We start from the raw sequence: 60,948 nt of genomic DNA, 5'->3' as shown, positions 1-60,948 counted from the left end.
TGCATCCAAACCAGCCTTGACTGACTCCAGAAAGTCCATGCAAACGCTTACACAGCACTGCTTTCCAATCGGGCCTCATGAGTTTGTACAAACATCAAAGGAATTCTTTAACTGCAGTAAAGACAAGTCCTTGGGGGATGGGCCATTTTTGCAAAGGACTGTGTGCATCTATTATTTCCTTTTTCAGAACAAACATGTCTTACTTTTTCCTAGGTTTTATTTATTTATTTAATTTCTTTTGTTTTTACCGTTCTGCTCAGGTATTTTAGGTGTGTTTGTCTTTTTTCTTTTTTTGGTGGGGGAAAGGTTGGAAGCGAGACAGAAAAACAAAACCAAAGGGAGAAAAAAAATCCACATGACTCTTCCCACCCACTGCCACCCCCGGTCCCGGGCCTGAGTCGATGAGGGCAAGATGAGCACACACGGGGCAGAACAGCAATAACTTAGGGTGGGGGGGGGCATCAGGAGAACCCCAGATATAATCTCCGGACTCCACGGCAGACGACGCTGCCTGTCTAGAGGCCCATACGGCTAGGGGTGAGGTGGGCAAGCGTACCGAGGAAGGAGCGGTGAAAGGGAGGAGAGATCTGGGACTGGAGAAACTTCACTGAGTAGTGGCAGATGAAGTGCGTTTTCAATGCTCTAGATATGCGCTGGGGAGGAGCTAGAGTTGGCCACACCTCCAGGGGGCGGGGCCCCAGGGCTGGCGGGTTCGGGATCTCCGCGCAGCTAGAGTCCCTGGTGGTGGCCTAGCCGGCGCTGGCTGCGTGGTAGCAGCCGGGGGATACGGCTGGGCCGCTCACGGCCAACTGGCCAGTGTGTGGATGGCCCAGGGGGGCAGGCGGTTGGCTAAACCCCGGCTGACCTGTGCCAGGTGCCAGTTCCAGCCCTTGCACGGGCCCCCAAACCTTGCCAACAGGGCTAGTGGGTGTCGGGCAGTGAGAGGATTACCCCGCCGGGGCCCAGGGACAGGCAGACGGCTGCGGAAACCATCCATCCTCGTTGGTCTTGGGGTAGAGTGCGAATAGGCCCAGGTCCCCCACAGCCCTATAGGGCCCTGAAGGTCATGGGCGACAGACACAGCAGAGCATGCAACCAGGGTCGAGAGATGCCCTGGTGCATCCGGGGGCCCTGCTGCCGCACCCATTTGTCCCCAGCGGCCAGAGCTGCCTGAGGTAGAGCCAGGCCTGGCCAGGCTGGGAGCCAGGCAGCCCCAAGGCCCAGAGGGACACCCATGAGGCCTCGGCGCCCCCAGTGCGGTGCCCTGAGCCAGGAGTAGGAATAGACGGGGGCCAGGTGCAGAGCTGTACAAAGAAGTAGGTAGGAGCCTCCGACCTCGAGGGCCAGCAGGGCTGCCTGCGGGCCACCACCCGCCTGGCCGCCAGCAGTGGGAGCGGCAGCAGAAGTAGCAGGGGCAGGAGGCCAGAGGAGGACCCCGCTGCAAAGGAGAGTCCAGCCAAGAGGCCATGGGACAGGAGTCCAGGGAGCTGGCTAGTCGGGCTGGGCCTCAGGGGTGTGGGAGGGGGTTCGGGGGGCATGTCTGGTGAGGGACAGCCATCTCCAGGATCCCTCGGGGTCCTAGACGGAGCCCCCTCCTCCTCAGGCACTGGGGTCACTGCTGGACCCTGGACCCAGCCAAGCTCTCCAACTCCTCATGCAGGAGGCTACCATCCTCCTTCCCCCACAACCTCCATTTTCCGGATGCCTCCTGGCCCCAGGGGCTCCTCTCCTGGGGTGCCGGGGATGGAACTCTATGCTCCTCCATCTCCTCCCCAGGTAGCCCCCAAACTTCCTCATCAGCCAAACTCCTCTGCTTTTGTGGGCTGGGGCTAGGGGTTCCTGACTCTTTCCCCAATATCCTCTGCTCTCCTGGCTCCAAGGCAGCCCCTTCCTTCCCCAGAATCCTCCTCTCTGGAACTGCTTCCTCCTCCTCTCCCAGGATTCTTCTCCTTTTTTTAAAAGATTTACTTATTTTATTTTATTTTTGGCTGTGTTGGGTCTTCGTTGCTGTGCGCGGGCTTTCTCTAGTCGCGGTGAGCGGGGGCTAATCTTCGTTGCGGTGCGCGGGCTTCTCATTGCAGTGGCTTCTCTTGTTGCGGAGCACGGCCTCTAGGTGCACGGGCTTCAGTAGTTGAGGCTTGTGGGCTCAGTAGTTATGGCTCGCGGGCTCCAGGGCGCAGGCTCAGTAGTTGTGGCGCATGGGCTTAGTTGTTCCGCGTCATGTGGGATCTTCCTGGACCAGGGCTCGAACCCGTGTGCCCTGCATTGGCAGGCGGATTCTCAACCACTGCGCCACCAGGGAAGCCCTCCCAGGATTCTTTGGTCTGCCTCCTGGCCAGATTAGCAGGGCTGCTCTTCTTTAAGGGTGCCTGTGTTAGGTGGTCCCAGAGCCCCAGGAGCGGGGAGTGGGAGGCCCGGGGAACACCGGCCTGCACGTACGTTGAGGCTCTTGGGCTGCTGGCGAACCTGGGCCGCGTGCTCTGCCGCGGTCTTGTGCACGCTGCTTACTGTACTCCAGCTGGTTGCCCAGCTCTATCTGCTGCTGCCGGCGGGTGAGCTCGGCCCGTGTGCGCTGTACGGCCTGGGGCTGCCGCAGCTCCGGCTCCCGTGTGGTCTCATGCTGCCGTAGCAGCAATGCACGCTCCAAGTCCTTCTGTGTCTGTTTCTTGTTCAAGTCCTGAGGCAAAAGAGAGGCAGAGCCCAGAAACTGGTCCGAAAGCCTTGTTGGTGTCAAGGAAGGGAGAGCCCCAGGACTCCTCGGCAGAGGGAGCCGAGGGTGGGGAGACAGGGGGTGCAGGTGAGAGGTGGAAGGGAGCCAAGCTCCTGGCGGGCCTGGGAACTCTAGCAGGGTCTGGCGGGCATGAGAAGCAAAAGAGGTGTGGAAAAGAAGCCGGGCTGTAACACGAATGAGGGCAGAGGGGAACGGCAACCACAAGTGAGGCAAATGGAAAAGGATGTAGGTGTCTGGGATCTGGGAGGGGAACAGGGGAGGGGGTGGCCTACCTCTCGAAGCAGGTCCTGGTCCAGGCTGTGACGAGCCAGCAGCATCTCGCGCTGGTACTGGCGACACTGCAGCTCCAAGGCCTGGCGCTGCTGTAGCTGCTCCTTCGGCCGCAAAAGCCACCCGGGCTTCTCCCGCTTGGGAGTGCTGGGCTTCTGGCGCTCCCCGGCGAGCGCAGCGGGACAGCAAGGAGGTCAGGGCCGCCTCACCCTCCATCAACCCCACCCACCGCTGCAGCCCCATCCCACCTCCTTCAGCTGCGCCTTCCGAAGCTTGGAGGCTCGCTTCTGCGCCTCCGGCAGGGCGGCCGGCTCCTTCTTCTGCTGCCCGAGGACGTGCTGCTGGCAGTTACCCGCCTCAGCCTGGGCAGCTCGCGCCGCCTTCTCGCCGGTAGCCTGGTGCTGCCTTGACAGCGTTTCGGCCGCAGCCCCAAAGCCAGCCCGCCGGCCTCGAGCTCCCGCTCCTGAGGCTCAGCCCTCAGCCTCAGCCCCGACGCCAGCAGCGGCGTCCGGTGCTTTGTCGCCTCTGCCTGCGGCTGCTGTCGCAGGGCTGAGTCCTGCGCGCGCTCCCGGGTCTGACGGCTGACCAGGCAGGCAGTACGGATGGTGGCAGAGTGGTCCCGGCTGCGGCAGTAGGCCTGTCAGCAGGCAGAAGGGGTGGTGGATGTGGGAGCCGGGGCTGCAGGTGGCTGGAGAGGGCCCGGGCTCATCTCTGGCGGGTAGGGGTCGTCACGGAGGCTGTCAGAGCCCGGCAGCCGGTGGACGATGGAGCTGTGGGAGATGACGGCGTGCTCGCCCTCCCGCATCGCGGCCGTGTTCCGGGCTTCAGGGCCTGTGCCTCCTTGTCAGAGGTGTCTGCCAGGCTGTTGACTGAGCTGCTCTGGCTGGAGGGCTCTCTAGACCGGCCCGTGTCTCGGCCCGCTGCATGGAGGTCTTGGCCTCCTCCTCTGGGGCCTCAGCGCCAGGGCCACTGGGCGCCTCTTGCAACAGTATCTTCTTCATCTTGCGGTACTGCACGTTGTCCGGCTCCCGGACAGCATCCTTGGTTCTCTGGATTAAGTCCATGATGACTGCGGGTGGCTGCTTCCGGAGCACAAAGCGGTGCTTCAGAAGAACCTCTGAGGTTGGTCTGTCTCGAGGGATTTTCTGAAGGCAGGAGTCGACACAATTCCGGAGGTACTCAGACCAGTGTCCTGACCGGAGCACCGGGGACTCGCTCTCTGCAATGTGGTATAAGGCACTCATCGCATTCATGCGAAACAGCGGTGGTTTCCATTCCGCCAGCTCGGTGCAGGTGATACCTAAGGACCGAGACATTCACCTTGCCATCGTCCTGCCCCCTCATCCATTGCCAGGATCACCTCTGGAGCCATCCAGTACGGGGCGCCCACGAAGGAGTTGGCAGGTGCCATGACGAGTGCAGAGCCGAAGTCCCCCAGTTTCACCAGGCCTGGCTCTGACAGCAGGATGTTTCCAGCCTCACATCCCTACGGATCACATTGTGGGAGTGCACATAAGCCAGGCCGTGAAGGGCCCCATGGTTCCCAGCTGCAATCTCCACCTCCTGAAGGGGCTTCTTGTGCACTTCTAGGAGGTCAGAAGCTGAGCCCAGGCGATACTCCACCACCACCCAAGCCGTGTGCCTCCTCAGGTAACAGCCCCGGTACTGAATGGCATCGGGATGCCAGAACTTCTGCAGGAACCGCACCTCCTTGATGATGTCCTGCCGTTTCTCATTTGACTGCTTCCCACTGTAGGACACCTTCTTGAGGGCCACAACCCCACTATTCCGGACACTCCCGGCAAAGTACACGGCTCCAAAGCTGCCGTGGCCAATTTCCCGGAGGTCACGGAAGAGCTTTTCCGGGTCGTTCTTGAAGAAGAGCTCAGCCACGTCGGGGTCCTTCAGGCTCCCGGCCCGGCATGGTGGCCCCTGGGGGTCCTGAGAGTGGGGCTTGACCTGCTAGGGGTCACTCTGGTGCCCAGGGTCTCCACCTCCTCCTGAGGTCCGCCAACGGCTCTGCCAAGCAGGGAGAGGGCCAAGGAGACCTTTCCCCTTGCCACCTCTTCCCCCGTCCTCCCACCCCTTCCTGGGGGGTCCCTCCTCTAGGGCGCTGGTTGCTGGATCCCGGATTTCTGATTGTGGGGTCTGAACCCCAGATATTTGAACGCGGGGGGGAGGCCGAATCTGATATTTGAACTCATGGGGAATGAACCCCGGATGCTGGTGCACGCAGGGTCCTGAACCCCAGAAACAGAGCCCCAGGTTTAGAGAGGAGTCCCAGATATCTGGAATCTCAGGAGCTGAGACCCGGATATTTCAGAAGCGTGGGGTCAGGCCCGGAAATTCGGGACAGAGGGGACTGAGCCCCAGGTTTTTGGCCACTGATAGGGGGCCTACCCGGAGGATTCCGACGGCACAGCCCCTCTCACACCGGAGTCCGGGGTTGAGAGCCCCCACTCCCACCCCGGCCCCCTCCCTTTCCCTTTCTCTCTCCCCAGGACAGCTGAAAGATTGTTCGTAGCTGAGGGCGGTCCCGATGCCCTCTGCCCCTCTCCTCTTCTCAGTCTCCGCCTCTCTCCTCACCACAGCCCCCCCCCCCCCCCCCCCCGTCTCGTCCCAGTGTCCCTCTCCCTTTTCCTCCCAATTCCAAGATGGACACAGGGCGGGAGCCTTTTCTAGGTTTTAAAATGCACGCAGATTGTTTAAGAAAAAAACAAACCAAACCCATGAACGCATCCTGTGATTTCTCTCTACCCTCCTGGGGTAACCACACTGTGCCCTCCAGAGCTGTATCATCTTTTAAATACTTGCCAAGGGATGGGCTCAAAGATTTCATTGTTATTTTAATTTGCATGCCTGTATTCTAAGGAGGTGGAGCTTTGCGTCGAGCATTCATTATTCATATTTCTTCTTTTGTGTACTTCTGGTTCTTACCCTTTGCCGCTTTCCCACCTAGGGGGAATTTAGTCTTTTTCTTACTGATTTTGTTTCTTAAAGAAGATGTTGGGGGTAGGAGTTTATTAATTAATTAATTAATTTTTGCTGTGTTGGGTCTTCGTTTCTGTGCGAGGGCTTTCTCTAGTTGTGGCGAGCGGGGGCCACTCTTCATCGTGGTGCGCGGGCCTCTCACTATCACGGCCTCTCTTGTTGAGGAGCACAGGCTCCAGACACGCAGGCTCAGTAGTTGTGGCTCACGGGCCTAGTTGCTCCGAGGCATGTGGGATCCTCCCAGACCAGGGCTCGAACCTGTGTCCCCTGCATTAGCAGGCAGATTCTCAACCACTGCGCCACCAGGGAAGCCCCTCTTACTGATTTTTAAAAAAAATTAATTAATTTATTTGGCTGCCTCAGGTCTTTTCGTTGTGGCACGCAGGAACTTCGTTGCGGCATGCAGGCTTCTCTAGTTGTGGTGCACGGGCTCCAGAGCACGTGGGCTCCGCAGTTGTGGCAGGCGGGCTTAGTTGCCCCGCAGCATCTTAGTTCCCGGACCAGGGCTCGAACCTGTGTCCCCTGCATTGGCAGGTGGATTCTTACCCACTGCGCCACCAGGGAGGTCCCTCTTACTGATTTTTTTCTTTTTTTAAAAAATCTTTATTGGAGTATAATTGCTTTACAATGGTGTGTTAGTTTCTGCTTTATAATCTCTCTCTTACTGATTTTTAAGAGCTCTATGGGAGGCAGAATTATGGGCCCCATGACCTCCCCCTCCCCATCATGCTTGTGGTTATGGTCAGTTAGATGGCAAAAGAGATTCTACAGATGTAATTAAGGGTACTAATCATAGCTCACGGGCTCAGCCGCTCCGCGGCGTGTGGGATCTTCCGGGACTGGGGCACGAACCCGTGTCCCCTGCATCGGCAGGCGGACTCTCAACCACTGCGCCACCAGGGAAGCCCTAATCAGCTGATTTTAAACTAAGGAGATTATCCTGGATTATCCCATGTGTCCAGTGTAATCACATGAGCCCTTATAAGCAAAGAGATGCTGCAGAGGGGGAGGTCAGAAGGATTGGAAGCACCTTGCTGCATCTTGAAGCATCTCATTCAAAGCATGGGAGGATTCAGTGCTCTCTTCCTGGCTCCGATGATGGAGGGGGCCATAAATAAAGAAATGCAGTAGCCTCTAGGAGCCGAGAATGACCCCCAGCCAACATCCAGCAAGAAATGGGTACCTCAGGGTGCCACAGTGGTTAAGAATCCGCCTGCCACTTCCGGGGACACGGGTTTGAGCCCTGGTCCAGGAAGATCCTACAAGCCATGGAGCAACTAAGCCTGTGCACCACAACTACTGAGCCCACGCTCCAGAACTACTGAAGTTCACGCGCCTAGAGCCCGTGCTCCACAACAAGAGAAGCCACCGCAAGGAGAAGCCCGTGCGCCACAAGGAAGAGTAGCCCCTGCTCACCGCAACTAGAGAAAGCCCGTGCGCAGCAACGAAGACCCAACGCAGCCAAAAATAAATAAATAAAATAAATAAATTTATAAAAAAGAGAAGAAATGGGTACCTCAGTCCTAGCCCCATGGCAGTGAATCTGCCACCCACCTGGATGAGCCTAGCCCAGGTGGGCTGAAACCTTGACTTTGGCCTCCTGAGGCCTTGAGATGAGAACCCTGCCCAGCCACTGGACTTCTGACCTCCAGGACTTAGAGATAATATGTGGGAGTTGTTTTAAGCTAAATTTGTGGTATTGTGTCACTGCAGCAATAGAAAAAAAGCTCTTTACCTATTAATGTTGGAAATACTTTTTATATATAGTGTAAATATTTTTTTCAAATGTATCACTTGTCATTATAAACTTTACCCTCAATTATACTTAACCTCCCTAATTTCATTATCAGAGGGTAAATTCAAATTCCATTTTAGGGGATGACCTTTGGCGTCACTCCCATGTACCCAAAAGTCACATGCAAAACACAGATTCCTGGGCCCTGCCCCGAGTTTCCGATTCAGCGGGTCTGAGGGGGCCCAAGAATGTGCATTTCTAACCCGCGCCCACGTGATGCTGACGGAGCTGGCCGGGGACCACCCTTTGACAGAGAAGGCCTTCCTTAGAAGGCCTTAGAGCCCCGCCCCGATGGAAGGAGGCTGAGCCCCACCCACCAGGAGGCGTGGCCGGCTAAGCCCCCGCCTCCAAGAGCAAGATCTCCGTCTTCATTGGCTGGTAGGAAGGAGCGTCCCGTACATCACAGGGCTGTCCCCGCCTCCTCCCGAACCCCGGGGGCGGGGGCATTGCGCCTGCGCAGTGGAGCTCGGCGCTCGCGTCTTGTGCTTGTGTGAGGTCTGGGTGGCCGGCTGTGACCCCATGGCGGACCCCCGGGAGGAATCGGAGCCCCTTCTGAGCCGGACCCGCGGCGGCAGTGCCCGCCATTCCCCGGCGGGCGTACCCTCCTGTCACAGCATCCAAGTCGGTCCTGGTGAGCCGCGGCCTGGGGAGGGGCCGGGCCGCGCAGGGGTGGCGCGTGGGGTCCCGCCGGCCCGCGCCGCGTCACTGCTGTCCCTGCGGGCGCGCCCCGCTCCCCCGGCCGGGGTCCGAGCGGGCCCGGGCGGCGCGGCGCGCCAGGGAGCCGCCTTCCCGAGGGCGGGGCGGCTGCGCCGTGCGGACCCCGGCCCCGGCCAGGGCGCGGGCTTCAGCCAGATTCTGCGGGGTCGCGCCCTGCCCCCGACCGATCGGGCTGAGAAGCCTCGCTCAGCCCAGGGGCAGCCAGCCCCCTGCAGCCCCCACGGTTCGCCCGGGGCCTCGTGCTTTCCGTGGATCGCCTTGGTGATTCCTAGGAGGAAGCACTTCCGTTTTCCCCAGTTCTTACGGGGAAAGTGAGGCACAGAGAGGGGCGTTCCCCTACTCAAGGGCTCACAGCCAGGAAGTGGCCGAGGTGGGATTCGAACCCAGCTGGGAGTGAATTGTGAGGCTTCTCCTTCAGCGTCGGCTTGGGGCAGGCCTCCCCAGACCGGGGCGGCTTCCTTCCTTCCTTCTCTGCAGCTCCATCCTGCTCTTCCTGTTTACCCGCAGAGAGATTGCTGAAACCCAAGGAGGGCGGGGAGGGTGAAATCCTTCTGTCCCTGGCAGACCCCAAGGGCACTGGGTGCTGGGTTAGGGATGGAAGGGCCTCAGCCTCGTTTTGCAGAGGGGGAAACTGAGGCCCAGAGAGTGTCCAGGACCTGTCCAAGAACATAGACCTGGGATCTGTCTCAGCCGCTGCAGGCACCCACACTGGGTGCTCCTTCCAGGCCACCTTCTGTCTCTGGGCTCACTTTCCTCCTCTGTTGGGGAGGGGTCCGCGGTGTGTGCCTGTCCTGGGATTATTGGGGCGGGTCCCTGGCAGGAGATGGAAAACATGCCCACCTGCCCATCTCAGGCTGTCCTGGGAAAGTTCTCCGTCCAGTCCGTGCAAGACCTCCCGGGGCCCTGGACGTGGTGGCATTCAGGGGATGCAGCCTTTGCGCCAGGAGGCCACTTCCCGGCTGTGTGACCTTGGCAGGTTGCCTAACCTTTCTGAGTCTCAATAAAAGGGGGGTGGTCGGGGCGTTGTGAGGATTCAGAGAGAGTCCAGGTGCCCGGCCAGGTGGCAGAGCTGGTGCACGTCAGTGCTGATGGCCATTCTGGGCAGAGAACCCTGATCACTGCAGGTCCAGCCCCGGGAGAGTGCATGGAGGACAGGTGAGACCCACCCTAGGGACAGGAGCCGGGGCAGGCAGTGTGGCTGGTGAAGGGGGACCCTGGGGATGGCTTTTTGTCCCGACGCCGTGGCCTTGGTGGGGGCTTCGGAGAACATGGACAGGACACTCTGTGTTCTGGATTTCCCTGGTCAGGCTGTCCAGCCAGGCTCTGCAGACCCTCATTCAGTTTCTGCCCAGCTCCTGTGCGGGGCTCCTGGATGGGGTCCTGAGCTCAGGGTCCGCCTGTCCGCAGCTAGCTGGACTCTCCTACCGACAAGGGTGGGGGAGGGCTGCTGCTGGGTGCTCCGTGGACCCCAGTGGGCCCGGTGGTCAGGTCCAGACCCAGCCCCACCTCTGGGCCGTGACCACAGGGTGGGGATAGTCATTTTCTCTTCCTGTTCCTGGTACTGGTTATGGAAAAGTCAGAGGACAAGGGGTCACTGCGCCGTAGAAGGGGCTTTGAGAATAACAGCAGTAGCAAATGTTTATGAAGAGCTTACCGTGCACAGCACTTCAGCTAAAGTAACCCATTCCGCCTGCCCATCAGTCCTGTTGTGTGGGGCCCGCGGGAAGTGAGGCACAGAGAGGGCCAGGGGCTTGTCCAGGGTCACAGAGGCAGCTAGTCAGGGCCCCACCCAGGTAGTGGGGAGTGGGCAGGGGCTGGAGCCAGAGCGGGAGGGGGTTTATTCTGGGATGTTGGGGAGGGCAGGCTTGGGGCGGGGGACCAGTGCAGGGCTGAGGTGTTCGAGCCCCCATGTCCTCTGTGCTCCGACATTCTACGGTGGTGGGGGGCTGACAGCTGATGGCCACCTGAGGCAATGAGTGCCTGGACGCCAAGCTGGGCCACAGCGCTCCTGGTAGGGCCGGCAGCCTGGGAGGCTTTGGGGAGCTTGGCCTTGGCGGAGCCAAGTTCAGGGTGAGTGGCGCGGAGGGCACAGGGTGGAGGAAGCAGCAGGGGAGGAGGCGGGCAGGCGGGCGGGCTGTGCCCCCGAGCTGCCGGGCTGGGGGCGGGGTGTGGACTTTCTCCCGGAGCAGTGGGGACCCACGGAAAGCTGTGGTTACCATCTGAGGGTTTGTGACAGGATCCCTCCGGCCACCGCAGGGTGGGAAGGGGAGGCTGGTGTCGGGGCCGCAGAGTGGTGGGGGATGGCTTTCCTGAGGTTTGGTGCCTCGAGGGCCGGGTGGCCAGAGGGAGCCCCTTCCGCTGCACCCAGTCCTGGTCCTGGAGCGAGCTCTGGGGGCCCTGGCTGCCTGTCTCTGCTTATCCAGGAAGCTTGTCTCCTTGGACCTCTCCAGGCTGAGTCCCCTGAGTTCTCACCCGGGGATTTGGTGACATGGGGCCTCTTCCGGCCCCTCAGACCACCCTGCCCTCCCAGGCTCCCCTCGGCTGTTCACTCAGTCGATCAGTGGGACTTGTGGGCTGCTGTGTGCCGAGCCCCATGCTGTCCTGGGCTCTGTGGGTACAGCAGGGAACAAAACAGGGTGCCTTCACATCACAGTGTTCCCGGGCGCTTCCAGGGGAAGCAGGCGGTCGCCACCCTCAGAGCCTCTGTAGGAGAACTTTTTGGCCCCTCACGTGAGCATGGAGGTCGTCCACGGAGGAACCTGAGGCCCAGATGGAGGAGGGTGCTGTTCCTGGGTGACACAGCAAGGTGATGGCGGAGACAGGACAGAGTCCAGCCTCCTGTCTCTGTCCAGGGTCCCCCACGTCCCCGGTGGGCACAGTCCCTGAGGACAGCGGCAGCTGCGTCCCTGGGGTCGGCAGGCGAGTGGGCAGGGCCCGGAGCTCTGCCCAGGTGCCCGGCCTCCCCCGCCTCTGGCCTCGACATCTCTGCATCTCTCGGGACCGGTTAAGGGCGGTTTGGGCAGCTCCTGGGCTCAAGGGCAGATGTGAAAGTAGAACCTTCAACAGAAATGGTGACAGGCCTGTTCACCACGTTTCCAAGCCTGGATCTGGGAGCTGCTGGGGGCTGTGTGCCGGCTCTGCCCCCCCGCCGGGGCCTGGGCTGCGCCGTCTCCGGGGCCTCTCTGGGGGGTCCTTTTTCCTGTGAGCTGCGGCTCCTCGTGCCTTTCTTGGCCCTTTACATCAGGCTTCTGTGCAAAGCTGCCCACCACGCGGTGGGCAGAACCCTAGGCCAAGGTGACAGACCAGGGGTTTGAGCCATGTGACTTGTCCTGAAGGCCCCTCCTAGTCAGGAACCTGCACCACCCCAGCCTCCCTGGCCCCGAGGACCCCAGTCCCTGGTTGGTGAAGGTTCCCTCGCCTCCCACCCTCGGGGCGACTCGGTTGCGATCGCCTGGCCCTGTGGGCCTGTGACACAAGCAGGGAGCCACGATGGCCTCAGAGGGTCCTTCTTAGTGCTGAGTATTTGACGGAGGGTCACGCAGCGCCTCAAGCTTCTAGATATCATCTTCCTGTGTGAGTGTTAAATCTGTGATCTTGTTTGGTGAGCGGGTAGGCCGGTAGCGCTGCCCCATCTTACAGTCACGTAAGCGGGGGTGCAGCGTCCTGACGAAGGTCACCAGGAGGCTGGTGGTGGGACGGGGCAGAAGGGTGGCTGTGAGCACGTTCTGTGTGCCGGGCCGGCCCTGGGGGGTCCTGCACTTGCATTGGGGGCCAAGCTGTGTGGCTGTTAACACCCCCATTTGACAGGGGGAGACGGGCACAGTGAGCTTAAGCCCACGGCCCTCAGCCTTTGAGCCAGTAGGTGCGGAGCCGGGGTCTGAGCCCCCTGAGCCTGGTTCCGTCCCACTGGCTGCTTTGCGCCCTCTGCCACTCCACCCCAGGGGGTGGGAACCGTGGGAGCTGCTGTTCCTCTGGGCCCGGAGCCCGTGCTTAGACCCTGCCCCACCTGGGGCCCAGCCCTCGGGGGTCCTGCCCTGTGGGCGTGCACACACGCTGCGGGGCAAGAGGCGTCTCGTCCCAGAGCCTTGGAGAGGATGCAGCCGGGTTCTTGCCTTGCTCTTGGTGGCCCTGTAGCGGACGAGCGCCTCCCGAGGCCCCTCCCCACCCTACGTGTCCCCTCTGCCCGCAGGTGCCGTGGCCAGGCGGGATCTGTGCTTGGACCAGGCTGTGGTGTTCATCGAAGACGCCATCCAGGTGGGCGGCGCCTGCTCCCGGCGGCTTGTCCCTGGGGCTCGTGGGGAATGCACGATGGCTGCCCCACTGGCCCCTTCTCTCCTGCCATCCTGGGGCCAGGGCTGCGGTTGCTGGACCGTGTGGTCATTGTGGCTGCGATGACTGGGCTTTGGGGCATGGTCTCCTCGAGTCCCCCTTAAGGAGACACGTGCTGGGTGCTCTTCTGGGTCCCTCGTCCCTCATTTCACTGATTCACCGCCTGCCGAGGGCCTGTCGTGTGCTGCCCTGATCTCGGTCGCATGAAAGATGCCCAAAGGTGGCAAGACCTTCCCCTGCCTGCAGACAGCACACAGGCTTAATCAGGGAAAGAGACTAGAGCCACCAGTGCCCCACCTGGCGGATGAGGCTGGGGGCGTCCTGCATGGAGACAGAGCTGAGGTGGGTGGGGTCAGCCTTGCACAGAGGAGGGGAGACCCTCACAGACAGGGCACAGCTGGCATCCAGCCAGCAAGTGTCCGTCCACCTACCGGCCCTGGGGAAACCTTGCAGCTTGGGAGGGTCTGACCCTGCTGGGTCCCGACGAGCCCCTGGTCCCTGTACTGAGTGGAGGTGGACCCTGCGATCCCCAGCCTGTGTCCCCACCTCGGGCCTGTCGTGGGTGAGAGGGGTGCCCTGCACGGGGCTGGCTGTGCTGTGTGGCACGGAGGGGACCCTCAACGTGCCCCGTGTGACCTTCACTTCCAGTATCGCTCCATCAACCACCGCGTGGACGCCAGGTCTCTGTGGCTGTACCGACGGTACTACTCCAGCACGAGCCAGTGGTGAGAGCGCATGCGCGCGCCGCGGGCCTCCCGCAGCCGGGCCTGGGGAGGGGGCTGGTCTCGGGGGCCAGGCAGGCTCCCCTCCCCGCCGTCTCCCCTCCCCATCGGAGCAGAGCCCGGCCCCTCTGTGGTGAGGGTCCCTTTCCAGCACCTTCTGGCCAGCCACGGCAATTGAGTTGAGCGCCGGTACGTGTTATCTGACCACACACACGAGTGGCCACGGAGCAGGAAGTGTGGGCTGCGGCCTTTGGACCCTTCCTGGCGTCCCGCCTGCTCCTCTGCTTCTTTGGCCCCGGCGTGTGGCTGGTTCTTTTGCCTTTTGACCAGTTTCGGTCCCTTTTCCAGGACTCTGGGCTTTACCATTTTCTTGATCCTGGCTTTGGCTTTTATCGAGACCCCCTCGTCACTCACCAGCACCTCTGACGTGCGCTACCGCCCGGCCCCCTGGGAGCCGCCCTGCGGCCTGACCGAGGGCGTCGAGGCACTCTGCCTGCTGGTCTTCGTGGCCGACGTCTCCGTGAAGGTGAGGGGGCTGCACAGGTGCTGAGGTTGGGACCCGCGCCCTCCCGGCCCGGCTGCTGCTTCCTGGGTTTACTTTTCGCGCTCCTGGAGCAAGCTGCCTGTCCCACTGTGCGCCACGGAGCAGAGGCCTAGGCTGCCTCCTGGACAGCTCTCCCCCATCCCAGACCACCGATGGGGGCCGGCCGAGCCATCGGGGGCGCACAGCCTTGCGGGACCCTGGGAGAGAGTGGCCGAGGGTCCGGCAGTGCCTCTGTGGGGAGGGACCCCCGCTGAACAAGAGGGGACCGGGCGTCTCTCCATGGCCTACGCTCCCGCCCCGACAGAGGAGAAGCCCGGAGGGGAGGGGCTGCTGTCCCGCCCCCGCCCGTGTGCAGCTCTGGCTTCCTGACGCAGGTCCTTCTAGAAGCTGGAGGTGGGCCCTGCCTTGCTTGCCTGAGCTGAGCTGTGTCAGGGCTTCAGAGCTGTAGTGACTTCCCATTGAGACGCAGGGTGTACCACTGGCCACGCCTTCTGTCGCTTCTGACAAACAACAGTGATTCTGATTCCGTTGCTCCAGCCCCGGCCCACGTGCACGTCCACACCCTGCCTGCAGGGCGCCCCCTTGCGGGGTGGTTTGGCCTCTGTGGCCTGACTCGGAGGGGCGTGGGTGAGCGTTGATGCATGTGTGTGTGACTGAGGGCCCGGGCGGTTTCTTATTTCTTCTTTTTTAGCCTATCATGTGGTTAGGAGGTCTGGGGGTTTTTAAACTGGAACTGAAACTGGGTAGAAGTTCTCATTAGCCTGTTTGGAATGGTTGGTCCATTTGGGAAGTCTCGAAAGGTGAGAGAGAGCACATGTTTTATCTGCAAGCTGTGACCTCCGGCGGGGGTCAGTGATGGGAAAGGGCCAGTTAGGTGCGCCGAACAGGTGACGAACTCCCGCCTTCCCAAGGCGCGTCCCCTGCGCATCTGGTCAGATTCCTAGGCTCTTCCGGAACGATTCCTAGGCACAAGCTACAGTGGTGGTTGGGTAGGCAGGACAGGCAGGGACCCCGTTACCCGTGAGGACATGGGCGCAGCCGGTCAGTGCAGAGCCCAGGGTCACGGGCTGCCCAGGGTCACCCGCAGGCTGGGCGAGGACCGTGGGCCTTCTGACCATGGCTCAGCTTCCTGCTGTGAGTCCCGCGGGGACCGTGCTGCTCGCTGAGGCTGCCTAGCGCCCGCGTGCATCACAGGCCTCAGACCGGCTGCCCGGCCGGGGTCTGTGTGGCCACCCCCGGCTCAGCCGCGTCCCTCTTGCAGAGCTACCTGGTTGGGTGGGCCCAGTTTCGGAAGAACCCCTGGCTGCTGGCCTACCTCGTGGTGCTGCTCGTGTCTCTCGTGGACTGGACCGTGTCGCTGAGCCTCATTTGTCAGGAGGTAGGTGGCGAGGCGACTCTGAGGGGGGCGGCGGGGAGCTCTGGGGGTTGGGGGGACGCAGCTGCCCAGGGGAACGGTGGGCGGGAGTCCCGAGGCCCTGCATCCGTCCGGCCCACCTGCCCGGCTCTGCCCGCCCTCCAGAGCACGTCAGTCACCCACGGGCCAGGGAGCTTTGTCCCCATCTTGCAGATGAAGACACTGAGGCCTGGGGGAGGCGCAGGGCCCTGGGGGCGAGTTCCGGGGTTCCTGCCCTGCCTCAGCCTCGCTGACGACAGCATCTTTGTTCCCCCCGAACGCCCAGAAGCATCACCCTGTGATTTGATAGAGCAGAGCTGGGAGCAGTTGGTTTGGGGACATCCTGAGCCATCAGGGCTGGTCGGGGAAGCACCCGTCAGGTGCTTTAGTCGAGAGAATTTAACATCGGGCCTCAGACAGGGGATGAGCGAGCAAGAAATCGAGAAGGGGGCCCGGCGAACACAGACCTGCAGGCGGCAACCCCCCTGCCCCCCTAACCTGGGGCTAGGGGAGGAAAGGAAGGAGATTGGGGTTATGGAACCTGGAAGCTCAGGGGAGGGGCTCCGAGATCTGGGACCCTGCCCGCTGGGGACGGGGTGCTGGCTCCTCCAGGAGGCGCGACCACGATGCTGGTTCTGGGGGTGCCGGAGGAGGGGGACGCCGGATGCCCTGGGTGCTGCCGGCGGGAGCAGCAAGATGACGGGAGACAGCGGGCCCCCAGCCCGTGCCTCCCGCCTCCTTCCCGCTAGGCAGGGGCGGCCGATGAAGGAGAGGTGTCAGTGGCGGGTCCTGGCCCAGCTCACAGCAGGGCCGCAGGGCGGTGGAGGGCGCAGTGCCCCCTGCAGCCCCTGTGCCTCCGCCGTGGCCCTGTAGGAGCGCGACAGCACATGCTTCTCCCTGAGAAGGTGCTGCCATCTTCGTACCAAGGAGGAGGCCCTCACCCGCCCCAGAAGGCGGACAGACACCAGCCTGACCACCGCCGGCCCTACTTCTGAGTGACCGTCTCATGTCACCTGAGCATTTGTCACCTTAAGGCTGGACTGTGAACCTCAGCACCACCAAGGGGCCTTGCGTGAGATTAGGAAGGGGGGAGGGGAAAGGGGGCCACTGCTGGATACAAACCTGTGTCTGTGTAACTGGCCCGCAGGCCTTGTGTGGTTAGTGGCCCAGGAGCCCAGCTGCCCCCTGCCCCAGCCCCACATGCCTTGGGTCCCCTTGTACGGGGACCCAGACTGGCTTTTTATTACTGGAGTTTGGCGATAATTTTTCATGTTGGACGCAGACCTCCCTGCCCCTCTGGGCAGCAGCATCCCAATCTGTCCTTGGTGATTGGAGCTTTTTTGCCCGCACTGGCCCCCAGCCCTCTTTTCATGAACAGCTGTGGTCCAGCCCAGTGGGCCCAGCGTGCATCCCTGGTAGAAGCATCTTGGGAGCGGATGCTTCTGGACCAGCAGGGCCCGGGATCGTGGGGTGGGGAGTGGTGTCGCTGCTCCCATTTGTCCTAGTGCTCAGAGGGGTTTTCCCACCCCACGAAGGGCTGTCCCCCTCACCCCCCCACCCCGTCCCGCCTCAGGGCCACCAGGCCCTCCCACAGGCCAGCTGCTTCGGGGTAGGTCCATGGTAAGGTGGGAGCTGTGGCCCGTGCCCGGGTTGGATGCAGCATTGGTCCTGAGGCTCAGACGGTGGTCCAGGGAGAGGCCTGGAGGGCAGGGCAGGCAGAGCCCATAACCCCCGCCTGCATGTCCGCTGAGGACAGCTGAGGGCCTTGCTTGGGGAGGGGCTGGTGTGTCCCCGCGGGGGCGCCTGGGGGCCGGCTCTGGGCTCTGCTTCTGGCAGGGTGGGCCCCCAGTAGTGGCCTGCGTGGGGGGGGTCCATGTGGTTGGCCCCGGGCGTCACCCCCGTCCCTGCTCTGTGGCCACTTTGCCTGTGGCCTGTGGAGATCGGTGCGGGGTGGCCAGGGGAGAGGCTGAGGACGTCCACAGACGTGTCATCTGTCCAGAGAGCCTCCTCCTGCTGCCTCGTGGTGGGGGCACTCTGCCCACCCACACGTGTCCTCTCGGACGGTCTCGTCCCCAGACGCCCAGGCTGTTCTCTCCATGGCCCTGACCCCCTGGGAGTCATTACCTTTCTGGTCCGTACAGGGTGGACCCTGCCCTCTGTAAAGCTCCCCCTGTGGGACCGTTGCTAGGGGACTTTCCCGTGGAGGTTGTAACACCACACGCCGTCCACTTCTGGCTGGGACTGGCCCATCACCCAGAGCCGTCTGCACACCAAGCCCAAGGTGCTTCTCCGTGGCCAGCTGCTGGTCTTCAAGAGCTCCCCCGGCCTTGGGGCCTACAGGAGGACCGGGGCCTCTGACCTGCTCCAGTCTGGTCTTCCCTGTCCTTTTGCACCCGATGGAGTCCTGCTTCCCCAGCCTTGTGGCTGGAGGGTCAGGTCACATGGTCTGCTGGTCAGCTGACAGGCTGTACTCATGACTGCCGTGCCTGTTTCTCATAAGAGACTAGTTCTCTGCGGATTCGTTGGTAGCTTCTTTCTAAAGGCTCAGAGGCCTAGGCTGTGATTCTCAGTTGATTTAAGCCTCGTCAGGGGCTTAGCTGGCCCTGGGCCGGCTCTCCTTGCAGGCAGGTCACGTGGGAACGTCTTCCCACCCTTCACATGTGCTCCCTGCATCCGTGGCAGTGATGTGGCCCCAGCTGTCGGGGAGGCCCTCGGTGGGGTGGGTTGGGCGGGGTGATTGCATCTGGAAGAAGCTGTGCTCTGGTCTGTGTCTGACTGCAGGCGAGGGCCCAGCACCCGGGGAGTGGATGCGGCTGGACCTCTAGCTCCTGCTCGGCCTGGGGGACGGGCTAAAAGACTCCCGATATGGGCCCTGAGACTGGCGCTTTCGCCCAGGGGCAGCGAGCGGGTCGTGGGTGAGCTGGGGCCCTGGTCCCTCAGCCTGGGAGTGGGGCAGACCCCTGAGCCTCGCCCGTTCACCGCTGTTTCCTTCTCCCTTCTCAGTCCTGTCGGCAGCCGGGGCCCCTTCTGAGGGCGAGTGCAGCCTGGGGAGGCCGAGTGAGTCCTTGGGACGCTCATGCTGCAGACATTCTGAGGGCCTACTGTGCGCTGCTGCTGGCGGGGCCTCGTTCTGTTGTGAGAGGGGCTGATGGTACCAGGAAGCACCAGATGTGTGCGGGGCGGGGGGGGAATATCGAGGCGAGTGGCGAGAAGGAAGGTCGCCCATGCAGCGCTGGAGGTGGCACTGAAGGCCGGACGGAAGGGCCCGGTGCGAGCAGCCCGCTGAGCGGGTGGGGGTGGGGGTGGGGATGGCGGTGCCGAGTGCGGCGGCCAGTGGGACAGGGAGGGGTGGGTGCCCTGGGCCTCCAGGCAGCCCCGGAGGGCTGGGCCGGGAGGCGACTCTATCAGCCTCTCGTTTCTGAGACAAGACCTCCATTAGGACGCGTCTGGAGTTGAGAGCTTGGGTTGGAGATTGAACGCGTTGTGACCCTTAAAATCCCAAGGACATGTTCCCTGAGGCGCGAGGAGGAGGGGGCGCAGGGGTCCAGCGCACGGTCGGGCACAGAGGAGGCGGCCGGGCGCAGGGCGGGGCAGCTGCCTCCTGGCAGGAGGATGGGAGGTGACCTTGGGCTCAGAGGCCTGGCGGTCACCGCGGTGGGTCCCCTGCCCTTGGACAGGAGGACAGATTGGCTGGGGTGGGAGCGGGAAACGGGTGAACAAAGGGGCGAGTGTCGTTTTGGTTGCGAGTGGCAGGTTGTGGAAACACGAGGTGTTTGTGTCCACATGCGGGAGGGAGGAAGGGCCCCTGAGGGGAGCCTCTGAGGGGCCGGGGTCCTGAGCACGGGAGGAGGGCTGTTTGGCTGTGACAGGAGGGAGGAGAGGAAGGAGTGTGTGTGTGTGTGTGTGTGTGTGTGTGTGTGTGTGTTCACGTGTGTGTGTGAGTGGAGGTGTGGGGTTCCTGCTCGGTTTCTGTGCACCTGTGCTGGAGGCTGAGGCCCGGAGCCGAGCAGAGGGGCTGGGGGCTGCGGAGAGGAGGCCTGAGGAGCCCCCAGAGGGCAGGACAGCCGGCTTCACAGACACGTGCAGGGCGCCTGGCCGCGGCCAGAGTAGGAGCTGGGTGCCGGAGAGGCACGCTGGTCACCCCCCTTCCCCGGTGCTGGCGGGTCTGGGGGCTGGGGTTCCGAGCTGGGCCCCGGGAGGGAGCGGGGAGGGTGTTGAGCCTGTGGGGTCAAGGCCGGGCACGCTGGGAGCCCGCAGACAGCCGGGGCCGGGGCCATCCTCGTGCAGAGCATCGGGCCTCTGGGCCCGCGTGCCGTCTGCCAGCCCGCAGTGGCTGTGCTCAGAGTCCCGGGTCCTGGTCTCTTCCAGCCCGTGCGGGTGCGCCGGCTTCTGCGCCCCTTCTTCCTGATGCAGAACTCCTCCATGATGAAGAAGACACTCAAGTGCATCAGGTGGTCGCTGCCAGAGATGGCCAGGTGGGCCCTGGGGGCAGGTGGGCTGGCAGAGCGGGGCGGGGGCTCCCCTCCCCTGATCTGGGGAGGCCGGTGGGTGGGCGTTTGGGGGTCTCTGTCTCACACTCAGGGCGGCCCCCTAAATGACCTTGCTTTGAGCCCCACCCCCTGCTCCATCCTGCGGGCACGTCCCACCTTGGCTCTGACCCCTCCCCTCCCCGCCATCCCCCACCCCACCCCCATGACTCACGTGGACGACCCTTCCCCGTCCGGCCTGGGTTAATGGAAGTGGCCTTTCCCCTCTGAGAGTCCGGGGGTCCTGGGACACTGCCTCTCCTGGGCCCCTGGGACGCTCCCTGGGCGGGAGGGCGGCAGGTCTGGGGCGGAGCAGGGACCTGGCCCAGGGCCTCGGCCGCGGGGAGGCCCCTGTGCGGCCAGGTCGGCTGTCCCGGAGCCCGCCCGCCCGGCGCTGAGTGCCGCTCTCACCGCAGTGTTGGGCTGCTGCTGGCCGCCCACCTGTGCCTCTTCACCATGTTGGGAATGCTGCTCTTCCCCAGCGAGAAGGTACCGTGCTCTCTGCTCCCTGCGGGGTGATGGACAGCGCCGCCCCTAGCTAATCCGCCAGGTCGTTCTCGGGCCGGCAGAGATGGGGACCAGGTTAGGCTGCCCGCCCACCTCGCCACCAGGAGGTCAGCAGGGGCCCCCCCTGGAGCCCAGGCGTCTTTCAAGCAGCCGCGTCTCCAGGGCGTCTGGCTCCTCGGCTCTGCCTGGCCGCCTCTTCGTCCCCTTCCCAAGCCCCCCCTCTCCTGGGCCGGTTGCTTGGCCAGGGCTGTACCTCACTTAGATGGAGACCCCTCAGACTAGCCATAAGGATGGCCCCTCTCACCGCCCCTGCCCACCTCTCCAGAGGGCATCTCCCACCGCTTCCTCCCCTCCCCGCGTGGGCCCCCTTCCCTCCCAGCCCCTCACTGCTGCCCGGCCCCCGGCAGCTTGTTGCTGTGCGGAGGTGTCACCCGCGGGGCCTGCCTTGCATCTGCCGTCCCGTGTTCTTTCCTCGTGTCCCAGCCGGGGTCACCGTTCTCCTCAGGGCGGGGCTGTCGTGTGCCTCTGTCCTGGGATCCTTCCCGGTGCTTGGCCAGGGCTGGTCTGCAGTGAGTTCGTGGCAACACTTGGGGGTTGTGGCCGTGCTGCCCGTGAGGGAAGACGAAGACCATCCCTCAGACCCCCGGGGAGGAGTTCCGCTTCGCGCGTGCACGTGTGTGTGTGTGCGTGTGTGTGTCTCTGTATATCTCTGTGGGTGCTGTGTGTGTGTGTGTGCGTGTCTGGGTGTCGGGGTCACCTAGGCTGTGAGGTGTGGGACTGGCTAACAGACTCTCAGGCCCCGCGTGTCTGTCCAGTGACCCTGCTGTTCGCGGAGCCCAGGACAGTGCGGATGGGTGCACTGGGCGCGGGGGGCTGGGGTGGGCCTCTGACCTGGGAACGCTGAGGGTTCCAGGGTGTCTGCTAGGGGGCTGGCCCTTGGGCGGCAGCCGGGAAAGCGGCTTTGCAGGCTCCTCAAGTGATCAGGTGGTTTTGTGCGTCTGGGCGCCACGCCTTCCACGCACATGGGGTGGAAAGCACACGGCACGGTGCGTGGAGTCTGGCTGAGAGCGGGCTGGCTGGCCCCCGCGTGGGCCCTCTCTGTGTCTAGGCTGTGATGCTCTCTGCCAGGCTGGCCGAGAGCTGTTCACCCGCTGCAGTGGCTGGTGTCCGTGTGGGTGTGTGGCATCCCCGGACGCTGGCCCTCGGGCCCGGAGGTCCTGCATTAGGTCCTGTCCGGCCTCAAGCTCGGAGCCCGCTGGGAGGTGATGGGGAGGTGCGGGTCCGGGGCAGCTGAGCCTCGGTGGGTGGTCCTGGCTTGCTGGGTCCCGGGCCTGGGCTTTGGTGGCCTGAGGCCCGGGCGGCACCTCAGCACTGCCACGTCTGTTCCACAGGACGACAGGCGGGACAGGCAGCGGCTGACCTACTTCCGCAACCTGCCCGAGGCTCTGACCTCCCTCCTGGTGTTGCTCACCACCGCCAACAACCCTGATGGTGCGTGACCCGGGGGGGGGGGGTGGGGGGGTGGGGGGGTGGGGCCGGGCTAGGGGCCTGTTGGGTGGGGGCGGGGCGGGGGGCGGGGTCAGCGCTGAGCCCGAGAGCCCAGCTCGGGGGTGGGAGCCCCTAAGGCCTTTTGTGGAGAGCTGGGGCCCCGGGTGTGATGCTGGGGCCTCCCTCCTACCTTCCTTTCCTTCTTGATTTTCTTTTTCTCTTTTTCTAGTTTCCCTTCCCTCTCCGACTTTTTCCCGTTTTCTTCCCTTTTCTTCCCAGTTTTCTTTCTCTGTTCCGTTCTCCTCTTCCCCTTGTTGTCTGTGTCCTGAGAAGCTAGAGGTGGACGGTGTTCTTTGTGTGGTGATGGATCAAGCTGTGCCCAGCGGGGCCCTTGGTGGTCTCCTCTTGGCGGCGCAGCCGTGGGGTGAGGCTTGGCCGCACCGCGTGTCAGAGGCCCTGGGGTCTCCGGTGGCTGTGACGCTCACCGTGTCAGGGATGCTGTGGGGGCCTCTGTTCGCTCGGGCCGGGGATGTGGCCAGGATGGGGTGGTCACGGTCCTCTGGGGCCCAGCTGGGGCCTGACCGCCCTGGCTGAGGCCTTTCATCGTGGGCTCGGATGGTCACTGACCATAGAGGCCCTCCCAGGAGGGTAGCCACTGGCTTTCATACCTGGGGAGAGCTGTGCTCGGGACCCTGAGCACCGTCCCCACGTGTCCTGTGAGTCGAGTCACCCAAGGGAGAGCTGAACTTTCAGTCTGGGAGGCGTGGTCATGGGGAAGCCTAGAGGATGAGCATCCTTGAAAGGTAGTGAGTTCCCTGTCCCCGTGGGTGTGCAAGCAGAGGCGTGAGGAGCAGAGTTGGACAAGAAGACCTCCCAGCTCTCCTAACACAGGGCCCTCCTTTCTGTTGAGAAGGCAGTGGTGTGAGACAACGAAGGGAATCAGACTGGATGCTGGATGTGTGGGTGTGTTTTACTCCCTTTCATCTCTTTCAGTGATGATTCCTGCCTATTCCAAGAACCGGCTCTACGCCATCTTTTTCATAGCCTTCACCCTGATAGGTGAGTCTGGGCAGGTCTGCAGGGTCACGTGGGGCAGACGAGATCCCGAAACCTCGGGGCCGGGTGTACTCCCCAGACCCCGCAACTTCACCTCAGTGGACCCCCTGACCCTGCGACCGCGCCTCGGCGGGACCTCCCCAGTCCTATAACTTCATCTCTCTGTGGCCCGGCCGTGGTTTTCATTCTGTGACCACTGATGACTTGTCCTCAGTGCCCCTGCTGGGCAGGCCAGGTGGCGCCCCTGTCCGCAGACGAGGCCCCCAGGCCCCAGGCCCTGTCTCCGCCCATCTGGGCCTTTCTCGCTGCTCACCTTCTTGCTATGCCCGTGTCGGCCCTCTGGGCCCCCAGCGCTGGTGATCCTTCGAGACTCTGCCCCTGCCCGTGTGCTCCCCACTCACCATGGCCTTTTCCTCTCCAAGGGAGCTTGTTTCTGATGAACCTGCTGACGGCCATCATCTACAATCAGTTCCGGGGCTACCTGATGGTGAGCTGAGCTGCTCACCCTGCCCGGCTGTGAGGGGAGCTGTCCCTGGAGGCCTGGCGGGAAGCTGACCAGCGGGGGGCCGGGGGGACAGGGTCCGCAGTGGCCTCAGCACTGCCCCAGCTCCCTCTTGTGGGTGAGGGGGACTGGGCCCATCCTCCCTCCCTGCCCCCCAGGAGGTGCTGTCCCCAGCACCACCCTGGGGTCCCTCCCCTGCCCCGCCTCCTCTAGAGGGAGCTGCAGTCTTCTTGCAGTGACCCCCAAACCCACCTTGCAGGGGGGCCAGGGACCCCAAATCTGCCGAGAAGAAACACATACCTTAGGGAATTACACAGCGAGTGGCTATCGGCAGGACCAGCCCTTGTTGTCGGGGACTGTCCCCCTGATGCCCACAGGGCAAGGAGGTGCTCCCCAGGCTGCCGGTGGGCAGGGGCTGCCCGGGGACAAGGGGCTGGGCGGCTGGGGAGAGGGCTGAGCCGAGCCCCTCAGAGCCATACCCTTTGCAGAAGTCTCTGCAGACCTCACTGTTGCGGAGGCGCCTGGGCATCCGGGCTGCCTACAAGGTCCTCTCGTCCATGACGGCGGAGGGAGAAGCCCACCCCGAGGGGTGAGTGTGGGGTTCCAGCCGTCTTCCCCTGGGGCTGCCCTGGGGGGAGGTGTTCACGGGGGGGGCGTGTTTCCTGAGCACCCACTCTGTGCCGAGCTCCCTGCTGGCAGCAGGTTGCAAGGCTCCTTTGGGATCACGAAGACGTCCCTGGGCTCCAGGGTTTCTTTCCATGGTCCTTGCGTCTGAGTTAACTCGTGTGTCCTCGTGACCCACTGGAGATCCCTGGCTCGTGAGGGGCCGTGTGCTCTGACCTGTCCCCCTCCAGGGGCACCCTTCCCACACCCTGGTGCTGTGACTCGTGTGTTGGGACCAGAGGGGCCCTGGGACACACGTCGACTCTGCCGCCTGGCTTGGAGGCCGTGTCACGGGGGAAGCTTCAGTGCTCCCTGCTCGTTAGCCACGGGGCCTGTCGGATTGCACCCCTTTCCCAGCTTCAGCTGCTCCTCTCTAAGGTGGAAGATGAGGTCTCGGGGTTTTGGACACAGGAGGACCATGAGGCGCTCCTTCTTGGAGGCCCTGTCATCGCCTAGGGCTGCTCAGGCCAGAGGTTGGGGCGCCCAAGGGTGCTGAGCTGGCTGGGCTCACGGTGGGGCGTTTTCCCCACAGAGTCGGGGTGAAGCCCCAGGACTTCCTGCAGGTGCTTCAGAAAGTCCAGCTGGACAGTGACCACAAACAGGCCATCACGGAGGTACCGGTCCCCCTGCCCCCCGCCTTCCCCTGCCAGTGCCTCTGGGCTCCGGGCGTCAAGTGGGTGTCATTTCGGATCAGCCGGGCTGGCCCAGTCCGGGTGGGGCTGGGGGCAGCTCCCCGCTCCTGCCCTCAGCCCAGCTGCTGTGTTGACCTGTGCTTTCCTGCTTTGCAGAAGCTGCATTCCCGCAGTGGGGACCTGCTGTCAGCTGACGAGTTTCAGAAACTCTTCGATGAGTTTGACAAAAGGGTGATTAAAGAGGTAACGGGCCAGACTGGAGTCACCTGCCCAGTGCCAGGGCCACCCGGGGTTAGGGGAAGTCCTCGGTGTCTGTTGGCATTGATCATCTGGGTCACGCTTAGTGACCATTGCCAGGACTTGCCTTCCCAGGGATTCTGGTCCTCAGGATGATACGTGGGAACAGAGATGGTGTGGCTCTTGGGGAGATTTTGTTGACCTCATGAAATTCACAGACCACAGGGACTGTTGTCTTGACCCAGAGGAACTTTCCAAACAGTTTTCTCCGTCTCCGTGATAGACTTTTATCCTCTTCCCATGTGTCCTAACCTGCGAGGTTCCTGAGTTTGTCTAAAACCTTTGTTTGTTGTCCTCGACCCTGAGTTTTAAAGTTACCGAATGGGCCTCAGCATCCAGCTCAGTGCTGTGTCCATAAGACCCTGGACCGCCTGCATCTTACGTAGCAGGTTTCTGGGAGGCGGGGGCGCGGGGTGGGGTAGGTGAGGGGGGTGGCAGAGGTGCTGAGAGACAGCCAGGCTGTTCACAGGCAGACCGTGGGAGCAGCGGAGGGGGCTGCCACTGCAGCCACTTGGCCTTGAGAGGGCCAAGCCGGACTCGAACGGGGATCGGAGTGAAGAGGTGGAATCAGACGTCTCCTGCTGATCGGACTCCTAGCAGCTCTGTGTCACCGTTGAGTCAGTCAGCTCAGCTTCTGTGACAAATACCACAGCCTGGAGGTGCTTAAGTAACAGGGCTTATTATCTCCCAGTCCCGGAGGCTGGAAGTCTGAGATCCCGGTGTGGGCAGGGCTGGGTCCTCCTGAGGCCTCTGTCCCTGGCGTGTAGACAGCCGTCTTCTCCCTGTGTCCTCACAGGGTCGTCCCTCTGTGTGTGTCTCTGTCCCAGTCTCCTCCTCTTATAAGCACCCCAGTCACGTTGGACTAGGGCCCCACCCCAGTGACCTCATTTCCCCCTGACTCCAAATACAGTCACATCTGAGGTTCTGGGGGTCAGGATGTCAAAATACAATTTTGGGGGATACATCTTAGCCCACAGCAAAGGTCAGCTTCTCCAGGTCTTGTGGTCAGCCTCTGTGGCCTCAGGCCCCGGTCAGAGGTGGTTTTCCTAAGAACATGGTTTCCTGAGGTCTTTCCAGGTCACCTGGAGGCAGGCCCTGCTAGGCCTGGAGCTCTGGGCGGTGCGTCCGTGGCATGTCTGTTCTCAGCAGCATCCTCACTGTGGCACCCTCGGGACATGGGAGCTGGTAGTAGGGACACACAGGCAGACACTTTGTATGTTAGTGCACATCGCACCTCTCTTGGGAAGAGGCTAGGCAACAGTGTCTGCTTCCAGGTGACTCGAAGGAAATAGTAAGTATGTACCATCAGGTGCAGATTTTGCAGAAACTGTGACACTGGGTCCTCAGACGGTAGAAGATCAGGAAGCACCTTTCTAGCTGGTGGCCCTCACCCTGGGGCAGGAGGTTTGCTGGGCCCAGGACGCAGCTCCCGGCAGCTGTCATGCGATCCAGCCCTTTTCCGGGTTCAGGCTGACCTGGGCAGGAAGACATCTGGGAAGGCGGGCTCCTTTCTCAGGGTTCGCTCGGTGGGGTCCGCTGGGCCAGCCAGGCTCTCCCTGGGCACTTGCCTGCTGGCCTGTAGGATGCTGCTGGGTCCGGGTCTTCCAAAACCGACTCTCCCTTCCTCTTCTGGCATCAGGATCTGTTGATATCAAAAAGGAGGTGCTGTGGTTGTGACTGGCAGAGCAGGGCACATGCTGGGCGCAGACGCAGGGATGGTCTAACACGCAGGCCACGCCCCTGCCCTGACCACGCCCCTGCTCTGGCCACGCCTTTCCTAGTGTGGTCCATGGGAGATTCTCTCTTCTCACAACTCCCTGGGTCTAAAGTCCAGAATTGTGATTTGAGGTGGGAGTTTGGGTCCTAGAGGTTTGGGGAGCTGTGGTGTTCTTGCCTGGGTTTTATGACAGCCTCTTACCCCGAAATGCTGATTGCACGGGGGCAGGCAGGTGCTTCACGGATTGTTAGCATGTGGGGGCTTGTCCCAGGTGCCCTGGCAGCCTGTGAATTTGGAATCGCTGCTGAAGAGAGGCGTGCTGCAGGCAGGCTGCTACCAGGAAAACGTGAGCCTTCCACGAGAGCCCTCCCATGTGTGGCCAACCCCTGTCCATCAGCCTAGCCTCTAGTACTGGTCGGTTCTTGCTAACTGGTTGTAGAGAAGGCACTGTGCCAGCTTCCGAAAGTCTGTTTTTCTTTTAATAAGAAGCTTTTTGGGTTAAAAGCGTAGCAGTCATTCATTATAGGTAGTAGAGGAAAATAGAAAACCCCACCCAGCTGTCCCCCTTCCCAGAGACAAACACTGAAATCATTTCAAGGTTTGTGATTTCTTGATAACAAGGTAATCTATGAGTCCATACTTCTTGTAACCATTTAAACATCATGGATAATGCTGACATCTCTCTTGGCCAATATATCAGTCTGGGTCAAAGCAGGAGACAGAAACCACACAGTGGGTTTAGCAGGGGAAGTTTAACATTAAGAAGTGTCAACTGTGATGAAAGAGTAAGTGTAAGATACGAGGAAACTCTGCGGTACCTGAGGGGTGAGGGAGATGCCTGAGGAAGAGTAGAGTTGGGAGGGGGCGTCTTCCCCAAGGCCAGGGTTCACACTCCCTTGGAGAAGTTGTGGTCCAGCCCACAGGGTGACAGAGGCGTTTGCTGGTTTGCCCGGCCTGGAGGTGGTCTGCAGTCACTGGGCAAGCAGGAAGCCACCCTCTGGGGTGCAGCAGGGTTGGGTGCGGGTGCAGAGGGAATTGGTACCTAATTCTCTCTGCACCCACACCGTACTAGTGTGGGCAGGTGCCTCTGGGCACCAGTTCCCACGTGGAGGACTGTGGGAAGATTGGGAGCGTTCTTACTGGGTCAGGCTGTGGCTGTTGTCACCAAGGGACCATGCGTCTGAGTGTGGGGCTGGGTCAGAGCTCCATGGGTGTCCTCATGCCACTTGAGATGTGGCTATCGTGACAGAGAAGCTGAGTGTTTAATTTGAGCGGATTTAAATTTAAATCAAGTGGCCACGTGCAGTGAGCGGCCCCTGCGTGGGACAGCGCAGGTGCGGTCCATCTCACGCTGCGGTGACCGCCCTGCGCCTCTGTCCTGGCTCTGGGGGGTGCCGAGCATGGGAGTGCTGGTTCTGACGGGTGTCTTCACATTAGTATTTGTTGCTTAATTGCCTTCCTTTGAGTTCCACTCCAGCCTGGTCACAGTGTGTGAGGTCCCTTCGTTCTGTGCTGAGTTTTCATAGTTATTAGCTTGTAATTTATACGTGTATTTTCACATGGCGCTTTGCATACATTTAAGACGACTGTGTGATAGTCCGTCACGGGTTACTTACAGCATCAGTGGCCGTCTGGGTTATTTCCACCTCTCTTGGTGTTAGAAAGACTGTGATGAACATCTTTGCGCATAAAACCGTTACTGTGTTTGAGACGATTTCCTTAGGCTGGAGAGCCTGGGGTAGGAAGTAAGGTAGGAAGAGGTCAAATCCCAGGATAAGGGGGTACAGGCATCGTTGGGCCCCTGTGGCCGTGGCCACCTCCGGCATGTTTCTGAGCGTGTGTGTCCCCCCAGCACCCACCGCGGCCCGAGTACCGGTCTCCGTTTCTGCAGAGCGCCCAGTTCCTCTTCGGCCACCACTACTTTGACTACCTGGGCAACCTCATGGCCCTTGGAAACCTCGTGACCATCTGTGTGAGTGAGGATTTGCCCTGGCGTCTCCCACCCCCTAGATCTCTCACTTGCCCTTCCTCCTGGCTTCGGGGCTGAGTTGCCGTCCGCTCTGGCTCCACAGGTGTTCCTGGTGTTGGATGCACATGTGCTGCCCAAGGACCGTGACGACTTCGTGCTGGGGGTGAGCTTTCCAGCCGTGCGGGGTGCTGGGGAGTTAGTGGAGTAGAGGGCACAGCCTCCCCACCTGGGGCCCCAGGTCCCTGGGAAGCTGGGCTGTCCTAGTGCATCACAGGGACGGCCCAGGGGTCGGGGTGCCGGCCATGGGAGGGCAGCCGGGAGCCCGTGCAGAGCCCCGGGTGAACCGGCGTGCGGGCCGGACGGCGGAGGGAGAGTTGTGTAGAGAGAATTCCTTTCCTAACATTCTGAGGTCTTGTCAAACACCTTAGGAACTTAAAAACAATTTTTCCGTTTTGGATTTTAAGCAAAAAGCTGTACACGCCGTCCCCGCCCCCATAATGCCAGACCTTCACAAAGCATGTATTTTAAAGCTTATTTTAATGAAAAATATTATGAATGATATTAAGTTGATGAAAACCATTGAACGTTCTCTAATTATATAAGAAAAGCTTGATTTGTCCAATTAAAAAGTGACACATCAGGTCATGTATGTTAAACACAGAGTTAAACTTACAGCATCAAAACTGAGGAAATGGCTTCTTGGCCTGCCGTTTGAAATTCCTCTATTTTACACTTAAAATCAAATTTTCTACTTTCCTAATTTTTTTTTTTTTTTTTGCTGGATTCGACAGGAATTGTTCAGTCTCCTCTGTGTGAATAACATATTGCAGAGGTGGCTGGTTTTTATTCCTGACAAATGTCAAGTTGGATACAGCTGACCTGTATTTCATCTTTTTTAACAATAGTTTTTCTTTTTTTTTTTTTTGTGGTACGCGGGCCTCTCACTGCTATGGCCTCTCCCGTTGCGGAGCACAGGCTCCGGACGCGCAGGCTCAGCGGCCATGGCTCACGGGCCCAGCCGCTCCGCGGCACGTGGGATCTTCCCGGACCGGGGCACGAACCCGTGTCCCCTGCGTCGGCAGGCGGACTCTCAACCGCTGCGCCACCAGGGAAGCCCGGACAATAGTTTTTTTAAGCACTTGAGTCAGCTTGGTTGCTTATGAGAGACTTCTGGTCAGATCAGTGCCACGTAGGGTTCTTGAGGTGACTGCAGAATTCCATCCTTTTATGCCCCTTGATAACTGCTCATAATGTTTATTCTTCTGCCTTTAACGGTGATCTCTGTGTAGGTGTGAATGAGACAGCATTGGCTAAGAATATAGAATTTAGGCTGGACACTGGGCAAGGTGACCGCAGGGCTCAGATGACCCCGTGGCCCCGTCACCCCACCGCGACGTAGCCCCCTTTAAGGGAAGAGCTACTTGATACTTTATTTACTGGCTTCAAAAAAGACAGTGACCCCGTAGCCTGAGACCAGCTTTGCTGATGAGGCCTCCTAAACACACCCCCAGCGACTGCGAGGATGCTGCTGGGAGCCAGGAGGTTCCGTCAGGGAAGGACACTGCCCGGTGTCCCCAGGAGATTGGACCAGAGGGGCCAGGTTGGAGGCGGAGACCCCCGAGGAGGTGTGGGTGACCCAGGCCCTGCCAGCCTAGAAATGATGTGGGGTTGGGAGACACCGGGCCTGGGGGGTTGAGGGCCCGTCGGATGGTGGGGGGAGTCTGGGTCGGGGGGTGCAGACGTGTGAATTGTTGTTGAAGCCGTGCACGGGGTGCAGGTCACTCCAGGAGAGGCTATGGGTCAAGAAGGGGGCTCTGAAGATGCCCGTGTCTGGGGCTGCGGGGGTGTCGGGAAGAGCAGCCCAGGGGGGCCCGAGGAGAGGGTCACGTGGCTCCGGCAGGGGCGGGGCTGTCTGCTTCCCGGCCAGCCCCCGTGTGCAGCAGGGCGGGGTCCAAGGGGCCCTGTGGCGTCCAAGCCGCGTGGATCTCTCCTGGGCCCCATTGCAGTGGGGGGCAGGGCAGGGCGCAGGGGCGGCACCGGAACTGAACGCCGGGTCCCGCTTCTCCCTTTTCAGATTCTCAGCTGCGTCTTCATCCTGTACTACCTGCTGGAGATGCTGCTCAAGGTGTTTGCCCTGGGCCTGCGGGGGTACATGGTCTCCTCCAGCAATGTGTTCGACGGGCTGCTCACCGCCGTCCTGCTGGTAAGTCCTGCGGTAAAGTCTGAGACGGGCCGAGGCGCGCTCTCGGGCGGGCGGTGAGCGCTCGGCGTCTGGCCGGGCCTGGGGGCCGCGGGCACTGGGGCTCCCGCCTCCGGTGACACAGGGGCTGGCCTCCCCCGATGAACTGCTTGGCGGGCGGCTGCAGGAGGCTGGTTTCTGCTGCATCTGCGCATCGTGGGTGGAGGTGTGCAGCGGTGGCAGGCTGCCTCTCCTGGCCCTTGAGGGAGGCCCGGAGGGAACCCGCAGTCCCCGCTGGCCAGTGGGGCCTCGATGTTGGTGAGGGAGGGGCAGGGGTTCTCGGGCACCGCGGGTCTCGGGACACCTTCCCCAGGGCCTGGGGGAGTGAGGGGCCACGCCTGGTGTGCGTGTCACTGCAGCGATATTGGCGTGACACGTATTCGTATTTGATGGATTTGAGCCGTGGGCCCCTGGGAGCAGGAGGGAGACAGCTGACCGAGTAGCTTCTCCCGTGCCCGGGACTCAGCCGGCCCTTCCCGAGCCCTGCCCTTCGTGTGTGCAGCCCGACGCCTGGGGCCAGGTGTCTTTCTCAGCTGCAGGATGTCCCCACGTGGCACCCGCCGTGGGGATAGGACCCCCTGGTCCTGATTTCTCCCTGGAACCCCCTTTGGGGACAGCGTGTTAGAGCTGCCAGTGGGCCTTTGCCGTAGCGAGCTTCTTTTCTTTTGTGATTAAAGGTTTTGGAGATCTCAACTCTGGCTGTGTACCGCTTCCCACACCCGGGCTGGTATGTGACTGTGGAGGACCCAGGGAGGCCTGGCTAGCGCCCCGGGGAAGGGTGTGCGCCCGGCTTCCGGCCGCTGGCCCGGGCAGCTCTAGAGCCAAACGCCCAACTGTCGGGGGGAGCGGCCGCGGCTCCTGCCCTGCTGAGGCCTATGGGGACAGGCCCCTTCTCATCGTAGCCGCCTTCAGAAGGGTAGCGTTCCCAGAGCCGGGATGGGAAGCTGTGGAGCTGCCGCTTGCAGTGCCCTGGCTCCGCGCCCCCTGACCCCCACCCCAGGATGGGACACGGGGCCCAGGTGTGCTGGGGGCCAGAAGCAGGGAGGACCTGGGGGCACTGGAATCGGGCTGGGGCCCTCCTCTGGTTGGAGGCCCTGTGACCCGGGGTTGTCACCTCCCACTCTGGGTGTCAGTTCACCTCCCTGTAGATGGCAGGGATGGCCCGGGGCTCGCTGAACTCACGCTGCCACCAGTTCTAGCCGCGCAGAGCGATGGACATCTGGCCAGGGGTCCCAGGGCGCCTCGTGGTGTGGCAGCCTTGGGGTCTCTCTGCCCAGAGTACAGCCGCCAACAAGCACGCGTGCCGACCTTGGGCCCTCGGGCAGCCCTGGTGTCTTGGTCCCTCTGCTGGGCTGCTTCCGTCTCAGTGGAGCAGCTGCGAGTTGCCCGAGATGGGGGTGGGGCCCCGGGAAGGGTCTGTGTCGGGAAGACGGGGGCCGTGCGGTCCTCAGCGGGGACCTGCGCCCTGGGAGCAGTGGGGCTGCTGCACCACCCGGCACCTTGGGGCCGGCTCCCCTTGTTTCTCAAGTGCGCTAAAACCCGCATTGGGGAGGCGGGGTGAGCTGGGGTCGGGGGGTTAACATCTTGGGTGAGAATGGGTTTAAATTTAAATAGAAATGAGAGGCCAGTAAGGCCACGAGAGACACCAAGGGGACGGGGTCAGGGCTCGGGATGGCTCAGAGGTTAGGGAATGGGGTCAGAGGATAGGGGATGGGTCAGGGCCCCACCTCTCCCAGCTCTGCTGGGACCTGAGCTGGGCATCCGGAACCTCAGTGTTCTCCCGTGTAGGAGGGGGGTTGGGTAGCCCTGCGGCACTGCGGCGGGCTGTGCCCTGGAAGGTGTTGCCGTGACCGCCCTGGGGCTGCAGGCGTGGGCGGCTCAGGCTCTGCCCTCCTGTCACGATGGAGCTTTTCCGGTTGGCGTTGGCTACGGGGCGCGTTCCCGGCACTTCTGTGGCTCTCTCTGAGTCCCTGCGTCTCTGTCTCTGGACCACGTGTCTCCCGTCTGCCCCTCGCTGGCCTCCCGGCCTCCCCCAGCCCGTCTCCATGTGTCTCCGCAGGAAGCCGGAGGCGCTGGGCCTGCTGTCGCTGTGGGACGTGACCCGGCTGGTGAACATGCTCGTAGCCTTCCGTTTCTTGCGCATCATTCGCAGCGTGGAGGTACCGCCCCCGCCTGCGCGCGCCGTGGCCTTGCCCTGGGAGTGGGTGTGCCAGGCGAGCAGGGACCGGGCCGAGCACTGTCCACCCTGCCCGCCTGCCCCCGCCACCTGGGGCCCTTCGGGCTGCGGCCCCGCCTTGCACTGCGGCTGGGCCATGCTGGCGGCGGTTGGAAGTATGAGTGTCCAGCCCTGTTTTGTGGGGGTGCAGGCGGGACCCGTGTCGGCCAGTTGCAGGGATGGCCTCGTGCTCCTTGGGGTCCCTGACCTTTGCAAGGAACTGGTATGCTCCCAAGCGTCCCGCGTTTCTGAAAGGCCTTCGGCACGGGCTGCTGGTGGCTACTGGTGCTCGTTTCCAGGACCCCCAGAGCAGGAGTGGGGCGGCCTGTGACCGTCTCTGAGCCTCGGTTTCTCTTAATGTTCCCACCCGGAGTAACACCCACCTTGAGGGGAGGGGAGGGGAGGCGGGTGCTCAGGCCCGGCTCCCACCTGGCACGGAGCCTCCCGTCTGCTTTCCTAAGCACTTTTCAGGAGGAAAGGAACCAAGGACATCTGACCCCTTTCTAAGTGTCCAGGTCCTTCCCCTGTCCATGTCTGTCCTTCCTACCAAGCTGTGCTCCTGGCCTGTCAGGGGAGTGACCTGTCACCCAGGGATATTTCCCATCTGAAGGTGGCTCGGGGGTCCTGGGTGCAGAGGGGGGCTGCTGCCCTGAGGCCTTCACACACACACACACACACACACACACACACACACACACACAGTGTACGCAGGCATGTAATCACACACACAGCCCCACAAGCACACATACAATTATACACACACACACAATCACATGCGTCATCTCACAGATACACATGACTATACACGTGCATACACCGACACGTGTATATGTGTAAGCACACACAATTGTACACACACGTGCATGGAATCACACACATACACATAGTCATACACTAGAGCACACACAATACATGCGTATACAAGCACAACTGTACATACACACACAAATAATCACACGTGTGCACTCATACACACATGCGTGATCACCTGCACACACATGCGCACATGCGTGTACATGCGTGCACATAAATCACATGTGCACACACGTACAGCACGGTCCCCGCCTGCTACCATCCAGCGCTGTGTTCTCCTAACTTACCGGGTGGGGTAACCAGGCTGCTTGGAAAGGCCTTCTCCGGGGCTCAGGGTAGCCTGTAGCCGGGGTTCCCGATGGGGTCTCTGAGGCCCCATCTCAACCCTGTCACCCGGGGCTGACTGGCCATCTCCAGACCAGGGACGAGCTGACCCCGCCTCAGTGGGTTGGTGGGCAGTGTGGGCCGAGGCCCTGCACACCATGGCTTCACCAAGGGTCTTGGACTTAGACCCATCTGAGGCTGGGTGGGTGGAGGTATCTGCAGGGAAGGGGGTGTATGCATCTGCGTGGGTGGGTATATCCAAGTGTGAGTATGTATGGGTGGGCACAGAGGTGTGAGTGTGCGTGTGCACAGGTATAGGTATACAGGTGTGTATGGGGGCCTGTGGGTGTGTACAGGTGCGTGTACAGGTGAGGTGTGTATGGGTGTGTGTACAGGTGTGTGTACAGGTGAGGTGTGTATGGGTAGCTGTGGGGTGTGTGTACAGGTGTGGGTATACAGGTGTGTATGGGGGCCTGTGGGTGTGTGTACAGGTATGTGTACAGGTGAGGCATGTATGGGTGGCTGTGGGTGTTTGTACAGGTGTGTGTGTGAGGCCTTGGGTGTGTGTGTACAGGTGTGTATGGGGCCTGTGGGTGTGTGTACAGGTATGTGTACAGGTGAAGCATGTATGGGTGGCCGTGGGTGTTTGTACAGGTGTGTGTGTGAGGTCTTGGGTGTGTGTGTACAGGTGTATATGGGGGCTGTGGGTGTGTTCAGGTGCGTGTACAGGTGAGGCATGTATGGGTGGCCGTGGGTGTTTGTACAGGTGTATGTGTGAGGCCTTGGGTGTGTGTGTACAGGTGTGTATGGGGGCTGTGGGTGTGTTCAGGTACGTGTACAGGTGAGGTGTGTCTGGATGCCTGAGGGGTTTGTGTACAGGTGTGTGGGTTGGGAAGTCACCAGTCTCCTCCTGCCTTTCCAGGTCAGCGTTGGGTGGTGGGCGGGTTGGTGTCACCTCAGTGGGACCAGGAGGAACCGGGTCTGTGCTTTCTCCCCGTCTCAGCTGATGGCTGTGGTGGCTAGTACCATCCTGGACCTGATCAGAAACATGCGGGCTTTCGGCGGGATCCTGGCGGTGAGTCTAGCTGCCTGCGCTGGCCCCTCGGGGGAGCGGAGCTGGACTGTTGGGGAGCCAGGGCTCAACAGGAGGCTGGCGGCCTTCGGAAGGAGGGTCCCTGTGTTAGGGGAGCGGGTGACCAGGGCCCAGGAAGCACAGGGCGGGGCAGGAAGCCAGAGAGAGGAGCTCAGGGCTGGTCTGGCTGGAGGTGCTTCCTGACCACACCCCTTCCCGAGCCGGAGATCCTCTTGGTCACTTCTGAATCCCTCCTGTGTCCTGGGCCAGGGGCCACACTGAGAAGATGAAAGATGTAAGAGGCACCAGGGACCCCTCAGGGCCCACAGAGCCCCCAGTGGGGTTTGGTCAACCATCCTTGCTCAGAGGGATCTGGGGAACTCACAGTCACTTTTGCTGAGAGAGCCGTGATGTCCCCCCGCCACCCCCGGGGTCAGCCCTTCCCCCGCCGCCGCTGTTGACTACCCTGTGGCCCAGGCGGGGCAGGGCCTGGTGAGCAGGGGCCCTGGGCGCTGCTACAGGCGCGAGGCCTGGGGGGCAGGAGGGCAGGTGGCAGAGCCCTGCTGCTGCTTGCTTTGGACAGTGAGGGGCTCCTGGGGGCTCTGGCTGTCGCGGGGCGCTAGAGGTGGCGCCTTGCTTCGGGCACTGTCCCCCAGACCCCTGTTTGCACAGTGGAGGAAACTGAGGCCCAGAGGGGGCTGGGTCAGCCTGGGGGGTGCGCCTCTTCCCTGCACCCCTCCCCCCCACCGGGCATGCTGGGGACAGGTCAGGGGCGGCCAGCAGCCCCTTCTCTGACTGTGGCACAAGGCCGCCCAGTGGTGTGCTCAGACGTCTCCTGATGGATGTGGGGAGAGTGGTGGGACTTCTCTGGAGGGACCTGGCCAGCCCCCGGTCACCCTTCCATGGCACACCGTCCCCTGGCCCTCGCTGCCCTGTTCTCAGTGGAACCCTCTTCCTGCCACATCAGCCCTGGAGGAGGGGTGGACAGCCTCCGTTCTTACGCCTGGGCCCCCGGTTTATCTTGGGGCTGCCCACCGTGGCTCCTCCCCGCTTCCCTCTGGCGCGGGTGCCTGGGAGCCCCAGTGTTCCCAGGAAGGCCAGCAGTGCCCGCAGTTGGGAATCCCTGCTGGCATGCCGCCCTCGCAGGCCCAGCCTGGCTTTGCGGGGGTCCCTCCGGGGGTGCTGACAGGCCCCACCTGCCTCCCTAGGTGGTCTACTACGTCTTTGCCATCATCGGCATCATCCTGTTCCGAGGTGTCATCGTGGCTCCTGGAAACAGCAGGTGAGGGGGGTCCGAGGTGCAGAGAGCGCCCCACCTCTGGGGGCGCTGGAGCCGCGGGTGACGGCGCCGGGCGGGGGGATGGAGGGGTGAGACGCAGCTCCCCAGGAGGGAGCCAGGAGGCCCCTTTCTTCCTTGGCCTCTCCACCCGCCCGCTCCTCACCGAAGCCCTCCCTCGAGCCTGCACTGAGGGTGTTTCCCGTGCCGGCTCAGAGCCCCCAGCCGTGCCCCTTTCTGGGCCTACAGGCCAGGCCACGCGCCGGCAGGGGGCGCGTCCAGGGCCAGGCCTGAACTATAGGGCCGAGGGCCCCCCCGGGCCGGCCGCTGGCCGTGTGTGTCCACAGCGTTGGCCTCCTCGCCGCCCTCAACACCTCCGAGGTCGGGGGCCATCTCCCCTTTCCCCCGCTTCCTCAGGGGCCCAGCTGGGTCCACGCCGAGCAGGGGCCGCGGCGGTGCCAGGGCGCCCGGGTGTGTGTCCTGCCCCCGCCTCCCACCGACCTGGCTTGTGCCCCCCCAGCCTGGCCCCTGACAACGGCTCCGCGCCCTGCGGGAGCTTCGAGCAGCTGGAGTACTGGACCAACAACTTTGACGACTTTGCCGTGAGTCCTGCGCCCCCCCACCCCTCGGGACCCCCGCCTCCACCTCCCACGGCCTCCTGGACCCTGCATCTGCTGCCCCACAGGCCGCGCTGGTCACTCTGTGGGACGTGATGGTCGTGAACAACTGGCAGGTGTTCCTGGACGCCTTCCGGCGCTACGCAGGCCCGTGAGTGACCCGTCCTGGCGACCCCGGCCGCGGCTCCGCGCGGGGTGCGCGTCTGGGTCTGCGCCTCCCGGGGGTGGCAGGGCGCGTGCAGGAGCAGGTGGCTTCTGGGGGCCGTGACAGCGGGGCTCGTGGGGTGACAGGGCTCAGCCTGGAGCTTGCAGAGCTCAGACCGGCTCCCGGCCGCTGGCCGAGCGCCCCTGAAGGCCAGGCTGGGCCAGCTCGAGGGCGGGAACGGCGATGGCACAGGCGGGGCAGCAGGGTCGGGGGAGCAGCCGCGCTCGGCTCACGCGCGGCCCCGGTGGCCTCCTTGTTCTCTGCAGGTGGTCCAAGATCTATTTTGTGTTGTGGTGGCTGGTGTCGTCCGTCATCTGGGTCAACCTGTTCCTGGCTCTGATTCTGGAGGTATCAGCGACCCTGCCCGGGCTCTTCTCAGTCGGAGTTGCTAACTTGCTGATGGGGGCCCACCCGGAACTTGGTCCAAAGAGGCCGTGCTGGGTTCGGGCAGCCCTGGTGGGTTCAGGCTCCGTCCTCCCTTGGGGCTGCTCGCCCTGGCTGCTGGGGGCCTCTTGGAATGCTCCTGACCTTTGACCTGTGGGAGGGGGGCTGGAGGAGGGCTCTCAGGCATCTGCTCCTGTAGGAGCTGGTGGCCTTGGATCCTGGTGTCCAGGGTGGACTTCTCAGCCAGGCCGACACTGTGGGATTGGGGTAGGGGGACAAGGCTGGTTCCGCGCAGGGCCCACGCCTACTGGCCACCCGTCCCTCCCTCCCTCTTGCCAGAACTTCCTTCACAAGTGGGACCGCCGCAGTCACCTGCAGTCCCTCACAGGGGACCTAGGGGCCACCTCTGAGGTGACCGTGGAGCTCCTGTTCAGGTGCGTGGAGGGCGGAGGCAGTGGGCGGGCGGTTGGTCCCCACGAGCCCGGGGTCTGCCTCTGCTCCTGCTGCGGGGCCGGGCCTCTGTCCTGCTCTCCGGTGAGCATCTTTCGGGAAGCACCCTCAGGTTCCGGTGGTCTCCAGGTGATTCTGTTGGTGGGTGTAGACAGGTGGCCCGAGGAAGCCTCACCCTTCTCTTCTCCATGGTAACCTGGAGATTGTCGCTCTGCTGGTGCAGAGAAGTGACAGCCGTCCCAGAGTCAGCCCCGGGTGGTCACACTGGCGTCTCTGAGCGTTTGCTGTGTTGTTACGGCCACGCGGAGAGGTGTCCTCCCGGGCTTTGAGGGATGCCACGTAAACATCACAGAGGTGGACCTGAGTCCCCGGGGGGTGGTCCCGAGGGGCCCCTCGTCCCGAGCACTGACGGGGCTGCTGCATCAGCTCTGCTCCCCTGCTCCTCTGGAGGTGCCCGGGGCTCCCCAGCCATCCTGTCCCCGATTCCGCAGGGATGTCCTGCAGGAGCCCACGGAGGAAGAGCTGGCAGAGAAGCTGAGCCACCACCCGCACCTGCAGCTGTGCAGGTGACATCCAGACGCCTTCCTGGCTGGGGCGGCGGCAGGTGATGCGGCCTCGGGATGGGCGCTGGCCGGGGGAGGAGGCGGCCGCGGCCCACTGGAGAGGCTGCTCCCTTGGGCAGAGCCACCGTGCATGCCGACGCTGGGACACACACAGGCCCTGGTTTGCAGCCGAGCTGGACCTCCTCCGCGGCCCCTCAGGCGCTCTCCGTGCCACCTTCTTTTTATAAGCTGCTTCCCTGAGACTTATTTTTCTAAATATTGAAAGAGGGTGACTGGGAGGGAGATGCAGTGGCCCTCCCCCTGGGCCCTGGGATTTCCGTGGTGCCTTCACTGCTGGTGGCCTTCAGGGACCAGAGGCCCACGTGGGGCCTGCACAGGCCAACCGGCAGCTTTCCAGGGCGTTAAGCTTGGGATCCTGGTTTTACATGATAAGAATCTGGACTGTGTTTTATTATTTTATGGCTCGTGTGTGTGTGATTGGGTGCGTTTCTTTATGAGTGAGAATGCCAATCATCTTCATCAATAAGTCTTGCAAAGAAGGAGGTGGTCATCCTTATTCTGACACGACTGTGCTTCTCTGGAACGGGGCCACCCGGTCTCAGCCTGTCAGGAGCCAGTGCTGTGGTTGGACCAGCCCTTGTGGTTCATACTGTGTTAGCAACCACCGTCAGGAAACTTTGAAAAAATAAAGGTTTATTACTTACGAGACCTGGAAATTACATAGTACACCTGGGGCCACACAGCGAGGTCTCGGGTAGAGAGAGAGAGAGTGTGGGCCTGGGGTTATGCTTTTGTTGGGATCGAGGGTTTCAGGGCCTCACTCTTTATTGGTGAATTTAAAACATAAGAGCAGGAATTTAAAGCCAAGGAAGAAAAAAATAAAGTGGTCCAAATGGTCAGTTATCAAACGCAACCAAGATTTCTAAAATAAATGAGCCTCAGTGGAGGAAGGTGGCCTGGCTCTTTATCTCATCGAGCGGCTGCCAGTGTATTTATTTGAGATAGCCGTGTTTGAAGTGGACGCCTCTGCAATCAAAGCTTAAGACAGGTGCTTGCATTACAGAAAAGAAGAAAACAACTGTCGGGGCGTAACACTACCCCGGGTATGGTTGTGTAGGTTGTGCACTGCACAAGGGTACCTGGCTGCAAGGGTGTGTCCTGGCATTGACTGTCTACCCCAGGAGGGGGACACCTTTTTCTAATTTGCATAAAGACATGTATAAGTCAGCGGTGGCCCTACTTTGTGTGTCCTCAGGGTGTGTGACAGAGGGGGCTGGGGTGGGGAGGAGGGGGAAGTGAGCAGTGCGTGGCAGGCCACATTGCCACTTGGTCTGCCATCGATCCAGGTTGATAAGTGGGTTTCTCATTTCAAGGGCCAGCTCGAGTGGTTGGTGGTAGCTCCTGGCGGTTCTGTTGAGAAGGATTGGAATCTTCATGGGAAGTGGTGCTGGGATCTATTAGTGATGTCTGCTGTGGGCACCGAAGGGGAAATCAGGCTACAGATGCTGACTCCACTGCAGGAAGTCATCCCAATCTTCCCCAGCTTATCTGGGAAATGGGATGAGAGGAAAGCTTAACTGAAAAACGGCACTTCTAAAATGTCACGAAATCCAACTGCTTGAGGTTTTCTAACGGCTGGTAACGTTTTGTGTGTCCAAGCACATTGGGTTGCTGATCCCGGAGTTTTTCTGAAATTGTGGGCATTCCTCAGGTTTTGGGGACCTTTGTGGAGGTAGACAGGACTCTCCCAGACCTGCCCCCCTGTGCAGGCTGCCTTCCTGGAAGGCTGATTTTGGGTGGGGAGGCTCTCGTGGAACATGGTTTAGAAGTCGATACCTAGCTTGCCTCAGCAAGGCCCTGCTCTTCTGGGGACGAGGGTGAGGCCTGTCTGGTCAGCTGCTGTTCCTTCTGGCTGTATGTCCACCCCCCCACCCAGATCTGAGCGCCATCTAGTGGTGGATTCAGTTCAGTTGACCTGACTCGTGATCCCCAGGGGACAGCTCCTTGCTTTTCCCAGTCCCCCTGCAGGCCTGCTTCCTCTGTGACCCGCCTGTGATCCGAGGCTGGGAGCCCGGCCTCACTGGGCTGCAAGCTTGTCCACCCAGAGTGAGCCTGGTTCTTGTGGGCGGTGTGCCCTCTGCCCTGCCCTTGTGCCGGCCCCAGCTGAGGGTCCACCTCAGAGGGTCCACGTTCCGTGTCTTGTGTGCAAAGAGGCCCTTCCGGACAGCCCACGCTGGGCCCTGGGAGACGCGGACTCTGCCCTCGGGGGGTGGGGGGCACGACTGAAGCCGCTGCTGGTGCCTGCCGTGCCGGTGCCTTCTGGACACAAGCTGGGGCACCTGTCCCTGCGTCGGTTCCCCGTGTCAAGTGATGTCCGCCTCGGAGCCTTTGTCTGAACGAGAAGTAGGGCCGAGTTCAAGGCCGAGCTGGGGCCTGGCTGCTCGTTAAGGGGGGCAGGGCTGGTGGGGTCACCCGCTTTGCAGTGCTGCCGGTGTCCTCTGTCCCCAGCCAGGCGCTCCGTGGAGCTCAGGAGGATGTCACGGCCACGCCAAAGACGCGTGTGGCAGAGAACACGTGCTCGCATTTGTCGCTACACCCTTGCGGCCCTGGTGAGGTCTCCTGCTGCTTCCTGCGCTGCAGCGTCTCTGGCCACCCCCAGCGCTCTGGCTGAGTGCCAGGTGCAGGGGGCTCAGCCCTGTAGGACCCTGGGATTGCCCAGCACAGTGGCAGGAGTCGAGGACACCGGGAGCTGCTGTGTCTGCCCTGATGAAGACAGAAGGAAGCAGGCTGGGAGGCGGCTGTGGCTGGAGGAGCCCTGGGGCCTGGCTTAGGGGGTGAGGCAGGGCCTGTGTCTTCAGGGACTGCGGAGTCCTGGGCTGGGTGTTGGCAGGAAGTAGGTTGGAGACAGCCGGCCTGGTTGGGGGGGCAGGCCCGGGGGGGAGGGGGAAGGGGTTGGCACCCACCTGGGAGCATGGCTGGAGCGGGAGGGCAGGGCTGTGGGGCAGCACAGGGGCACCGGTGGGGCGGGGTGGTGTGGGTGCCCGTGGCCTGGACCTTGGGCCTAGGGCTGCCCACACCAGAGAGAAGCCGCTAAGATCCCGCATGCCGCAACTAAAACCGCGTGCCGCAACTAAGACCTGACGCAGGCAAATAAATAAAAGAAAAAGAAAAGATGCCATAAGGTAGGCAAGACACAACCTGGGAGAAGATACTGGTAACAGATATAACTGATGAAGGACTTGTATCTAGACCACGTGTTAGAGCGCCTACAAATTAGCAAGGAAAAGATAAACCAGTGAAAAAAAATGGGCTTGAACTGGCTTCCACAGAAAAGCAAACTCCCAAGTCCAGCAAGTATGTGAAAAGATGCTCGATCTCACAGTAATGAGTGACACGCAGAGTAAAACCTCATGGCAATAACTTCACTGTCACTACAAGGTAGGAATTGAAGAAGTCTAACCAACTGAGTGATTAGCACTTTTATATATACTTGGAGGAAATTTAAATGGACTCAATCTGTCTGGAAAACAAGTTGGCTTATTTATTGTAGTTGAATATGACATACCTTATTCTCCTGCAAGGTACACCCTCAAGAGAAGCCCCTGCCCGCGTGTGCCAGGTGGTAAAATGTCCAAAAGAGCAAAGCGAGCCCTGCAGAGAGATGGACACAGCCCAGATGTCCCCCACAGAATGCACGTGACGCTGAGGTTTATTCGTGCAGTGGGATGTGGTGCGGCAGTGAACATGGACGATCTCCAGCCACAAACGACTACGTGGCCAAGTCTTAGAAACACAATGTCGAGTGAACAAAGCAAGTTCCGGAAGACTCTGTGTGGCACCATATTATTTATAAAATTCAAAACCACAGTTAAACCCTACAGTGTGGGCATGTACATAATGGCAGCAGGATTACTTAAAAGTGAAACACAGGGGCAACCTGTAATCCAGCAGAGGGGTCAGCGCTGCGGAGACGGGGCAGCGTGAGAAGGGCCGTCTGGGTGACACGGGCGTGTAATTAAACTCTATAATGTACACACGTTTACATACAGGAAGTCCCCTACTAATGAACCTTCAAGTGGCGAACTTTCAGAGATGCGAATGTGTGTTCACACGTCCGGTCACGTAAGTTAGTGCATGTGTCTGGTGTACGTAGTCGCGTGCATGCATCCTCTACGAGTGGCTGTGCTTTTGTGTCCTTTAGTGTATGGAGTACAGTAGTGCAGTATTTTTATTTCAAGCCAGGATGTCCAGAAGCAAGTGTACAAGCAGCGGTGTACAGCCGACTGTGTTAGTTGGGTACCTGGGCTCACTCCGTGCGACTTAATGAACAAATTGGACTTACGAACGCGCTCTCGTAACGGAACTCGCTCGTATGTAGGGGACTTACCGTATATTCTTTTGTACATACCAAAATGTAATATATTAAAATGTAATAACGGAAGAGCACAAGAGGAGGGGAGTTGAAGACACAGGGTAGGGGCAGCTCCCCCTGGGAATTTTGTTGCCAAGGGAGCAGAGACATGAGAGCGATGGTTGGAAGGCAGGGGGGTCAAGACAACGTTGGTTATGTACGTGGGAGGAATTGTGTGGACTGTGGGGAAGATCCAGGGACGCAGGGGTGCGACAGGGAGTGGCTGTGGCCTTGGCTTTGAGTGGGGGACAGGCGTGGCCCCCTGGACGAGGGCAGTGGGCAGCAGCAGGGGCGTGGGGCAGGCTGGGGGGTTCTGTGCGCCCTAGAGTCGGCCAGCAGCATCTGTGTGTGGGGTTTCCGCCGGCCCCGCAGGCCCAGGTTCCTCGTGGGAGCAACAGAGGCCACTGAGGTCCCTTCCCGGGCCCCCTCCCACGTGCTGCCCCCCAGCCCTGGCAGCCGGGCAGGGTCCAGGCCCGGGGCCCGATCTGTCGGTGGAACCTTGGAGCGGAGTCCCAACAGGCGGGTGTGGGGCTTTCACGTGGTCTCCTCCGAATCTTGTCTTTCACCAAAACAGCCAGGGTTTGGTTTCGTGCCTTGCTGATAACTGGTGGTTCTGATTAAAACGTGAGAACAATTCCTCGCTTAAAACGAAAAGGTGGAAGGCAAGTGCGCTGTACCACTCTTAAGAACCAAAGAAGGGGGCGTGGGGCTCACGACGCCCCTCACATCAAAGCGGCCGGCAGATGCCGCGTCCCCCCGCCCTCTGAACACGTTCGGCCGAGCTATTCTCCTGGGAAATACGATCGGAGCCGCCCCAGGGCGGCCGGCCCACACCTGCGGGACCTGGGCGGCCCGGCTGCTGCCCCGGGTCCAACAGCAGTTGGCTAATCCGTGCCTGGTCCCTGCCACACCTGTCGCCAGGTGAGCCAGACCCGCCTGGCCTTTGCTGTTTCATCGCAGTTAACGGGCAGGAAGACGTGTGGGGATGCGGGAGCTGCTGGCGCCAGAATCCACGGCTGAGGCCACAGCCGCACCCACTGTTGAAGCCTGTTGCCGGCTGAGGGCTGAGCGTTGGGCAGGAGCCTCTGCCATTGGCTCTGACCTGCGGGAGCCTCCGAACGCCCTGGAGGAGGGCTTGTTAACACCAGTCCTGGGCCCCAACCACACAGCATCCGGGGGCCTGGAACCTGCATCCCTAAGAGTTCCCAGGTGATGCTGCTGCCGGTCCAGAGACCACAGGTAGAGAACTTCCCACCCCTTCCCTTGTTTGCTTTCTTTTAGCACGTATGGAACGAGCACATGTAGCTGCTGTTGGTAAATTTTTAAAAAGCGACATTTTCGGAGGGAGCTATGAAAGGACTCCTTTCTGGGGGGTCAGAATTGCCCAAACTGTCCGCTCTGGGCAGAGGATTCAGGGAAAGATGTCAGCTCAACAGGACACACGTGTTGGTCAGCAGGGTCCAGGCAGACGGTGCCGCCCATCCTTGGCTCCGGGTCTGTGCCCTAACTGCATGACTGGCCGTGGAGAGCCGGCTGGACCCTGAGGGCCCCTCCCAGTCTCGGGTGGGCTGGGTGGAGTGGGCTGGGACGGCACCAAGGGCCCCCGGGCTGGAAGTGGGGAGAGATGGGGGTCCAGCCACCCGCTCCCAGGCCCACAGTCCTGTGTTCTCACGCTGCCCCCCTGCACTCCCCCTGCCCACAGTGGGGTGTTTCCACTCCCTCCTCTGTCCCCAGGGCCTGCGGTGCTTAGCGTGTAGCTGGCTCGTAGCCAACATCTGTGCGTGAAAGAATCCGCAGCTATTCACACCATCTAATGCGGGAGAGAACACGAGGAGTCCCGTGTCAAACACTAGCATTTGCTCTACAAATATGTCCTGGGGGCCACTATATACCAGAACGCAAACGGAGCAGCAGGAAACGTGGGCAGCCACACTCAAGCCGGCAGCCAACGAGAGAAGTGGGAGAGAGAAGCGAAAGGGCTGAAAACAGAAGAGGCGGGGCCGGGAGGAAAAGAAGGGACTGCAAACACACCTGAGGACCTTCTGCTGCTGCAGGCCAGCTCCAAGCTTCCTGGCGGCCTCTGGGAAAAGGGAAATGAGCCCCTACCCACAGCAGCCTCCCTAGCCTTGGTTTTGTCATCTGCGTGTTTCAGGGCTCTCCGTGGGGGCCCCACGAGGTAAGGATGTGAAAACACCTCCTTTCAAGTCTGTGAAGCAGCGCACACAGAAGGCGTCAGCATTTTATTTCCCTTAAGGGAACCCTCAGGAGAATAACAGTTACAGTGATAATTAGTCACAATAAAAACCACGGTTTGAGTGCTTGCTCTCTGCAGGTGCTTTTCTGAGCACTTTACACTGGCTAGTTTAATCCTGAGAAGTCCCCAGCTGTGGCGCCCCTGACAGCTGGGGAAACTGAGGCAACAGAGAGGTTGGGTAACTTGCTCATGGCCACACAGCTGGTGATGGCGTTGCCTCCTCTCCTGGCCCAGGCTTCTCTCTCTTTCCATGCCCCTGTGCATCAGTGGGAGAATTCACAGAGCAAGTGCTGCAGCACCAGGTGTAACTTGCAGGACTGGCAGGGTCACCGAGGCCCTGGTGGGCTCCGTGTGTCACCACAGGAGGTGGGAGGTGGCACGCATGATGAGGTGACCTTCGGGATGCAGGCTGGGCTCCTTGTGACTTTCTCCTGTCTTAGCCACTATCCAAAGTAGCCCAGGGCACCCAGAATCTAGGCCTGGGTCTGCACCCCGCCTTCTGCACGCCGGGATGCATGGCTGGCCTTCCTGGGCACTGGTTCCCTCACTGGAAAAGGAGATGGGTAGGCGGCTGGAGAAATGACGTCTAGGAAGCCCTTGTGCTGGCTCAGGTGCAGTATTTGCACTTCAGACACGTGCAAATAGCACTTCTGAGCTCTTTGTAGGTGGGGGTCATTGTCCTTGTCTTGCAAGTGGGGAAACTGAGGCACAAGAGATTCAGGGGCCCAAGCCCACAGGTGGCAAGGCCGAGTATGAGCCCTGGGCTGTCTCGGGGGCCAGGTGCTCTCTCAGCCTGCTGTCCTCACGGCTGTGGGCATGAATTTCTCATGCGTTGGCTCCTGGGTTTCCAGCCCTTGGCTCGACCGCAATGACAGTGGGTCTCAGTGGACCACTGGCTTCTCTGTTCTCATGTCCTCAGCTGTCAACGGGCCACTGGGCGAGCACCTTGTCACCCTGAGCTTGGAAGTGGCCGAGGCAGGGAGGGGCTCTGGGTGGGCCCCACCTGGCAGGGCTGAACCTTCCGTTGGGGATCCCAGTGCCGGGTACCCGGCGATACCTAGTGTATCACCTGTACTTGGACGTTTAGGAGCATTCTCAGCGGCCCCGTCAGCCCCACCTCCTCCACCTGGGGACAGTGTCCAGGCCCCTGGGCTGGGTCACTGAGGCCAGTAGGCTCCCTCTGTCTGGGAGTTTCACCCGCCCCACCTGTGAGCTTTCACGAGCTCCCTTTCTCACTTAGGAGAAAGAAAGGGTCCAGCCTTGGACACAGACCGGGTCGTGAGGCACACCCAGGACACACAGTCAATTTAGCCTCTCCAAAATTTCACAGGTTCTTAACGTAAAACAAAAAGAAATAGGACTTCCCTGGCAGTCCGGTGGTTCAGCCTCCGCGCTCCCACTGCAGGGGGCATGGGTTTGATCCCTGGTCAGGGAAGATCCCGCGTGCCGCATGGTACGGCCAAAAGAAAAAAAAAAAAGAAAAGAGAAAGAAAAAAGAAAAAGACAAAACCAACCAACCAAACAACCAACCAGAAAAACAACCAAAAAGAAAGTAAAACTCTGGCTCTGATAGTCAGTTTCCGAAGTCCATACAGGTGGCCCACCATTCAAGGGAAGGAGGCACGAAGGACCTTGTGTCCAAGGATGTGAACGAGCACAGGCTCGCGTGCCCTCCTTTCTCCTGCCCCACAACATTGCCTGGAGAAGGGTGCAGCAGGGGGAAGGGGGAGGGAGGAGACTGGGGTGCTCCCAGCTCCACCGGACACATCCCACGGTCCCTGCCGGAGCTCCGGTACATAGTCACTGCTTTCTCCCGCCCAGGCTCTTCCTCCCTGATTTGCGGACGGAGGCCCCGCCCTGCAGTGGGCTCAGGGGAGAGGAGGCTCCAGGTGAAGGGCACGGGTTCCCGGGTGGATGAAGGTGCCACAAGTTCAGAGCTGACTCCTTGGGGCTCTGCTGGGTCCCTCCTACCCGTCCAGTGCCTCTTGTGACAGGTGCCATGCCCGTCCCCGGGGGTGACACTCGCCGCTGGAGACCCTTGTTCTCCCAGGGGTCCCTTTGGGCAGGTCTTCAAACGGCTCCATCCCAGCATCCTCTCCCCTTCCCGCATCACCCACACCTGGCCCTGGGAAGCCTCAGGTGGTCCTGGCCCCGCTGACTGGAGTCTGCGGGTGCTGCCCTGCTGCTTTGGCCTCAGTGCATGGTCCCCAGTTGTGGGGTACAGCCCTCCAGGGGACCCTGAGCTCAGTACAGGTGCGGTGTTGTCAGGCGTGGGGAAGGGGTGCAGCACAGCGGTGCAAATCCTACCTACTCCCCCTCTGGGCGCTTCCTAGTCTCAAGTGGACAAGGGGGCTTAAGAATCAGGGAGCTGGTTTTTATCCCTCTCCTTTGTCAGTACTTTTTACGTCCAAAGGGCTCTGACCTTGGGATGTCACGCCTCTTGGGTGCAGGTGGAAACATCACGGGTAGCATCCCCCGCTGGTGTGTCTGCACAGAGGCAAACCCAGAAATTCTCGGGCTGCTGGGTCTTTCCTCTGGATGGCGGGAACGTGAGAGATGTTTAAAGAAAGGACTGAATGCCCACCCTTCCCTCCATACTATGTCCTGATTGTGGAAAAAGTAGGGGCAAACTGCTTTAAAATGAACTAGAAAGTTCTAGATTGGACAGAGGGTTAAAGCCTATAGCCCTCGTGATGCCAGTGGCCCTCGGGCACCTGCCAAAAACATAACCTAAAAAACACGGGGTGCGAGGAAACGATATTGAAAAGTTGTCAGCAAAACAGCAACAGACCCACATGTGCGACAGAGCAGCAGCCTGTTTCGAGACATGGGCGAAAGTGGCCACAGTGAGAAATGTGCCTGTGATTTCTGCTGATGACAGGCCGGTGGTCCTACCCTCACCCTGGCTTGTGGCCTGTGTTCATATAGAAGGGAATGACACAATGGGGTTTGATTTTTTTCAAAAAATAAATTTATTTATTTGTCTTTGTTGCTGCATGCGGGCTTTCTCCAGTTGTGGTGAGCGGGGGCTTCTCTTCATTGCGGTGCACGGGCTTCTCATTGCGGTGGCTTCTCTTGTCGCAGAGCACAGGCTCTAGGCGCGCAGGCTTCAGTAGATGTGGCGCGTGGGCTCAGTAGTTGTGGCTCGCGAGCTCTAGAGCGCAGGCTCAGTAGTTGTCGCGCACGGGCTTAGCTGCTCCGCGGCATGTGGGATCTTCCCGGACCAGGGCTTGAACCCGTGTCCCCTGCGTTGGCAGGCGGATTCTTAACCACGGCGCCACCAGGGAAGCCCTCAGGTTTGACTTTTCCCATGCACGCTCACAGGTGGAACTGTGGCAGGATTCTTCCCCGTGGCCGCTGAATTAGGATGGTGAAAGCTCAGTTCTGATGTCGGCCGTGGCTGGTGGGGGGCTGGCCCAGCCCCCTCTGCCAGGAGGCCTCTCTGGTCCCCCCGCAGGAATGAACCCCCTCCCCAGTTCCTACTGCCCTTTTTCTCTGTTCCACCACTGACCCCACCCCTAAGTCACAGGTGGGTGTGGGCCTGGGAACGACATGTCTCATGTCTCCTCAATCCTAGTAAGTAAGATGAGTCCCAGTAAACGTGGCACCCAGTGCAGCCCCAAGCAGGGCTCTTGTGCGTATGGGTTAGTGAGGCAGGAAGGGATGTTTTCTGGAATCATTTAGGTGGTCTCCAAACTTGAGCACATCTCAGGACGCCTGGAGGGCTTACGGAACACAGCTTGCTGGGCTCCACCCTGGAGTTTCTGATTCAGCAGGCCTGGGGAGATGGGCCTGGGAATTTGCATTTCTAACCAGTTCCTAGGGGATGCTCTTGCTGCTGGCTAGGGGCAGGACTCTAGGAGCCACTGGGGGTGTTCCCTTCCCTGGCACCGCTGTAGGGAAGTCAGTGGTGACCCCTCCCAAAATATATGTCTGAGTCCTTACCCTTGGTACCTGGGAAGGTGCGCTTATATGGAAATAGCCTTTGCAGATGTGATTGTGCGCTTATACGGAAATAGCCTTTGCGGATGTGATCGTGTTAAGGATCTTGAGATGAAACCACCCTGGATTGAAGGTGGACCCTGAACAGGATGAGATGTCTGTACAAGAAGAGGAGAGGACGCAGAGACACACGGAGGAGAGGCCACGTGGCCACGGAAGCAAGGCTGGAGGGGTGTGGCCACAGCACAGGGAAGCCTGGAGCCCCTGGAGGAAGGACCCTCCCCTAGAGCCTTTGGGAGGAGCGCCCAAAGCGCCGTTCGTGGTACCTCGTCACGGCCGCCCCAGGGCACTCACGCAGCCCCTGACAATGTGCGAAGCGGCTGCAGCTTCTCTGTTTTGCTGAGCTCCTTGAGACCTCAGAGCACAGGCTCCAGGTGGCCCAGACCCGTCCAGTGGGGCCAGTGCTCAAGGGAAAAAAAAAGCAAAACAGGTGATGCTCTGTCCTGTTTCCCGCTGTTCTTAGGGAGGTGACCCAAAGCAACTTCTGGGACACATTAGGCCCAAGCAGCCTGGGTCTGGCCCCAAGGGTGAGCCTGGGTGAGCCGGGAAGCAGATGCACGTTGTGACTTTCGGCGTCCAGGTACCACGGGAACAATCCAAAGAGCCTGCCCTGGCGTGGGTCCACGTGTCAGGCCTGCGGCTGCACGATGGAGGTGGGCGTGCCAGCCACCCGTGGGCTACCAGCTGTCCTAGTGTGGCCCCATAAGCCACAGGGGTCTAGGGGACCTCCCAGGAGGCCCACTGACTGACTGGGAGATTTGCTGACCCACAGCAGAGCACAGGTGACCATCTGGCTTGGAGGTCACACAGGCCAGGGCTTGACCCCAGCCCAGTAGGACCCTGCTCTGTGACGGGGCCCTTTCTCTCCTCTGGCCTTAGTTGCCTGGTGTGCGAGATAGGACGGAAGGGCTGCCTGTAAGCCTGGAGCACGCACCTTGTCAATCCACCAGACACTCAGATGACAGGAAATGCAGGTTCTTCCTCTGCCCCTGCTGGCATTGGACTGGGGGTCCCACAGGTGACTTGCATACAGGTGAGGGCTGGAGACAGAGGCCCTGGGCATCCAGAGGCAGGGCCCGGTAGAGGGCCAGGTAGGACACGCCCGGAGACGCTCCCCGGAATGTACGCAGTACCAGAGCTGGCCAGCAGAGGGCAGCAGAGCTCCAGCGACGGGGGTCCCCGGAGGCCTGGCCTAGACCACCCCCAGCCCCACCCCAACTGCAGCGCCGCCCCGCTCAGCCCAGGGCCAGGTGCCCCAGTCTGGAACTTTCCCCCCTTCCTTCTCCGCAAAGGGTCTCCTCCTCCCGCAGCCTTCCTGGCTCCCAGGCCCGTGCCGGCAACGTCGTCTGGCGGGCACTGCCTCCTTTAGGGCTCACTTGTCACTGCTTTAGCTGGTCTGAGGGACGCCAGGGGACCGGAGCGGTGGCAGTGATGTGTCTGGACCGACAGTAAGCACCTGCTGAATTGCAGGCTATGCGACGGAGGGCAACCTGGCCTGAAAGTGGGGGGATGGCGTGACCACACTCGGCGGGCGGCGCCGTCTGGCGGGCAGGGTGGTGGCCCAGGCCTCTCTGGCCGCAGGAACCCCTCTGGGTGGGTCTGGAGTGACCCCGGTGCCGGGTCCGCCTGCCGGCCGCTGCGGTGGCACCGTGGAGCCCCGTCTCCCCCGCAGGGGCACCGGAGGTGTCCGCCTCAGCTGCCCGCAGGGGGAGTCTGGGTGCTGGGGGCCGGCCGTGAGGGCCCCTCCGTCGTGGCTGGAAAGACCCCACATTTCTGTGGGTGCTCGCTTCGTGCGGCCATATTTCCCAGGAACCTGGGTCTCGGGTGGGCTCCCCCTCCCCCGCCTCCCCAGGTCTCTTCGGTGTGACCCCTCCCCACATGCCTTGAGTGTGGTGTCTGTCTGTTGTTTGCCTTTCTTACCGGAATGTAGACTCCACGAGGGCGAGGACTTCACTGTATCCTCTGCTAAGTCCCCGGTGCCCAGAATACTGCTAGGCACGTGGGGGGTGCTCTGTAAGCATCTATTGACTGAATGAATGAATGCATGGCGGCCTGACCCCGTGCCCCACCCCCAGGGCCGCCCCATCCCACTTCTGAGCAGCTGCGGGGCTGGGTGCAGGGGGGCAAGGTGAGGTGAGAGGACGAGGCCCCCTCCTTGCACCCCGTTGTCCTGCCCGGGTCCCCCACTGTGGGAGGTGTGGCCGCTTGGCCCGGGTGGGGTCAGGCGGGGTCAGGTGGGGAGAGGTCCCTGGTCACCTGCCAGGGCTGTGCGTCCTGTGCTCAGATGTGGGACCTGCGCTGCCTCTCACTTGTTGTCACCTGGACCGGGGCCGAGTCGCACCTGGTTGGCAGAGGGACTCAAGTCTGTCTGCTCTGGGCCCAGAGACCACTGGGGGCTGACTGTCTCTGGCTCAACTCCTGTTCCTGCCCCCTGGAGCAAAAGATGGGGCTCCGCGAGGTGGGCCCAGGCCCTGGAGGCGTGGCTCAGTGGTGCCTGGGAGGTACCAGGATGTAGCTAGGACGACGGGCCACGAGGAAACAAGGGGACAGATCCCAACTCTTCTCTGTCCAGGGCCAGCAACCTCCCACCCCAGAGGCTGGAAGAGGTTCCGGCTCACCATCTGTGCTCCAGGGAATCAACAAGGAGGGGAGTGAAAGGGACCCGCGCTCACATTCTTGGAAAAAGGGTTAAATAAACCTCTGGGGGCTCGGCCCGCATCAGGGCAGACAGTGCCTGCCAAGGGCGTCTCTCTTTGCCCCCAGAGGCTCATGCGTTCTCATTTCTGTCTTATAGAGGAGGGAACTGGGGCTGAGAACATTCCAGAACACCTCCCCCCAGCATCAACACCCCAGCCCCTGTGCGTGCCTGTCTGGCTGCTTCCGGAAACCGAAGTGTTGGCCGCTTATGTTGGGGATTGTCCAGGGTTAGAGGTCACCCCAGTGAGACCGGTTTTAGCTCAGAAGGAGGGGGATATTGTTATTGTCAGAGGTGTCCAGAGGTGTCGTGGGGTGAGGGGCTTGAGGGAAACGGGCCGAGTCCTTTCCAGAGCCCGACCCGCGCTGGCAGGGGCAGGAGACCGGCCGGCACTGGGGCCTCGAGGAGGGTTTCGCAGGGCTGGGGGACCCCGCTCTGGGAACGCTCTCACCCTGATCAGATGGCTTTAGCACTGTTTTGAGGCACAAGGAACGTGTTTGGGGGCGCTTGGGACCGGCTGGTCTCGCTTTCCGCCGGGTATGTAATTCTGCCGCATAACTAAAGGGCAGTGACTGCTTGACCACGTGGCCGCGAAGGTGTGCAGGACGGAGCTCTGCCCCTGCCTGTCGGGTGGACCGCAGCGGGGGAGGGGGGCTGCGGGTGGGGGTGAGGCCATCCAGGCTGGAGAAGGGCCCCTCCTGGGTCCTGGCGGGAGGATCGGCCGTCCTTCGTGGCCTGGGACCCGTGCTCCTTGGGGGAGAGTCCTGGCACCTGTTTCTCTTTTTCCAGAACCAAGCTCACCCACATCCCCAGTCAACTGGTAACGTGGCAGGAAGAGAAAGGTCACATGGCAGCGCGGAAGCTGACCTGCATGACTCCTCCTCCCAGAACACAGGGCGCTGGGGTGAAGTACTACCTTCCTGGGAGGCTGGAGCAAAGCACCACAACTGGGTGGCTTTAAACAACAGAGGTCTCTCCTCTCACAGCCTGGAGGCCAGGAGTCCCAGATCAAGGCGTTGTCGTGGCCACTCTCCCTCTGAAGGCGCTGAGGGTGCTTCCTGCCCTCTCTAGCTTCGGGGGCCCCACCGGCAATCCTTGGCTTGTGGCCGCATCCCTCCAACCTCCGCCTTGTCTTCACGGGGCTGTCCCTCTGTCTGCGTTCTCTCCTCTGATAAGGATGCTACTCATTGGCTTTAGGGCCCACCCTAACCCAGGTGACCTCATCTTAGTTACATCCGCCAAGGCCCTGTTTTCAAATAAGGTCACGTGCTGAGGTTCCGGGGTGGGGGGACGTGAATGAACCCAGCAGAACTTCCAGTGGCCGCATGCTGGGCACAAGGGGACTCAACGTGGAGGGGCTGCAGGAATCAGGGCTGGAGTTTGGTGCCCAATTTGGGTTCCAACGCCGGCCTTGCCGTTCGGTAGCTGTTTGGTCTTGGTGAGTTACTGACCCTGCTTGGCCTTAGTGTCTGTGTCTGTAAAATGGGTCTGCTGACGTCACCACCACACTGACGTCAGTGCCTGATTCTCTGAAGGAAATGGAGAGGACAGAGAAGAGACGGTTACTGTGGGATCGTCACAGGAGCAGCGTCCTCGGGAATGGCCGCGGGTCCCGTCCTGCCGCCCGGTGGCTGCACAGACCCCTCGTACCTCGGTTGTCTCATCTGCAGGATGGGATAACGATCGTGCCCACCTGGCCGGCCTGCAGTGAGGATGGACCAGAGACCAGCAGGAAGCCCCCTCCTCGCCACGGCCCCCAGTGCCTGGCCCAGGGCCAGTGCTCAGCACAGAGCAGCCTCACTGAGTGTGTGGCTTGGGTCTTGGCCCCTAGAGATGGTCAAGGAGAGTCTTGCGTACCTTGTCTCTCTCCCGAATACTTTGGTCCAACATAGGTTTTATTGGCATTATTAATGGTGAGTGCCAACAGGACGAACCTGGGAAACTATTATAATTATCAGACGCCTTTAGAGATGAATTGTCCCAGGAGGGAGGCACAGGTGACGCTGGGAGTGGGAAATGCAGCCTTTCTCGGAATCAGTGACATCCCAGAGTCTTTCCCTGGATGCTGGGCTGCTAGGACCCTGGGCCGCGCGGTGTCCACCACCAGAAGGCAAATGTGGGCCGTGTGACCACCAGGCTGCCAGCGCCCCTGCCGCAGGGCGAAAAGCACGCCTCTGTTTGCACCTAGTCTCCTTGTTCAGAAACGGGGCCCCGTGGAGAGGAATTCCCTTTTTGTTGGTTTTACGGGAGCCCCTCGTGCTTGTATGGCCGTCTTTCCTTCTCGATGCCGACACCACGTCAGCCGGCAGGGTCTCCCTTCCCCTCTGGCTTCACACCCCCTCGCTCCGGGCCTCTCTGCCAAATACTAATGATCCCACACGGGGTGGGTGCTGGGAAAGCTCCCGCTTGAGCGGGCCCCGCCGTGGAGCTTGTGTGACGGAGGGTTGCGTGGGTCCGGGGGACCCCACCCCCGTGTGGTCATCTGGGTCAGACAACCCTGGCCTCGCTGGCCCCTGGTGCCCTGTGGCTCGCTCACCTGGCCCAGAGAAGCGGGGACAAGCGAGAGAGGGGCTTTGGATCTCAGGACGGCTGGTACTCTTGCCAAGAGCCCCAGACGGCTCTGCCTGGCTCGAGCCCAAGCCAGCCTCTCAAAGGGCAGCTCCTTCGAGAGACGTTTGGGAAACACCTTTGACAAATGGCTTTGTGCAGAGGCCTGGAGGGCTGTGGACCCAGCCCCAGGGCTCCTCCTTGGCTACCAGCCTGGGTCCCAGGATGCAGGGCCATCTGGCAGGTTCAGAACCTGCGCCAGGCCCCCACATTCCTGCGTGGCGGCCCCAAGGCCCCCCACCGTGTGCAGCCACTGCCCATCGACGCCAGCCACAGCCCTCTGGAGCCTCAGTGCACTTGGGGTGGGGGGGGCTGGGCTTCCCCGGCGGCAACCTGGAAACGCGTGTGAAAACCAAAAGAGGTACCACCACCTGCTCTGGGGCAGCGAGGCTCCGTCGGGCCACTTAAGGGCTCTCAGAGCCTGGGCCGCGGATGGGGCCTTCATTTATCTGTGTCCCGTTCAGCCCGGCCGGCAGTGGTTAACCAGGGGCCATCGCAAATGTTTCCTCGTAAGCTGGCTTCAAGGAAACGTTTGCGCACGGAGCACTTTCCCACAGCCCGGGGACAATGTGCCGTCCCGTGCCAAGGGTCCCTTTAGCCATCCTCAACTTTCCTGTGGCTGGAGGTGGGCCTGGAGCCCTGCCAGGACCGGTCTGCCCAGCCGCCTCCCTTGGTCATTATCAGGAAGTGTGTGATTAATATCTGACGTTGAGAGAGGCCGGCGCTTGGCTGGCGGGAGCGCCCCGCGGCCGAGGAGCTGGCGCTCGGAGGCCCCGCTCTGTGTGCAGGGTCTGGGGGGACCACAGCTGGCAGGTGGCATGAGTGACCGTGGCCGTGTGAACTGGCCGCCCGGCCCAGCTCCCGGCCCTTTGAAGCATTTCCAGGCCGCCCGGCTCGGTACACCCAGTGCGGACCTGTGCATGTCCAGTCCGTCTAGATCCACAAAGCAAACCAAACTGTCCAGTTCCCCCGAGGCCTGCTGGCCTGGCCTCCAAGGGAGGCCTCTGTGGGAAGGTGCCCCTGGGCGGTTCTCTGAGCCTGTTTGAGCCTCCTGCCGGCCCCGCCCGTGGACACAGGCCCCCTTCTCACCAGCATCCTGCCTGGGGCCACTCGGAGGCCACAGCTACCGGGCCAGCCCTTGCTCACGAATGGGACAGCGACAACATCTGGCCGTGGGGGGCCCGGCCACAGAAAGACGGGGGGACGGCAACCAGCGGCGATGGGATTTTCAAGGACCGCAGCCCCTGGGCGGCAGAAGGAGGACCCCGTGGATGGTTCAAAGGGCGGGTCCAGGCGGAGGGGAAGAAGGGGACGTGTGGCTGGGGAGGGGGTACAGGGAGGCCTGGGTGCTGATGCCCAGGGGATGAGCTGTCTGCTCAGTGAAGCTGATGGGTGGTGGGTGGTGCCTCAAGTGAGTGGGTTTCCGGACAGGCAAGCCCCGCACGTTCTCGGAACAGGAGAACTTTAACGTAGGAAGGGCCTTTGGGGACCTCTGCCTCAGATCTCCGATACCGGGGAAGCCAAGACCCGGGGACGCAGGGAGGAGCCCAGGGCACAGCACTTGGGGAGGACCCCCGGGCACCGTGCCAAGAGCTCATTTGGGAGGGTCCTCAGGCCCCTCACAGTGGGTGCCTCAGGGCCTGGGACACTGTGTTTGTGCTGGAACTTCAAGGAAGCCCCTGCCGTTGACGCAAGTGTTTGCTAAGCACCGCACAGCACTGCACCCTCCTGGGATGCTGTGGTGAACATGGCAGGTGCGGCCCCTGCCCGGATGCTGCTCTGGGCACCTCGGCCTCTTCCACATCAGGCCACATCCAGGGAACAGGGTTCCTGCGGTCCCCACCCCTCAGCCCTGTGGGAGGGTCACACCTGGTCACGCTCACCTTCCCCATTGGGGCTTTTTTTTTTTTTTTTTTGCGGTACGCGGGCCTCTCACTGTTGTGGCCTCTCCCGTTGTGGAGCACAGGCTCCGGACACGCAGGCTCAGCGGCCATGGCTCAGCCGCTCCGTGGCATGTGGGATCTTCCCGGGCCGGGGCACGAACCCGTGTCCCCTGCATCGGCAGGCGGACTCTCAACCACTGTGCCACCAGGGAAGCCCCCCATTGGGGCTTTTGTCCAGGATGTTTGTAGTGACCCCAGAAAGATGTGCCTGAGTCCCCCTGCCCCCCAGGAACCTGTGAATGTGACCTTATTTGGAAAAGTGTCTCTGCAGATGTAACCAAGTTAAGGGATCACACGCGTCCTCAGAAGAGACAGAAGAGGGGAGAATGCAGAGAGAAAGGAGCCCTGTGGAGAAGCAGCAGAGGCTGGAGGGACACGGCCACAGCCCAGGGATGCCTGGAGCCTCCAGAAGCCCGCAGAAGCTGGAAGAAGCAGGAAGGACCCTCCCCTAGGGGGCGGAGCGTGGCCCTGCCCACACCTTGACCTCAGACTCTGGCCTCCAGACTGGGAGGCAATTGGTTTCTGCTGCTCTGAGCCCCCGCTTTGCGGTCGCTTGTGACTGCCGCCCCAGGACACGCACACACTCCCTCTGGCTGACACGCACCCTTTCGTGCACCTCTTGGGTCTCAGCCTCGCCCCACTTCCGGAGAGAGGGGCACCCTGCTGCCCTCCGCGCGCCCACCTAGGAGCCCCACGCCAACCCGCGACCAGGCGCTTCCCTATCACCGGTGGATCCGTGTGAAGTCGCTTACTGACCACTCCTATTAGTTCGATTATTATTCAGTGAATGAGTGAATGAATAACGCCTCATCTGTCTATCCATCCATCCACCCACCAAGTGCCCACTGGGTACCAGGGCTGCGGGGACAGCTGGCAACGGGACAGACAGGAGCACCTGCCTCTGCGGGTGTTCTAGTAGGGGGGGAGTGGGCGGAGAGAAGCAGAGGAACTGTCTGGTGTGTCCGACAGTGTTGGGGGCTCAGGCCAGGCCAGGGGTGCTGCCGTTTTCAGTGCGTCAGGGCAGGGCCATCTCAGCAGAGGCCTGTGGGAAGGCAGGGTGGAGATCTGGGGGAAGAGCCGGAGGAAGCAGCATAGGCAAAGGCCCTGAGCGGGTCTTGCCTGGTGCGTCCAGGCTCACCAAGGAGGCTGCATGGGGGGCAGAGGTACTCTGGGGTGTGAGGGATCACGGGCTGACACAGGGACTTTGTGGGAAAGGCAGACAGGGAGCCCCTGCCGCGTTCGAGCGGAGGAGGGATGGGGGTCGATGCACATTTTTAATGCCCTCCCTGACGGCTGGGACATCCGCTGCCTGTGAGCTGGGCAGTCTGGAGGTGAGTGTCCACAGGGGCCGCTCATGACCCTGGGCTCCAGAACGTCTCTGAGATGTCAGGACAATCCCTTTAACCAGGCACCAGAAACGACTGAAACCAAAGCTGGGAGGGGTGGCCGTTTCCTTGTTTACTTAAAGGCAGGGTCAGGCTCCGCACCGACCAGGAGCCGAGAGGTAGTGCTGGGACCAGGGCAGCTCTGTTTACAGGGTTCTGCCATGTTTAAAGGAACCTCTGACCGGGCTTCTCTGGAGAACGTCAGTCCCTTCAGAGTCTCAGCTCGATCACTCAATCGCCTGTGTACCAGGCGATTGAGTGGCATTGCACGCTACCAAACAATCCTTGCCACTTCCCCGTGGTATGCCCTTCTCACAGATGAGGATCTGGAGGCTTGGAGAGGACCATCCACTCAATCATCCGTCATCCATCCAACCGTCCGTGCATCCACCTGTCCATCCGTATCCATTCAATTATCCATCCATCCATCCATCCATCCAACATCCGTCCATCCATCCACCTGTCCATCCATTTAATCACCCATCCATCTCTCCCTCCCTCTTTCCCTCCCTCTGTTTTCTATGGCAAACAGCCTTCTGGACCCTGGGGATACACGACAGACCTGGTCCCTTCTCTCACCACTGAATGGTAGCCAGACACTGAACACATCATTACACACATAAGCATTGCACTAGAATTCTGAGGATCACACCTGTGAGGGAAGAGGCAGCTCTCACTGAGGGTATAACCACGGACCCGCCTCCTCTGGTAGTCAGGGTGGGCTTCTCTGAGGAAGAGACCTGAAAGTGGGATGAGTCGCGGAAACTGGTCAAGAGAGTGGAGCAGGGGGAAGAGAACGTGCAAGGCCTCTGGAGCAGGAAGGCCTTGGGGAGGTGGGAAGAACAGAGCAAAAACCAGTGTGTAGGGGGGAGGGGAGTGGGGGACCGGCCCCGCCTCAGATCGGGGGTCCCTCTCCTGCACCTCCTGAATGCCTCTGACTTCCTGGGAGTCCGTCAATCACTCTGGTGGCGCGGGCTGTTCCAGGTCTGTTTCGCAGGCTTTGCTTTCTCAGAAGGTTGCTTTGAAAGGGGACCTCAAGGTCAAGATGGGCACTTGGATGCCTTAGATGCCGAAGCGGTTTCATTGGGGCCGAGTCAGCTGAGGGAGCACGTGGGCCTAAATTTAGGCAAGTCTGTGCTGAGCCGGGTTCACACGCTCAAAGCTCCCCTGTTCGTTAATGGTACAATCTGTTCAGACCTTTGGAACATTCCTCAGCATTTATTTAATGTAGGAAGAATCATTTCTGGAATTAGCATATAAACTGGCACAGGTCAGCAGCTCTGCAGAAAGCCCTTTCCCCAGGTGTCAGCTGCAGAACCGGAGGCCCGAGAGGATGCCCAACTGTCAAGCCCCCCACTCCCGCCGCTTCCCTTTGAGGGACGGACACACGCTCGGTTTAAACGACTCCAGGCTGTCTCCCCAAATGACAGCCTGGGAGAGGATACCTGTCCCCCGAGCAGTGCCGCAGGGGAGAGGGGCCTCGTCAGGCGAGGGGAGGTGTGAGCTGAGGACGTGGGAATCTTCTCCAGATAAGCGGTCTGCCCCCAGGGAGGGTGCCCCATGGGCTGCTTCTAGAACAACGTTACCGAAAGGGGAGACCGAGAAGTGTCCACTCCCTCGCTGTCATGTCTAGTCTGGTTGGGGGCAGAAAGTCTACCCATTTTATGGCCCTATTAGTTCTCGGTCTTTTGGAGAGGGGTGACCGGTTGATCATTAACCGTTTGCTACGTGTGGCATTCCAAATTCTGGTCCAAGATAGCTCAGTCCAGCGTGCTGATTCCGCCTACCCATTGGGCCATGGCTGGGTGGACCTGCCTTCCTGCAGCGGGCGGGGCAAATTCCCCTGATGCCAGGGGCCGGGGCCCTGGCTGTGCCCTTCCCAGTTCCCTCGGGCTCTGGCATAAATGCGTAATTGTCCTTTTTGGCGGTCCCGCTGCCCCATGAACCCTCCACCCCCCATCGTCTGCCCAAGGCTGTGAGCACCCACCCCGGGAGAGCACAAACGATCGAATTCTAGTGGTCCCACTTCTGCTCATGGCGTCCTGGACCACGATGGGGCTGGGGCTCTCTTTTCCAAAGCTCAGCCTCCGGGCCTGGCCTGGGACATTGCTCTATCTTCCTTGTAGACCGTTTTCGACGTTCTCTCCCTGCAGAAAATTCCTGCCAAAGGGCAGCTTTTGTCGTGTTGAAAGTCTCCCAAATCGGCTTCTTGCATACCAAGAATCGGGCAGCCTGGGTGTTAGCGGACCACACTTGTAATTAGATGCTCATTTCTTGCATTCACTGAATTTTCTAACAACCTTCCAGAGATGTCCTTTCCTCGCAGAATCCAAAGGCATTGCAAGACGTTAAAAAACGCGTCACGGTGAGCGAGGTCGTGAACCACGCCAGCTCATCTGCCAACTGTACCTCCCAAGACGAGCGCCCCCATTCAGCACCCTGATCTGCCTCCCCTCCTGGCCTTGGGTCCCCACCCCCACCTCTTCTTTTGGGGCACCGTGGCCGCCAGGGACACTTCTAAAGGGTGGATTTCATCGCTTACCCTGGGCTTAAAACCTTTTATGTTTCCACAGGATGAAAGTCTAAGAAAAGTCTCAACTCCTGGTTTGATCCTAAACAGTCCTTCACAGCCTCCGCCTCCTTT

At 61.1% G+C, this 60,948-nt stretch overlaps 1 protein-coding gene, 1 long non-coding RNA gene and 1 pseudogene across 6 annotated transcripts; 2 read left to right on the top strand and 1 right to left on the bottom strand.

Annotated features, from left to right (window-relative positions):
* Positions 1-228: 228 nt before the first annotated feature.
* LOC137229867 (serine/threonine-protein kinase TAO2-like) lies at positions 229-4,922 on the bottom strand (annotated as a pseudogene).
* A 3,302-nt stretch (positions 4,923-8,224) lies between these two features.
* Positions 8,225-40,234, top strand: TPCN2 (two pore segment channel 2). 5 transcript variants are annotated; one of them, XM_067748000.1, is made up of 26 exons: positions 8,228-8,418; positions 12,694-12,758; positions 13,482-13,558; positions 13,904-14,081; positions 15,361-15,477; positions 19,861-19,967; positions 20,435-20,507; positions 21,917-22,016; positions 22,243-22,437; positions 23,007-23,072; positions 23,492-23,556; positions 24,060-24,160; positions 24,767-24,848; positions 25,023-25,109; positions 28,733-28,852; positions 28,953-29,012; positions 30,924-31,052; positions 31,766-31,815; positions 33,148-33,247; positions 35,444-35,515; positions 36,721-36,794; positions 37,309-37,390; positions 37,474-37,556; positions 37,877-37,958; positions 38,334-38,428; positions 38,936-40,234. In XM_067748000.1, the coding sequence occupies exons 1-26, from the start codon at positions 8,307-8,309 to the stop codon at positions 39,012-39,014; spliced, it is 2,451 nt and encodes an 816-aa protein (XP_067604101.1). In that variant the 5' UTR covers positions 8,228-8,306; the 3' UTR covers positions 39,015-40,234. The 5 variants fall into 5 exon arrangements, 4 of the variants coding, with proteins under 4 accessions (XP_067604101.1, XP_067604102.1, XP_067604104.1 ...); XM_067748001.1 differs by lacking the exon at positions 22,243-22,437 and having other exon boundaries at positions 8,229-8,418; XM_067748003.1 differs by lacking the exons at positions 8,228-8,418; positions 12,694-12,758; positions 13,482-13,558; positions 13,904-14,081; positions 15,361-15,477 and adding exons at positions 16,517-18,407; positions 18,496-18,549.
* A 1,752-nt stretch (positions 40,235-41,986) lies between these two features.
* On the top strand, positions 41,987-43,096 carry LOC137229866 (uncharacterized). Its single transcript, XR_010945891.1, has 2 exons — positions 41,987-42,189; positions 42,589-43,096. It is a non-coding gene; the product is annotated as an uncharacterized lncRNA (long non-coding RNA).
* The last annotated feature ends 17,852 nt before the right edge of the window (positions 43,097-60,948 follow it).

The sequence above is a fragment of the Pseudorca crassidens genome, chromosome 9, assembly GCF_039906515.1.
Source record: "Pseudorca crassidens isolate mPseCra1 chromosome 9, mPseCra1.hap1, whole genome shotgun sequence".
NCBI lineage: Eukaryota > Metazoa > Chordata > Mammalia > Artiodactyla > Delphinidae > Pseudorca > Pseudorca crassidens.
The sequence above is the reverse complement of the archived record's forward strand: the minus strand, read 5'-3'. Positions and strand labels throughout refer to the sequence as shown.

What these genes read in the sequence shown, in the direction of transcription:
- TPCN2 (XM_067748000.1), top strand. Translation starts at nt 8,307, where the DNA reads ATGGCGGACCCCCGGGAGGAATCGGAGCCCCTTCTGAGCCGGACCCGC. An exon ending in CGCTTCCCACACCCGGGCTG is followed by an intron (nt 31,816 to 33,147) that starts GTATGTGACTGT and finishes GTGTCTCCGCAG; the next exon opens with GAAGCCGGAGGCGCTGGGCC. An exon ending in TTCCGGCGCTACGCAGGCCC is followed by an intron (nt 37,557 to 37,876) that starts GTGAGTGACCCG and finishes TGTTCTCTGCAG; the next exon opens with GTGGTCCAAGATCTATTTTG.